At 38.9% G+C, this 72089-nt stretch overlaps 1 protein-coding gene across 2 annotated transcripts; it reads left to right on the forward strand.

Moving 5' to 3' along the window:
- Positions 1 to 26335: 26335 nt before the first annotated feature.
- Ak6 (adenylate kinase isoenzyme 6) lies at positions 26336 to 44223 on the forward strand. Of its 2 annotated transcripts, none has more exons than XM_045755649.2 (4): positions 26336 to 26637; positions 29235 to 29386; positions 35445 to 35614; positions 42995 to 44223. In XM_045755649.2, the coding sequence occupies exons 1-4, from the start codon at positions 26607 to 26609 to the stop codon at positions 43185 to 43187; spliced, it is 546 nt and encodes a 181-aa protein (XP_045611605.1). In that variant the 5' UTR covers positions 26336 to 26606; the 3' UTR covers positions 43188 to 44223. The 2 variants fall into 2 exon arrangements, with proteins under 2 accessions (XP_045611605.1, XP_045611606.1); XM_045755650.2 differs by having other exon boundaries at positions 26338 to 26637; positions 35445 to 35590.
- Positions 44224 to 72089: the final 27866 nt, after the last annotated feature.

The following is a 72089-nucleotide window of genomic DNA, read 5'->3' on the forward strand; positions in this document are numbered from 1 at the left end:
TGTGGGCGGTAGTGGAAAGGGTTACAGAGGCACATAATGGGCTCAGGGACTGAACTCTACAATTCATTTAGCTAAGCAAGTTACAATCTTGATGAGCTAGTTACAAAATTCAGTGTAAGTCGTCACATCATTAATGGGTTCGAGATCGACTACAAGTACAGTTTCTAAATTAAGCAACTGACATATGTGGAGAGCTAGTGTCACAATTGATATGTTTGTCCTGCACACCGACCCCCATGCACTGGGCAGCGGTGGATAGGTTACAATCACTTAGTTACTACCTACAGTTAGCAACCTGGGGATATTTGGCTAAAATTTTTGCCAGCAGATAATTTTGAATGAAATATTGACACATTGCTGGAACATTGGTAATAGAATTGTCTCTGAATTCACGTATCTTTTCGCACTCATCACATAGTGACGGAGGGTGTGCGAATAATTTTGTTGACACAGTTTACATTTGGTCAGGTCTACATCAGCAGATAATGGGAATTCCCAGAGATACTTGAAGCCATATAATGAGAATTCACAGAGATACTTGTACCATCATTGTTTGTATCACACCTGTGTATGTATGTACTTTACCTAAATAAACTTTTGAATTTGAATTTGAATTTGAACCGAGTCTAAGCCGAGCAGTAGTAACATTTAGAAGTCTGCTGCTGCAAAGTTTCGAACATTTCCGGAACAAGTGCTTCACTGACGAATTTTGTTCGAACCACAACGCTATAAATGCTTCACCCACGTACTACAAATACAAATAATCGCCAACAGAACCTAAACACCTAACCTTAGCTAATTTATGACTATATATATATGCACAATATGCTAATATATTATAATATTAATTTATATTTGAGAAAATTCGCGTTTTGAGTGAACAGCATGTTAAAATTTATGAATGCGTCTGTGGGGTCGACCGCTGAATGTAATGGACTTGAGTCGAGGACAGGTTGTAACTGGGCTCCAATCCTTAACTGCAGCCTCTGTTCACCCAGCAGTGACAGGGTAACTGGTTGTTAAACGATTTGGCGGGTCGTATTCCGGGGAAGAAAATGCGATTAAGGACTTGCCCGAAACGCTATGCGTGCTAGTTGCTTTGCAAGAATGTAAGAACTCTTGTATATATAAGGGCTCCAGGTAGTACAGTCCGGTTCGTTGTCGACGCATAATTGAGAATTCCGGGTTCAAATCCCAGCCGGGACAAAAATGGTTGGGCACATTTCCTTTCCCCTAATGCCGCTGTTCACATGCCAGGGAGTAGGTACTCAGTAGGTCAGCTTGTGGGGTTGCATCCTGGGCGGGGTCAGTAATTCGACCTGGGGGGGGGGAACCTCAATACAAGCTAAAAAAGTGTTTGAGAATTATTTTAAACACTATTATTATTATTATTATTATTTTTGTTTTTGAGATATATACAAGAGTTGTTACATTCTTGTAGAGCCACTAGTACGCGTAGCGTTTCGGGTAGGTCCCTGGAATACGATCCCCGCCGCGAAGAATCCTTGTTACAACCAAGTACACATTTTACTGTTGAGTTGCAGTTAAGGATTGGCGCCCAGTAAATCCTCCCCGGCCAGGATACGAACCCATGACAAAGCGCTCGCGGAACGCCAGGCGAGTGTCTTACCACTGCACCACGGAGATTGCTAATTAATTAATAAAAACACACGCCTATAATAATGAATAAAAATACACGCCTATAATAATGATTTAAAACACACGCCTATAATAATGATTTAAAACACACGCCTATAATAATGATTTAAAACACACGCCTATAATAATGATTTAAAACACACGCCTATAATAATGATTTAAAACACACACCTATAATAATGATTTAAAACACACGCCTATAATAATGATTTAAAACACACGCCTATAATAATGATTTAAAACACACGCCTATAATAATGATTTAAAACACACGCCTATAATAATGATTTAAAACACACGCCTATAATAATGATTTAAAACACACGCCTATAATAATGATTTAAAACACACGCCTATAATAATGATTTAAAACACACGCCTATAATAATGATTTAAAACACACGCCTATAATAATGATTTAAAACACACGCCTATAATAATGATTTAAAACACACGCCTATAATAATGATTTAAAACTACACGCCTATAATAATGATTTAAAACACACGCCTATAATAATGATTTAAAACACACGCCTATAATAATGATTTAAAACACACGCCTATAATAATGATTTAAAACACACGCCTATAATAATGATTTAAAACACACGCCTATAATAATGATTTAAAACACACGCCTATAATAATGATTTAAAACACACGCCTATAATAATGATTTAAAACACACGCCTATAATAATGATTTAAAACACACGCCTATAATAATGATTTAAAACACACGCCTATAATAATGATTTAAAACACACGCCTATAATAATGATTTAAAACACACGCCTATAATAATGATTTAAAACACACGCCTATAATAATGATTTAAAACACACGCCTATAATAATGATTTAAAACACACGCCTATAATAATGATTTAAAACACACGCCTATAATAATGATTTAAAACACACGCCTATAATAATGATTTAAAATACACGCCTATAATAATGATTTAAAACACACGCCTATCTCCACATGTCTATTGTGTAAAAGTAAAGTTGACGTAAAAACTATAAGTAAAGTTAAAGTTGTGTTCTTCTGCCCGAAACGCTACGCCTGTTAGTGGATGGGTGAAAAAGCATCTCCTGTTGTCAGTCCTACATTTGTGGCTTGTTGAGCTTGAAACCGTTGCTCCTTGTTTGTGTTACATCTGACCTTCTGAAGAAATTGTCCGGACCAACCCCTTATTCTTATTGGCCTTGCCTACTTCACTATTTGACTTGTTATATGATGAGTTTATTGGATACGACTCCTCCCTCTGGCATTCACTTAGCAACCATTCCACTTCTGGTAGTAGCCTTAGTATACATGGCTTAGTTAACTTCTGTGACTCATTTAACCCATAATTAACTAAGACTATGATTATTGTTTACTTAAGAATTAAATTCACACTTCACAAATGTGTGCAGTGTGATTGACAAATGTGTCAATCAATCATCGGGAAGAATGTACGATTGCGAGTTACATGAAAGTAACTAAGCTATAAATAATTGTAATTAATAATAATTGTAAATATTAATTAATACTAAATAATATTATTTAATAAATTAGTCCCTATTCAATGCAGAGTTTTCTTCCAAGCACAGAAACTTCTAAATATAAATACAAGATAATAGATAGATCGATAAATAAATAGACAACTTTCAAATATTGCACCAAGTAATGGCGAGAGGAAAAAACTAGACAGTATACATTACATTTGAAATTAATAATGGATGAATGGTAATAAATTGGTGTATGTTTGTAAGTATACCAGCCAAAGTCCATTTAATAGCAGAATTTAGCCATTTTGTATAAAAACTTTTATATCTCATATTATTAATTATAACAGTAATCGAAAAAAGTCATAGTTTGTATATACAAGAGATGAAACAGAGAGCCATGAGCTAGAGCGATGTGCTGAGTCCATAAGGAGGCCGAGCTGCCAGAAATACCTTCCTGTGATTGGCTGTTGCGGGGAATACCAACACTCTTTTATGAATAAAATTTACACTAAGAAATAGGGCCTTGTGCACAACAACAAGGTTGTTGTGAAAAAGAACAACAATTTTTGTTTTGCACCTGACAGAAATCTCCATCTAACTGAATAATTTACTCGAGTAAGAGGGCAGAGCAGCGTATCATTATTTGTGTCAAGGCAACCCACAATAATAACGTCCCAAGTTAGGTAGCCAGCCCATGTTTCTGTAACACCCGTTACATCCTGCAGTATTTAATTATCACTATATTAATACTTTTAAATACTTAACATTTCACTTTTTAGGTAGATTAAAGTTGAAGCAGAATGTCATAAGCAAGGATGGTGTGCTGAATAAAGATGATTTATTAAGTGGATGGAGCCTTTAGCTGATCCCTTCCTGTGATTGGCTGTGGTGAATGTCAACAAAGAATGTGGGCGGAGCTTGGAACCTCCTACCCGAGCACAACAACCCACCTTATGGGTTGCTGTTTGGCTATTTATAGTGCGTTGGAAAAAAAAGAGATGGCGCTAGTTGTATTTTGCAGGGTAATTTGTTATAAGTGTAATTTGATGTCAACAGATGGCGTAAGCTGTATCTTACGGCCACTTTTGACCAGCCAGTTGATAGTGTTCTCTTCTGCCGACAGATGGCATCAGCTGTGTTATTATTACTTCCGAATTCCCTTTAAATACTGATCTACAAATCCCTTGGCTTATGATAAGGTTTTATACCATTTATGATAAGTATTAGATAACTGGAGTTCCGCAATTACTTTTATTTATCAACTGTTCAGGATATCGTCATATAATGTCTGGTTAGGACGTACTGCTCTCGATTGATGAAGATTAAGCCATCCAAGAGGTGGCACGGGCATGAATAGCCCGTAAATACTGCTCTCGTAATATTATTCAGGGGGTGGGGGGTGGGAGAACTATCAAGTGAAAGCGCCAAGCCATTACGACTATATAGCACTCGGAAGGGATCAGGATACGGATTTGGGATGGAACGGGGGAAAGAAATGGTGCCCAACCTCTTGGGCGGTCGGGGATTGAACGCGGACCTGTAGGAAACGAGACTGTCGCTCTACCGTCCAGCCCAAGTGGTTAAGCGTAATATTATTAAAACAACAATTTATGCTTATAATAACAGCATTTCACACTAAAAATACTTGGATATATTGAAATTTGGTAGTGAATTCGAATCTAGGAATCTCCTATGACTAAACTGAACTTTTTAATCATTTTTATGTACTTACAACTCATTATTAAATTATTAAGTACTTACTATAATAATTAAATAAATTATTTTATTTAATATTTAAATTAAATGATAAAATAATAGGTAATAATAAATCATTGAGTAGGAGGACAGGCAGCCAGTGTATATATACATGTTAGGCTTATACCAAGGTCCCAAAAAGGTCCCACAAAGGTGCCAAATTAAAGACTGGGTGCTGCCGGGGCGGGCCCAAGGGCTGCTGGCGGCCCTGGCCAGGCTGAACTTCCGCGCCCTTATAATCACCAGTCAGGCGCAGACAGTCGCAGTGAGAGGGTGTGTTAGCCGGAGCTCCTGAGTGTAGTTATATTATCATAGCAATATGGAAATTGTAGTGAAGGAACTGATGAATCTAGTTGGAGCCATGAGGACAGAGTTGGATTCCCTACGGGAGGAGGTACGACACCTTACCTACCTTGAGGTGCTTCCGGGGCTTAGCGTCCCCGCGGCCCGGTCGTTGACCAGGCCTCCTGGTTGCCGGACTGATCAATCAGGCTGTTGGACGCGGCTGCTCGCAGCCTGACGTATGAGTCACAGCCTGGTTGATCAGGTATCCTTTGGAGGTGCTTATCCAGTTCTCTCTTGAACACTGTGAGGGGTCGGCTACTTATGCCCCTTACGACAGCTGAAACAACTTCGAGAAGAAACGGAGGAGGAGATCAGTACTAAAAAGACCTCGTCTTGGTAAGTCGTAAAGGACAGGGGCCTTAAGAAGACCTTGATAAAGCCGCCTACAGACATCCTAAGGACTTCTCATTCATTTGCCGTATTGGAGGACGAGTGATGTGGTGATACTGCGGGTAACGCAAAAGGGAAAGCAACAAAGAGCAATGAAGCGCAGGCTCCTCAGAGAGTATAGGAAGTACCTAAGCGAATTTTAGTTGTGGGAGATTCCCAAGTAAGGTATTTGGATAGAACGTTTTGTGCTAGAGATAGGGGGAACAGGTTAAGGGTTTGCTATCCGGGAACTAGGTATTGGTGATACTATAAACAACATGAATGATATTACGGCTGGAAATGGGAACAATCATGTTATTTGCATTAGCGCAGGGGAAATGATGTTGGTCGAGTTAGCAATGAGGAACTGATTCAGAGGTATAGAACAGCCATAGAATTAGTTAGAAGCAAGGGAGGAATCCCGATCTTATGTGGCATTCTTTCAAGAAAGAGCGTTGGGAATGAATGGATGTCGAGGGCACTTGGTGTCAATTGCCGGCTGGATAGATATTGCAAATCAAATGCAATATCTTTCATAGACAACTGGGAGCACTTCTATGGAAGAAGTGAAATGTATGCTCGTGATGGGGTGCATCTATCGAGGGCTGGGGTTGTTACTGTTGCAAACTCGTTGGAACCAGTGGTTAGAGGCATTTGTTTGGGTTTAAACTGTTAGTAGAGAGTGGTATGGGAATTAATAGGGAGGAAGGAGGCAATAAAAGTATTTGTTTGTTGGAGAAACAAATTGGCAAAATGATCAGGGAAAGAGCAGGGCCTCAAAATAACAATTCGTTTAGGGTATATTACACTAACAGTAGAAGTCTAAGAAACAAAATAAACGAGTTAAATGCTCTTGTCTGTACAGAAAAAATAGATATTATTGCACTTACCGAAACGTGGATGAATGTAGAAAATAGAGAACTATTAACTGAATATCAAATAAATGGATTTAAACTATTTCACACAGATATATTAGACGAGGAGGGGGAGTAGCCATATATGTTAGGGACAATTTGAAATGTAGTCTCAAAGAGGGAATCAAAACTGAGCTACACACAGAAACTATTTGGATAGAATTAAACGAAAAAGCAAATAATATTATAATAGGAGTTATATATAGACCACCAAATTTAGACAGAATGGAAGCAAAGTATCTATGGGATGAAATATCTAGAGCATCTAGATCTAACAGTATTTATGTCATGGGTGACTTTAATTTTAGTGGAATAAACTGGTTGAACAAAACAGGGAATAATGAAGCAGAAAATTTTCTAGAATTAATTGACGATTGCTTTCTTACGCAACACATTAAGGAGCCAACGTGGGGAAATAATTTTTTAGATTTAGTGTTAACTAACAGGGAAACACAAATTAAGGACATCGAAATAGAGAGTGAGCTAGGGAACAGTGATAATAAAGAAATCACATTTAGCATAGAATGGAATAGATCTGTAGGAGAAATTTCTGTTAAAGTGCCTGATTTTCGAAAAGCTGATTTCAACAGCCTAAGAAATTTTTGGGGTAAAATAGATTGAAATTTTTTGCCCAAACCCTCCTGCAGTTTTCAAAATATCTGAAATGTCGGAAATTTGACTCCTGAGCGTGTTTTTTGAGCCGAATTCTGACACTCTGCACCTATTTTCATTTTCAAATTACGACTTTATATACCGAAAATATGGCAATTACTGAAAACAGCGATGGGTCATACTTTGCCCAAACCCCTTTGCAGTTTTCAAAATATCTGAAATTTGACTCCCGAGCGTGATTTTTGAACCGAATACTGACTCTCTGCACCTATTTTCATTTTCAAATTACGATTTTTTTTACCGAAAATATGCCAATTACTGAAAACGGCGATGGGTCATATCTTGCCCAAACCCCCCAGCAGTTTTCAAAATATCTGAAATGTCGGAAATTTGTCTCCTGAGCGTGATTTTCGAGTCGAATTCTGACTCTCTGCACCTATTTTCATTCTAAAATTACGACTTTTTATACCGAAAATATGCCAATTACGGAAAACTGCGATAGATCATATTTTGCCCAAACCCCCCAGCAGTTTTCAAAATATCTGAAATGTCGGAAATTTGTCTCCTGAGCGTGATTTTCGAGTCAAATTCTGACTCTCTGCCCCTATTTTCATTCTAAAATTACGACTTTTTATACCGAAAATATGCCAATTACGGAAAACTGCGATAGATCATATTTTGCCCAAACCCCCCTGCAGTTTTCAAAATATCTAATATGTCGGAAATTTGACTCCTGAGAGTGATTTTTGAACCGAATTCTGACTCTCTGCACCTATTTTCATAACCCCCCTGTAGTTTTCAAAATATCTAAAATGTCGGAAATTGGACTCCTAAGCGTGTTTTTTGAGCCGAATTCTGACTCTCTGCACCTGTTTTCATTTGCAAGTTACGACTTTTTATACTGAAAATATGCCAATTACTGAAAACGGCGATGGGTCATATTTTGCCCAAACCCCCCAGTAGTTTTCAAAATATCTGAATTATCGGAAATTTGACTCCTGAGCGTGATTTTTGAGCCGAATTCTGACTTTCTGCACCTATTTTCATTTTCAAGTTACTATTTTCTATACCGAAAATATCCCAATCACTGTAAACCGCGATGGGTCACATTTTGCCCAAACCCCCCTGTAGTTTTCAATATATCTAAAATGTCGGAAATTTGACGTCTAAGCGTGATTTCTGAGCCGAATTCTGACTCTCTGCACTTATTTTCATTTTCAAATTACGACTTTTTATGCCGAAAATATGCCAATTACTGAAAACGGCGATGGGTCATATATTGCCCAAACCCCCCTGCAGTTTTCAAAATATCTGAAAAGTCGGAACTACCTATAAGTACTACCTAATTAACTCCATGTACCTACCTTACCCCTAAATGTCAACCCATGTCTCACCATTTTTTAAACAATGCTGTTTGTTGACCAACTTTGCATATTGGCTATTTTCTACCATGTTCCCCCTTTTTTATCTTTTATTTTCTTCTTTCAATGCAATTTATACTTTAAGCTCAATTAATATTAAGTTGTAGTCTAAGTGGGTTTTTTTTCCACCTCACCTTGCCCGAAACACTCTTGGGGATGTTTATTTGGTATGATTCCGGGTGTATTTTGTTGGTAAGGGTCTGGGTGTGTTTATTGCTAGGGCTCCTGGTGTATTTTTGTATAGGTCTCGTGTGTTTGTTTGCTAGGCTCTGAGTACCCAAATGTTTCAGCTCTGGATAAACAACTGGTCACGTTCCGGTTACACCTAACCCACCGCTACCTCTCTCTCCGTCTGTCTCTCTGTTTAGGAAAATAAAATTGTGATTGTTTTTAATTAAAAAGTTACCTCATTGCTTCATAGCTTCCAGAAGTTGGTAGAGACAACCGGTATGATGCGGCGGTAAGAGGAGAGAAAGCAGTACAGTATTAGTTTTAGTTAGTTTAGTTCATTTATTATGCACCCCATACCCATCTTGTGGGCGGTAGTGGAAAGGGTTACAGAAGCACATAATGGGCTCAGGGACTGAACTCTACAATTCATTTAGCTAAGCAAGTTACAATCTTGATGAGCTAATTACACAATTCAGTATAAGTCGTCACATCATAAATGGGTTCGAGATCGACCATAAGTACAGTTTCTAAATTACGCAACTGACATATGTGGAGAGCTAAATAAATAAATAAATAAATAAATAAATAAATAATTAGTGACGTAAATAAATAAGTTAGTGTCACAATTGTTATGTTTGTCCTGCACACCGCCCCCCATCCAGTGGGCAGCGGTGGATAGGTTACAATCACTCAGTTACTACCTAGAGTTAGCAACCTGGGGATATTTGGCTAAAATTTCTGGTAGCAGATCATTTTGAATGAAATATTGACACATCGCTGGAACATTGGTTATATAATTGTCTCTAAATTCACGTATCTTTTCACACTCATCACATAGTGACGGAGGGTGTGCGAATAATTTTGTTGACAGTTTACATTTGGTCAGGTCTACATCAGCAGATAATGAGAATTCCCAGAGATACTTGTACCATCATTGTTTGTATCACACCGTGTATGTATGTACTTTACCTAAATATACATTTGAATTTGAATTTGAACCGAGTCTAAGCCGAGCAGTAGTAACATTTAGAAGTCTGCTGATTTGTCCGAAACTGCGAAGTTTCAAACATTTCCGGAACAAGTGCTTCACTGACGAATTTTGTTCGAACCACAACGCTGTAAATGCTTCACCCACGTACTACAAATACAAATAATCGCCAACAGAACCTAAACACCTAACCTTAGCTAACCTATGCTTATATATATGCACAATATGCTAATATATTATAATATTAATTTATATTTGAGAAAATTCGCGTTTTGAGTGAACAGCATGTTAAAATTTATGAATGCGTCTGTGGGGGTCGACCGCTGGATGTAATGGACTTGAGTCGAGGACAGGTTGTAACTGGGCTCCAATCCTTAACTGTAGCCTCTGTTCACTCAGCAGTGACAGGGTAACTGGTTGTTAAACGATTTGGCGGGTCGTATTGCGGGGAAGAAAATGCGATTAAGGACTTGGCCAAAACGCTATTTATTTATTTATTTATTTATTTATTTATTTATTTATTTATATATATACAAGAAGGTACATTGGGTTAGTGAGAATACATTGGATAGTACAGTATTAACATTCTTGTAAAGCCACTAGTACGCACAGCGTTTCGGGCTGCGTGCTAGTTGCTTTGCAAGAATGTAAGAACTATTGTATATATAAGGGCTCCAGGTGGTACAGTCCGGTTCGTTGTCGACGCATAATTGAGAATTCCGGGTTCAAATCCCAGCCGGGACAAAAATAGTTGGGCACATTTCCTTTCCCCTAATGCCTCTGTTCACATGCCAGGGAGTAGGTACTTAGTAGGTTAGCTTGTGGGGTTGCATCCTGGGCGGGGTCAGTAATTCGACCTTGGGGGGGGGGGGGAACCTCAATACAAGCCAAAAAAGTGTGAGAATTATTTTAAACACTATTATTATTATTATTTTTGTTTTTGAGATATATACAAGAGTTGTTACAATCTTGTACAGCCACTAGTACGCGTAGCGTTTCGGGCAGGTCCCTGGAATACGATCCCCGCCGCGAAGAATCCTTGTTACAACCAAGTACACATTTTACTGTTGAGTTGCAGTTAAGGATTTGCGCCCAGTAAATCCTCCCCGGCCAGGATACGAACCCATGACAAAGCGCTCGCGGAACGCCAGGCGAGTGTCTTACCACTGCACCACGGAGACTGCTAATTAATTAATAAAAACACACGCCTATAATAATGAATAAAAATACACGCCTATAATAATGAATAAAAACACACGCCTATAATAATGATTTAAAACACACGCCTATAATAATGATTTAAAATACACGCCTATAATAATGATTTAAAACACACGCCTATCTCCACATGTCTATTGTGTAAAAGTAAAGTTGACGTAAAAACTATAAGTAAAGTTAAAGTTGTGTTCTTCTGCCCGAAACGCTACGCCTGTTAGTGGATGGGTGAAAAAGCATCTCCTGTTGTCAGTCCTACATTTGTGGCTTGTTGAGCTTGAAACCGTTGCTCCTTGTTTGTGTTACATCTGACCTTCTGAAGAAATTGTCCGGACCAACCCCTTATTCTTATTGGCCTTGCCTACTTCACTATTTGACTTGTTATATGATGAGTTTATTGGATACGACTCCTCCCTCTGGCATTCACTTAGCAACCATTCCACTTCTGGTAGTAGCCTTAGTATACATGGCTTAGTTAACTTCTGTGACTCATTTAACCCATAATTAACTAAGACTATGATTATTGTTTACTTAAGAATTAAATTCACACTTCACAAATGTGTGCAGTGTGATTGACAAATGTGTCAATCAATCATCGGGAAGAATGTACGATTGCGAGTTACATGAAAGTAACTAAGCTATAAATAATTGTAATTAATAATAATTGTAAATATTAATTAATACTAAATAATATTATTTAATAAATTAGTCCCTATTCAATGCAGAGTTTTCTTCCAAGCACAGAAACTTCTAAATATAAATACAAGATAATAGATAGATCGATAAATAAATAGACAACTTTCAAATATTGCACCAAGTAATGGCGAGAGGAAAAAACTAGACAGTATACATTACATTTGAAATTAATAATGGATGAATGGTAATAAATTGGTGTATGTTTGTAAGTATACCAGCCAAAGTCCATTTAATAGCAGAATTTAGCCATTTTGTATAAAAACTTTTATATCTCATATTATTAATTATAACAGTAATCGAAAAAAGTCATAGTTTGTATATACAAGAGATGAAACAGAGAGCCATGAGCTAGAGCGATGTGCTGAGTCCATAAGGAGGCCGAGCTGCCAGAAATACCTTCCTGTGATTGGCTGTTGCGGGGAATACCAACACTCTTTTATGAATAAAATTTACACTAAGAAATAGGGCCTTGTGCACAACAACAAGGTTGTTGTGAAAAAGAACAACAATTTTTGTTTTGCACCTGACAGAAATCTCCATCTAACTGAATAATTTACTCGAGTAAGAGGGCAGAGCAGCGTATCATTATTTGTGTCAAGGCAACCCACAATAATGACGTCACAAGTTAGGTAGCCAGCCCATGTTTCTGTAACACTCGTTACATCCTGCAGTATTTAATTATCACTATATTAATACTTTTAAATACTTAACATTTCACTTTTTAGGTAGATTAAAGTTGAAGCAGAATGTCATAAGCAAGGATGGTGTGCTGAATAAAGATGATTTATTAAGTGGATGGAGCCTTTAGCTGATCCCTTCCTGTGATTGGCTGTGGTGAATGTCAACAAAGAATGTGGGCGGAGCTTGGAACCACCTACCCGAGCACAACAACCCACCTTATGGGTTGCTGTTTGGCTATTTATAGTGCGTTGGAAAAAAAAGAGATGGCGCTAGTTGTATTTTGCAGGGTAATTTGTTATAAGTGTAATTTGATGTCAACAGATGGCGTAAGCTGTATCTTATGGCCACTATTGACCAGCCAGTTGATAGTGTTCTCTTCTGCCGACAGATGGCATCAGCTGTGTTATTATTACTTCCGAATTCCCTTTAAATACTGATCTACAAATCCCTTGGCTTATGATAAGGTTTTATACCATTTATGATAAGTATTAGATAACTGGAGTTCCGCAATTACTTTTATTTATCAACTGTTCAGGATATCGTCATATAATGTCTGGTTAGGACGTACTGCTCTCGATTGATGAAGATTAAGCCATCCAAGAGGTGGCACGGGCATGAATAGCCCGTAAATACTGCTCTCGTAATATTATTCAGGGGGTGGGGGGTGGGAGAACTATCAAGTGAAAGCGCCAAGCCATTACGACTATATAGCACTCGGAAGGGATCAGGATACGGATTTGGGATGGAACGGGGGAAAGAAATGGTGCCCAACCTCTTGGGCGGTCGGGGATTGAACGCGGACCTGTAGGAAACGAGACTGTCGCTCTACCGTCCAGCCCAAGTGGTTAAGCGTAATATTATTAAAACAACAATTTATGCTTATAATAACAGCATTTCACACTAAAAATACTTGGATATATTGAAATTTGGTAGTGAATTCGAATCTAGGAATCTCCTATGACTAAACTGAACTTTTTAATCATTTTTATGTACTTACAACTCATTATTAAATTATTAAGTACTTACTATAATAATTAAATAAATTATTTTATTTAATATTTAAATTAAATGATAAAATAATAGGTAATAATAAATCATTGAGTAGGAGGACAGGCAGCCAGTGTATATATACATGTTAGGCTTATACCAAGGTCCCAAAAAGGTCCCACAAAGGTGCCAAATTAAAGACTGGGTGCTGCCGGGGCGGGCCCAAGGGTTGCTGGCGGCCCTGGCCAGGCTGAACTTCCGCGTCCTTATAATCACCAGTCAGGCGCAGACAGTCGCAGTGAGAGGGTGTGTTAGCCGGAGCTCCTGAGTGTAGTTATATTATCATAGCAATATGGAAATTGTAGTGAAGGAACTGATGAATCTAGTTGGAGTCCTGAGGACAGAGTTGGATTCCCTACGGGAGGAGGTACGACACCTTACCTACCTTGAGGTGCTTCCGGGGCTTAGCGTCCCCGCGGCCCGGTCGTTGACCAGGCCTCCTGGTTGCCGGACTGATCAATCAGGCTGTTGGACGCGGCTGCTCGCAGCCTGACGTATGAGTCACAGCCTGGTTGATCAGGTATCCTTTGGAGGTGCTTATCCAGTTCTCTCTTGAACACTGTGAGGGGTCGGCTACTTATGCCCCTTACGACAGCTGAAACAACTTCGAGAAGAAACGGAGGAGGAGATCAGTACTAAAAAGACCTCGTCTTGGAAAGTCGTAAAGGACAGGGGCCTTAAGAAGACCTTGATAAAGCCGCCTACAGACATCCTAAGGACTTCTCATTCATTTGCCGTATTGGAGGACGAGTGATGTGGTGATACTGCGGGTAACGCAAAAGGGAAAGCAACAAAGAGCAATGAAGCGCAGGCTCCTCAGAGAGTATAGGAAGTACCTAAGCGAATTTTAGTTGTGGGAGATTCCCAAGTAAGGTATTTGGATAGAACGTTTTGTGCTAGAGATAGGGGGAACAGGTTAAGGGTTTGCTATCCGGGAACTGGTATTGGTGATACTATAAACAACATGAATGATATTATGGCTGGAAATGGGAACAATCCCATTATTTGCATTAGCGCGGGAGGAAATGATGTTGGTCGAGTTAGCAGTGAGGAACTGATTCAGAGGTATAGAACAGCCATAGAATTAGTTAGAAGCAAGGGAGGAATCCCGATCTTATGTGGCATTCTTTCAAGAAAGAGCGTTGGGAATGAATGGATGTCGAGGGCACTTGGTGTCAATTGCCGGCTGGAAAGATATTGCAAATCAAATGCAATATCTTTCATAGACAACTGGGAGCACTTCTATGGAAGAAGTGAAATGTATGCTCGTGATGGGGTGCATCTATCGAGGGCTGGGGTTGTTACTGTTGCAAACTCGTTGGAACCAGTGGTTAGAGGCATTTGTTTGGGTTTAAACTGTTAGTAGAGAGTGGTATGGGAATTAATAGGGAGGAAGGAGGCAATAAAAGTATTTGTTTGTTGGAGAAACAAATTGGCAAAATGATCAGGGAAAGAGCAGGGCCTCAAAATAACAATTCGTTTAGGGTATATTACACTAACAGTAGAAGTCTAAGGAACAAAATAAACGAGTTAAATGCTCTTGTCTGTACAGAAAAAATAGATATTATTGCACTTACCGAAACGTGGATGAATGTAGAAAATAGAGAACTATTAACTGAATATCAAATAAATGGATTTAAACTATTTCACACAGATAGATATATTAGACGAGGAGGGGGAGTAGCCATATATGTTAGGGACAATTTGAAATGTAGTCTCAAAGAGGGAATCAAAACTGAGCTACACACAGAAACTATTTGGATAGAATTAAACGAAAAAGCAAATAATATTATAATAGGAGTTATATATAGACCACCAAATTTAGACAGAATGGAAGCAAAGTATCAATGGGATGAAATATCTAGAGCATCTAGATCTAACAGTATTTATGTCATGGGTGACTTTAATTTTAGTGGAATAAACTGGTTGAACAAAACAGGGAATAATGAAGCAGAAAATTTTCTAGAATTAATTGACGATTGCTTTCTTACGCAACACATTAAGGAGCCAACGTGGGGAAGTAATTTTTTAGATTTAGTGTTAACTAACAGGGAAACACAAATTAAGGACATCGAAATAGAGAGTGAGCTAGGGAACAGTGATAATAAAGAAATCACATTTAGCATAGAATGGAATAGATCTGTAGGAGAAATTTCTGTTAAAGTGCCATGATTTTCGAAAAGCTGATTTCAACAGCCTAAGAAATTTTTGGGGTAAAATAGATTGAAATTTTTTGCCCAAACCCTCCTGCAGTTTTCAAAATATCTGAAATGTCGGAAATTTGACTCCTGAGCGTGTTTTTTTAGCCGAATTCTGACACTCTGCACCTATTTTCATTTTCAAATTACGACTTTATATACCGAAAATATGGCAATTACTGAAAACAGCGATGGGTCATACTTTGCCCAAACCCCTTTGCAGTTTTCAAAATATCTGAAATTTGACTCCCGAGCGTGATTTTTGAACCGAATACTGACTCTCTGCACCTATTTTCATTTTCAAATTACGATTTTTTTTACCGAAAATATGCCAATTACTGAAAACGGCGATGGGTCATATCTTGCCCAAACCCCCCAGCAGTTTTCAAAATATCTGAAATGTCGGAAATTTGTCTCCTGAGCGTGATTTTCGAGTCGAATTCTGACTCTCTGCACCTATTTTCATTCTAAAATTACGACTTTTTATACCGAAAATATGCCAATTACGGAAAACTGCGATAGATCATATTTTGCCCAAACCCCCCAGCAGTTTTCAAAATATCTGAAATGTCGGAAATTTGTCTCCTGAGCGTGATTTTCGAGTCAAATTCTGACTCTCTGCACCTATTTTCATTCTAAAATTACGACTTTTTATACCGAAAATATGCCAATTACGGAAAACTGCGATAGATCATATTTTGCCCAAACCCCCCTGCAGTTTTCAAAATATCTAATATGTCGGAAATTTGACTCCTGAGAGTGATTTTTGAACCGAATTCTGACTCTCTGCACCTATTTTCATTTTCAAATTACGACTTTTTATCCGAAAATATGCCAATTACTGAAAACGGCGATGGGTCATATTTTGCCCAAACCCCCCTGTAGTTTTCAAAATATCTAAAATGTCGGAAATTGGACTCCTAAGCGTGTTTTTTGAGCCGAATTCTGACTCTCTGCACCTGTTTTCATTTGCAAGTTACGACTTTTTATACTGAAAATATGCCAATTACTGAAAACGGCGATGGGTCATATTTTGCCCAAACCCCCCAGTAGTTTTCAAAATATCTGAATTATCGGAAATTTGACTCCTGAGCGTGATTTTTGAGCCGAATTCTGACTTTCTGCACCTATTTTCATTTTCAAGTTACTATTTTCTATACCGAAAATATCCCAATCACTGTAAACCGCGATGGGTCACATTTTGCCCAAACCCCCCTGTAGTTTTCAATATATCTAAAATGTCGGAAATTTGACGTCTAAGCGTGATTTCTGAGCCGAATTCTGACTCTCTGCACCTATTTTCATTTTCAAATTACGACTTTTTATACCGAAAATATGCCAATTACTGAAAACGGCGATGGGTCATATATTGCCCAAACCCCCCTGCAGTTTTCAAAATATCTGAAAAGTCGGAACTACCTATAAGTACTACCTAATTAACTCCATGTACCTACCTTACCCCTAAATGTCAACCCATGTCTCACCATTTTTTAAACAATGCTGTTTGTTGACCAACTTTGCATATTGGCTATTTTCTACCAATGTTCCCCCTTTTTTATCTTTTATTTTTTTCTTTCAATGCAATTTATACTTTAAGCTCAATTAATATTAAGTTGTAGTCTAAGTGGGTTTTTTTTCCACCTCACCTTGCCCGAAACACTCTTGGGGATGTTTATTTGGTATGATTCCGGGTGTATTTTTTTGGTAAGGGTCTGGGTGTGTTTATTGCTAGGGCTCCTGGTGTATTTTTGTATAGGTCTCGTGTGTTTGTTTGCTAGGCTCTGGGTACCCAAATGTTTCAGCTCTGGATAAACAACTGGTCACGTTCCGGTTACACCTAACCCACCGCTACCTCTCTCTCCGTCTGTCTCTCTGTTTAGGAAAATAAAATTGTGATTGTTTTTAATTAAAAAGTTACCTCATTGCTTCATAGCTTCCAGAAGTTGGTAGAGCCAACCGGTATGATGCGGCGGTAAGAGGAGAGAAAGCAGTACAGTATTAGTTTTAGTTAGTTTAGTTCATTTATTATGCACCCCATACCCATCTTGTGGGCGGTAGTGGAAAGGGTTACAGAAGCACATAATGGGCTCAGGGACTGAACTCTACAATTCATTTAGCTAAGCAAGTTACAATCTTGATGAGCTAATTACACAATTCAGTATAAGTCGTCACATCATAAATGGGTTCGAGATCGACCATAAGTACAGTTTCTAAATTACGCAACTGACATATGTGGAGAGCTAAATAAATAAATAAATAAATAAATAAATAAATAAATAAATAATTAGTGTACGTAAATAAATAAGTTAGTGTCACAATTGTTATGTTTGTCCTGCACACCGCCCCCCATCCAGTGGGCAGCGGTGGATAGGTTACAATCACTCAGTTACTACCTAGAGTTAGCAACCTGGGGATATTTGGCTAAAATTTCTGGTAGCAGATCATTTTGAATGAAATATTGACACATCGCTGGAACATTGGTTATATAATTGTCTCTAAATTCACGTATCTTTTCACACTCATCACATAGTGACGGAGGGTGTGCGAATAATTTTGTTGACAGTTTACATTTGGTCAGGTCTACATCAGCAGATAATGAGAATTCCCAGAGATACTTGTACCATCATTGTTTGTATCACACCGTGTATGTATGTACTTTACCTAAATATACATTTGAATTTGAATTTGAACCGAGTCTAAGCCGAGCAGTAGTAACATTTAGAAGTCTGCTGATTTGTCCGAAACTGCGAAGTTTCAAACATTTCCGGAACAAGTGCTTCACTGACGAATTTTGTTCGAACCACAACGCTGTAAATGCTTCACCCACGTACTACAAATACAAATAATCGCCAACAGAACCTAAACACCTAACCTTAGCTAACCTATGCTTATATATATGCACAATATGCTAATATATTATAATATTAATTTATATTTGAGAAAATTCGCGTTTTGAGTGAACAGCATGTTAAAATTTATGAATGCGTCTGTGGGGGTCGACCGCTGGATGTAATGGACTTGAGTCGAGGACAGGTTGTAACTGGGCTCCAATCCTTAACTGTAGCCTCTGTTCACTCAGCAGTGACAGGGTAACTGGTTGTTAAACGATTTGGCGGGTCGTATTGCGGGGAAGAAAATGCGATTAAGGACTTGGCCAAAACGCTATTTATTTATTTATTTATTTATTTATTTATTTATTTATTTATATATATACAAGAAGGTACATTGGGTTAGTGAGAATACATTGGATAGTACAGTATTAACATTCTTGTAAAGCCACTAGTACGCACAGCGTTTCGGGCTGCGTGCTAGTTGCTTTGCAAGAATGTAAGAACTATTGTATATATAAGGGCTCCAGGTGGTACAGTCCGGTTCGTTGTCGACGCATAATTGAGAATTCCGGGTTCAAATCCCAGCCGGGACAAAAATAGTTGGGCACATTTCCTTTCCCCTAATGCCTCTGTTCACATGCCAGGGAGTAGGTACTTAGTAGGTTAGCTTGTGGGGTTGCATCCTGGGCGGGGTCAGTAATTCGACCTTGGGGGGGGGGGGGGAACCTCAATACAAGCCAAAAAAGTGTGAGAATTATTTTAAACACTATTATTATTATTATTTTTGAGATATATACAAGAGTTGTTACAATCTTGTACAGCCACTAGTACGCGTAGCGTTTCGGGCAGGTCCCTGGAATACGATCCCCGCCGCGAAGAATCCTTGTTACAACCAAGTACACATTTTACTGTTGAGTTGCAGTTAAGGATTTGCGCCCAGTAAATCCTCCCCGGCCAGGATACGAACCCATGACAAAGCGCTCGCGGAACGCCAGGCGAGTGTCTTACCACTGCACCACGGAGACTGCTAATTAATTAATAAAAACACACGCCTATAATAATGAATAAAAATACACGCCTATAATAATGAATAAAAACACACGCCTATAATAATGATTTAAAACACACGCCTATAATAATGATTTAAAATACACGCCTATAATAATGATTTAAAACACACGCCTATCTCCACATGTCTATTGTGTAAAAGTAAAGTTGACGTAAAAACTATAAGTAAAGTTAAAGTTGTGTTCTTCTGCCCGAAACGCTACGCCTGTTAGTGGATGGGTGAAAAAGCATCTCCTGTTGTCAGTCCTACATTTGTGGCTTGTTGAGCTTGAAACCGTTGCTCCTTGTTTGTGTTACATCTGACCTTCTGAAGAAATTGTCCGGACCAACCCCTTATTCTTATTGGCCTTGCCTACTTCACTATTTGACTTGTTATATGATGAGTTTATTGGATACGACTCCTCCCTCTGGCATTCACTTAGCAACCATTCCACTTCTGGTAGTAGCCTTAGTATACATGGCTTAGTTAACTTCTGTGACTCATTTAACCCATAATTAACTAAGACTATGATTATTGTTTACTTAAGAATTAAATTCACACTTCACAAATGTGTGCAGTGTGATTGACAAATGTGTCAATCAATCATCGGGAAGAATGTACGATTGCGAGTTACATGAAAGTAACTAAGCTATAAATAATTGTAATTAATAATAATTGTAAATATTAATTAATACTAAATAATATTATTTAATAAATTAGTCCCTATTCAATGCAGAGTTTTCTTCCAAGCACAGAAACTTGTAAATATAAATACAAGATAATAGATAGATCGATAAATAAATAGACAACTTTCAAATATTGCACCAAGTAATGGCGAGAGGAAAAAAACTAGACAGTATACATTACATTTGAAATTAATAATGGATGAATGGTAATAAATTGGTGTATGTTTGTAAGTATACCAGCAAAGTCCATTTAATAGCAGAATTTAGCCATTTTGTATAAAAACTTTTATATCTCATATTATTAATTATAACAGTAATCGAAAAAAGTCATAGTTTGTATATACAAGAGATGAAACAGAGAGCCATGAGCTAGAGCGATGTGCTGAGTCCATAAGGAGGCCGAGCTTCCAGAAATACCTTCCTGTGATTGGCTGTTGCGGGGAATACCAACACTCTTTTATGAATAAAATTTACACTAAGAAATAGGGCCTTGTGCACAACAACAAGGTTGTTGTGAAAAAGAACAACAATTTTTGTTTTGCACCTGACAGAAATCTCCATCTAACTGAATAATTTACTCGAGTAAGAGGGCAGAGCAGCGTATCATTATTTGTGTCAAGGCAACCCACAATAATAACGTCCCAAGTTAGGTAGCCAGCCCATGTTTCTGTAACACCCGTTACATCCTGCAGTATTTAATTATCACTATATTAATACTTTTAAATACTTAACATTTCACTTTTTAGGTAGATTATTTAATTATCACGTTATTAACACTTTAAATAATTAACACTTCACTTTTCTGGGTAAATTAAAGTTATACTATAGCTGATCCCTTCCTGTGATTGGCTGTTGTGTGAATGTCAACAAAGAGTATCTACCAATGATATGCCATTTATTATGCACCCCATACCATCTTGTGGGCGGAGCTTGGAACCTCCTACCCGAGCACAACAACCCACCTTATGGGTTGCTGTTTGGCTATTTATAGTGCGTTGGAAAAGCAACAGATGGCGTTAGTTGTATTTTGTATGGTAATTTGTTATAAGTGTAATTTGATGTCAACCGATGGCGTATGTTGTATCTTATGGCCACTGTTGACCTGCCAGTTGATAGTGTTCTCTTCTGCCGACAGATGGCATCAGCTGTGTTATTATTATTTTAATAATATTATTACATTAATAATAATGTATTATTATTACTTTAAACACTGATCTATACGTCTGGTAGCTTATAATAAGGTTTTATACCATGCTGGTATTAGGTAACTAGAATTCTGCAATTACTTTTTTTTTTATCTACTGTTGAGGACATGTAAAACAAATGTAAGATTTTGAGGCTGAGTAACGAAGATAGTTACAAGACACGAGCCAGATGGTGTTGAGATTGCAAAAGGGATTATGATATGAACTTAAGCCAAAAAATCAATGCATAAATGTTCGCAAATATGAGACTGGGATTTATTTCTCGAAAAGTTAGCAATAAAATACGCTTCTAGTTCTTTATTTTTAAAATTCAGACCAGGGATTCTGTCTAACGAAGCTGCAAGCTAAAACACCGTTATCCTATAATGTTCATCTGTAACTTGACCCTAAATACTCGTTTATTAAACGAATTTATTGGTAGAGTTCATTAGGAATCAACTTTTTTGAAGGCAGAGTTTCCAACAAATACCTTCCTGTGATTGGCTGTTGCGGGGATTGCCAACGCTTATATGAATAAAATGCAAAATAAGAAATACATTCTTTTGCTCAATAACCTTGTTGTTGTTGTTGTACAAAAGAACAACAATTTCTGTTTTATACAAGACAGAAATTTCCATCTAACTGAATAATGTAGACCAATAAGAGGGCGGAGGCATTGTATCGCCGATATTATTTGTGTGAGGCAACTCCCACTGATGACGTCACAAGTTAGGTAGCCAGCCCATGTTTCTGTAACACTCGTTACATCCTGCAGTATTTAATTATCACTATATTAATACTTTTAAATACTTAACATTTCACTTTTTAGGTAGATTAAAGTTGAAGTAGAATGTCATAAGCAAGGATGGTGTGCTGAATAAAGATGATTTATTAAGTGGATGGAGCCTTTAGCTGATCCCTTCCTGTGATTGGCTGTGGTGAATGTCAACAAAGAATGTGGGCGGAGCTTGGAACTTCCTACCCGAGCACAACAACCCACCTTATGGGTTGCTGTTTGGCTATTTATAGTGCGTTGGAAAAAAAAGAGATGGCGCTAGTTGTATTTTGCAGGGTAATTTGTTATAAGTGTAATTTGATGTCAACAGATGGCGTAAGCTGTATCTTATGGCCACTATTGACCAGCCAGTTGATAGTGTTCTCTTCTGCCGACAGATGGCATGAGCTGTGTTATTATTACTTCCGAATTCCCTTTAAATACTGATCTACAAATACCTTGGCTTATGATAAGGTTTTATACCATTTATGATAAGTATTAGATAACTGGAGTTCCGCAATTGCTTTTATTTATCAACTGTTCAGGATATTATCATATAATGTCTGGTTAGGACGTACTGCTCTCGATTGATGAAGATTAAGCCATCCAAGAGGTGGCACGGGCATGAATAGCCCGTAAATACTGCTCTCGTAATATTATTCAGGAGGGGTGGGGGAACTATCAAGTGAAAGCGCCAAGCCATTACGACTATATAGCACTCGGAAGGGATCAGGATACAGATTTGGGATGGAACGGGGGAAAGGAATGGTGCCCAACCTCTTGGGCGGTCGGGGATTGAACGCGGACCTGTAGGAAACGAGACTGTCGCTCTACCGTCCAGCCCAAGTGGTTAAGCGTAATATTATTAAAACAACAATTTATGCATATAATAACAGCATTTCACACTAAAAATACTTGGATATATTGAAATTTGGAAGTGAATTCGAATCTAGGAATCTCCTATGACTAAACTGTACTTTTTAATCATTTTTATGTACTTACTACTCATTATTAAATTATTAAGTACTTACTATAATAATTAAATAAATTATTTGATTTAATATTTAAATTAAATGATAAAATAATAGATAATAATAAATCATTGTGTAAGGGGGACAGGCAGCAAGTGTGTATGTATACATGTTAAGTTTATACCAAGGTGCCACAAAGGTGCAAAAATTAAAGACTGGGTGCTGCCGGGGCGGGCCCAAGGGCTGCTGGCGGCCCTGGCCAGGCTGAACCTTCCGCGCCCTTATAATCACCATTGTTTAATAATCTTCACAGGGAGAAACAACTGTAAATATAGGAATAGTTTATTACAACATACACGGTAAAGAAAACAGCTCGGAAACTAAGGAAATAAAGCTGCCGAAAAAACATTAAAGTCCACTTCAAGTTCAAGTATGTTTATTGAGACAATAAAAAAATACATCTCAAAGGGATAGAGTAGCTTAGGCTATTTCTACCCCCCCTCTACTTCAAGTCCCTCAAGGGGCGCACAAATTCAGTGAGTACAAATACACAAATCACAATACAAGAATCCCATTTAACATAGCAGGTTAAAATAGGAAGCACAGCATATAAGTGTTACAAGTGAGTTACAAGGGAACAAGTGATATATATATATATATATATATATATATATATATATATATATATATATATATATATATATATATATATAATATATATATATAAAAATATATATATATAAATATATATATATATTTTTTATATATTATATAAAAATATATATATATATATATATATATATATATATATATATATATATATATATATATATATATGTCGTACCTAGTAGCCAGAACTCACTTCTCAGCCTACTATTCAAGGCCCGATTTGCCTAATAAGCCAAGTTTTCCTGAATTAATATATTTACTATAATTTTTTTCTTATGAAATGATAAAGCTACCCTTTTCACTATGTATGAGGTCAATTTTTTTTTATTGGAGTTAAAATTAACGTAGATATATGACCGAACCTAACCAACCCTACCTAACCTAACCTAACCTATATATCTAGGTAAGGTTAGGTTAGGTAGCCAAAAAAAGCTAGGTTAGGTTAGGTTAGGTAGGTTAGGTAGACGAAAAAACATTAATTCATGAAAACTTGGCTTATTAGGCAAATCGGGCCTTGCATAGTAGGCTGAGAAGTGAGTTCTGGCTACTAGGTACGACATATATATATATATATATATATATATATATATGTCGTACCTAATAGCCAGAACTCACTTCTCAGCCTACTATGCAAGGCCTGATTTGCCTAATAAGCCTAGTTTTCATGAATTAATGTTTTTTCGACAACCTAACCTACCTAACCTAACCTAACCTAACGTTTTCGGCTACCTAACCTAACCTAACCTATAGAGATAGGTTAGGTTAGGTTAGGTAGGGTTGGTTAGGTTCGGTCATATATCTACGTTAATTTTAACTCCAATAAAAATAAAATTGACCTCATACATAATGAAATGGGTAGCTTTATCATTTCATAAGAAAAAAAATAGAGAAAATATATTAATTCAGTAAAACTTGGCTTATTAGGCAAATCGGGCCTCGCATAGTAGGCTGAGAAGTGAGTTCTGGCTACTAGGTACGACATATATATATATATATATATATATATATATATATATATATATATATATATATATATATATATATATATATGTAGTCGAAAAAACATTTATTCATGAAAACTTGGCTTATTAGGCAAATCGGGCCTTGCATAGTAGGCTGAGAAGTGAGTTCTGGCTACTAGGTACGACATATATATATATATATATATATATATATATATATATATATATATATATATATATATATATATATATATATATATATGTCGTACCTAGTAGCCAGAACGCACTTCTCTGCCTGCTATTCAAGGCCCGATTTGCCTAATAAGCCAAGTTTTCATGAATTAATTGTTTTTCGACTACCTAACCTACCTAACCTAACCTAATCTAACTTTTTCGGCCACCTAACCTAACCTAACCTATAAAGATAGGTTAGGTTAGGTTAGGTAGGGTTGGTTAGGTTCGGTCATATATCTACTTTAATTTTAACTCCAATAAAAAAAATTGACCTCATACATAATGAAATGGGTAGCTTTATCGTTTCATCAGAAAAAAATTAGAGAAAATATATTAATTCAGGAAAACTTGGCTTATTAGGCAAATCGGGCCTTGAATAGTAGGCTGAGAAGTGCGTTCTGGCTACTAGGTACGACATATATATATATATATATATATATATATATATATATATATATATATATATATATATATATATATATATATATATATATGTTGTGCAAATTATGTGCAAATTATGCACGTTATGCATATTATGCAAATTATGCAAGTTATGCAAATTTGCACGTTGTGCAAATTATATAAATAAGTGTAATACACTCTATAGTAAATCACTTCTTTTCTTCACCTTAAAAGTACGAAAATGTGTTTTGGAGAACTCCTATTTCAATTAAGCCCTGATGCTAAGAAAATAGTTAAGAGGGATAGAAGCCCTAAACCAGAAAATAATAAATACAGAATATGCGGTCATATTCAATGAAACATGTTTGAAAGAAAACCTGCTGCCAGTATACACCAATATATATATATATATATATATATATATATATATATATATATATATATATATATATATATATATATATATATATATATATATATATATATATATATATATAATATATATTATATATATTATATATATATATATATATATATATATATATATAATATATATATATATATATATATATATATATATATATATATATATATATATATATATATATATATATATATATATATATATATATATATATATATATATATATGTGTGTGTGTGTGTGTATGTGCAGAAATAGTATTAATGAAAGAATTAACATCGTGTAGTGTACTCTATATATGAAAATATATTACTTTGAAAACCATACCGAGAAATAAGAAAGAAATACCGTTTCTGCCCGAAACGCTGCGCGTACTAGTGGCTTTACAAGATTGTAAATACTATGCTATGTATTCTCTCTAACTCAATGTACCTTCTTGTATATAAATAAATAAATAAATAAATATCATTCACTAAAAAAGATTGGGCTACTCATATTACGAGTTAGCTCCTTTTAGACCGTCAGCTCGCTACTTTCAGCAATTTAGATCTGGCAACCGTGTTTTGTGCGCTGGACGACGTTTGTGACCAGTGAGATGTGTTGTGTTTACACGTGCGTCGTTTTTATGAAGCCATGTCTATCACATCACTCAACTTCACTTAATACCTGTATGCCTGCTAAGTAGAAGTTTTTAGCTGCTAATAGCTTTAAACTCTAGTTTTAATAGTTGCCAATAATTTGTATACGGCACGTTACACATATTTTTGTGGGAAATGGTAGAAGTATATGTGGGCTCCGTGGCCTAGACCAAGTGACTTGTGTCTCAGATATACTCAATATATTCCTTCTGCACCATGAAGTCCGGCCCGAATATACTTTTAACAGGTGAGGTTGTATTTGCCAAGTTTAAGTAAAAGTGTTAGGATCAGTGAATACATGAATTGTGGTTTAGAAGTTTATGAGATTACATTATATTATGTTTTGTGGTCAATTATCCACGTGGTCAAAATGCTATGATCTTGTAATGACTTACTAGAGATTACTACTTCCTGCTATCACCACTAGGTAACATTGCTGTCCATCTTTTGTGTTGGATTGGTACAGCGTACAACTGTGACTAATGCCAGTTCTTTTTCAGATTTTCTTGTAATGTCCGAGCTGCCGGAATCATATAAATATTTTTTATTTGTTTATTTTATACAAGAAAGTACATTGGGTTTATGAGAGTACATGGCATTGATGTTTTTGCATTCTTGTAAAGCCACTAGCACACATTAATCTAACAGATAATTTTAAGTAGGTAATTTCTAGCAAAATTGAGAAATGTTAACAGGTACATTGTAAGAAAATTTGACTAAGATTAGTAGGTACATTATAATAAAATATAAGGATTATCAGCAGATACATTGTAGCATAACTTGTGGATTATTTCTAGGTGTAATGTAGCCCCCCTCCCTGATGATTTTTTCTAGCTGTATTTTAAGTTTTGGCATTTACGACTTCGAGGGGTTAGGTGGTTCCATGGGTTTATAACCCTGTGGGTGAAAAAGCATCTCCTCCTGTTCTCAGTCCTGCATTTTGACTTGTTGAGCTTGAAACCATTGCTTCTTATTTGTGTTTACATCTGATCTTTTGAAGAAGTTGTCTGTATCAACATCCAAATTGTTCAGTCTTTTTTTTTTTTAATTTTGATGAGATCTACCCTGTCATGCCTGGTTTGCAGTTTTGTTAGGCCTGTGGCCATCAACCGTTCCTGGTATGTGAGTTGACTTAACTCTAGAATGACTTTTTTTTGCCCGGTGTTGCACTTTCTCCATTGCAGCTATCCCACAGCATCTGGCACTTGGCTAAAGCGTCGTCTCATAAATTACTTATTGCACTCTTAATTTATTAGGAATACATATTGTTACTTGTTATTGTGTTTCACTGTCATTCTTTTAAGTCACATAAGAGTATAGACACCACAGAAAGATAGGTTGAGAATACCTAAGGTTACCTTGACCCCAATTCGTATGTCACCTAATTGACATTAATCTCACTAAACAAGTGTTCTTGTTTATTTTTGTGGTACATGCACATTATTGTTAGGTTAGGTTTTGTTGGTTTGCCAGTGTTAGGGACAGGACTCATGTTAGCCTTAGAGAGGTCCACCTTGCCAGTGACATCTTCCTGTCCTCCCCTTGCTAAACAAATAACTGTTTAAAGATTTAACAATCTGTGGCTCTCCAAAAGCATTAAACATTTAAGACTGAAACTTGAATATGAAAAATAAAATAAACTTGGCCTAGCCTAAGTAATTTGTAAAATGATTCTCCTAACTAAAATAATTAGAAGAGCTAAACTATCCAACTATGAAACCATATTTAAAGAAGACAAAGGAAATATAAAAAAATCTCTCAATCCTGGATCCAAACACACTCTAAAACAGAATAAGCTGTTAGCCTTGCTTGAAATATTCCAAAGATGCAGACAAATATTGTTACATATCTCACTGGCAGCTATCCCAACTATACAATACATCGTTTTGCAAATCTTCTCTCCGGACATTATTTCCATAATTCACTCACTCAAAACTCAAGTGATATACAGTATAGTTGTAATGGCTTGGCGCTTTCTCCTGATAATTGCCTCGCTCAAAACCAAAGTCATAAACACTAGTGAAATAAATATCAACCACTGTATACAGAAAAGATACTCAAGTACTTGTATCAGCCATTGCTCTGCTATTCAACTGATCTCTCGATACATACAATTTAAAAAAAACATTATTGCTTAATTAACCCTTGAAAAATTACTGTATTGAAAGTTACTAAAGCTGTTTTTGACAGAGTACTCAACCAATTAAAGTGCACACTCCAGAGACAATAATCATTATGCCGCATGTATAATGGCAGTTATGTTCTTATTTTATACTGTACTGTATCCAAATATAGTAGTGCAGTACCCACTACTCCTGTTTAATATGCGTAGGATTCTCAATCCTTAGGTTTAGCACAAGAACGGGTTTCATTATTCAGATTCAAATTACTCCTGACAAAGTGCCGAACAGTATACTGTCAGATATTGTCCACATTTCAGAAATGTGCAAAATAGCTATGCTATTGTTATAATTTTCTCTTGAGTATTGTGAAAAATTATTCCATTTCCAACCTAATACTGTATACAGTATTTCTTATTTCGTAATAGCATTGTTGACCTCTTGCACACAATTTCTGATTCCGATTTAGATTTGAATCCCCTATTTATGACAACTTATAGAAGTTGTTAAAATTCTAGACTAGGCTGTTGGACCAAGCTCTCACAAGTAGGCTTGGGGAGTAGAACTCCCAGAATCCCATCAAGCAGGCAGAACACGTGGGTTGGATTTGTTTCACATAATTCAGTACAGCACACTACAATACAGGTACAGTACTGTTATTTATAAAAAATATATAAATAACATATTAGTTAAATGCAGTTCTTATATTTATTGTTTATTCCAGGAACGCCAGGAGTGGGCAAGTCAACATTAGCTCAACTACTGGCTGAACGCTCTGGCCTGGAATGGATCAATGTAGGAGACCTGGCAAGGGACAATAATTTTTTTGATGGTTATGATGATGAGAGAGATTGCCCCATTCTTGATGAAGATAAGGTAACTCATATTACATGGGCTCTGTTCCTTAATAATAACTGGCTCTATGTTATGTAATGGGGGCTTTATACTAAAGATGGAAACCCTCTAATAATCACTGTTCAGGTGTTATATCTCACATTTGTTATCTTGTTTTTTTTTGGTATAGAAACTGCATTTTACTCAATGTTAAGTGTTTACTTTGTTAAGCTAATATGATATGATATGAATTTGTCCCTTGAGATGATATGCAAATGAATACATAACTTCACTCTCAGTGACAACTGCAGAAAGTATCATGACTTTTAAGAAAGTAGTTACCTTTGGTCAGACCATCTTTTACAAGAGCTATGAAGAAACAACACTTGAACAATAAGACACTCAAGAGCAAGGAGCCTTGAGTCTTTGCATTTAAATTGACCCTTTGAGGTGGGAAGTCTACCATTCAGCACAATGATCTATGCTTTTTGGTTGTCCTTGGTATTTTCCTCAGATTCCACCTTGATGAGAGTCTCGATACAACTGCAGATTTGGTATTGTTCAGTACAGTATTTAGGTCACAAGGAATGCAAGTGGGATATGATTCTTGGAGGTGTTTAGTGCTAAAGATAACACAGGTTATTCAAGGTTCAAGGAGAATCTAATGTCTTTACATGTTTATTTAATTTCAATAATAAATTTATAATTTATAGTGTTGATATAAAAACTTTGCTACAAAAGTACTTTTTCACCTTACCTGATATTTTAGATTAAGGACTTGCTCAAAACACTGTGCATGTTAGTGGCTTTGCAAGAATGTAAAAACATCACTCAAATGAAATCTCACCAACCCATTGTACCTTCTTGTAAATAAATTACAGTGGTACCTCGAATAACGAATTTAATCCGTTCCAGCGCTATGATCGTCATGTGAAACTGACGTCATACGAAACGAATGTCCCCATTGACAATAATGGAAATCAAATTAATCCGTTCTACCACCGAAAAGCATCAATATGATATTTGATATTTTAAATAATGCAGCAGCCTACCTTACATATACTGAACAAACCTTTATGACAGTTTTCTTTCTTCAAATTTGTTCAATTTTTTTTTTCATTTTTTGTATAGCAAAAGGTTCGTTCGGTGTTTGTCAGGTAGGCTGCTCCATGTTTCTTATAAAAAAATAAAATAAAAAAAATGAAGAATTTTGAAAAAACAGAACAAATGTCAAAAAGGTTCGTTGGGTGTTCGGCAGGTAGGCTGCTCCATGTTTATTAAAAAAAAAAAAAAAAAAAAAAGTTGAAACAATTTGAAAAATGGACAAATGCCATAAAGGTTTGTTCAGTGTTTGTCGGGTAGGCTGCTCCATTATGACAATCTTTGTGTTTCAAATATGTTCCATTTGTTTTGTATTTTTCATTTCTCAATAATGGAGCAGCCTACCCAACAAACACTGAATGAACCTTTATGGCATTTGTCCATTTTTCAAATTGTTTCAACTGTTTTTTTTCTTTTTATTTTCAAGAAACATGGAGCAGTCTACCTGCCGAACACCGAACGAACCTTTTTCACATTTGTTCTAGTTTTTCAAAATTCTTCATTTTTTTATTTTTTTTATAAGAAACATGGAGCAGCCTACCTGACAAACACCGAATGAACCGTTTTGAAATTTGTTCATTCTTTATAAAATTCATTTCGTTTTTCTACAAAAAGTCAATGCTTTGCAACATCCCAGCATCAATAGCATTTGTACACAAAGAAAAATAATTTATTTGCTTCGTCGGAGGGGTCCGAGAATGTGTGAGAAGCAGCCCCAGACTCCTCCATGTGGTGTTGACGTTATTCAAATGAGCGGTCGCCTAACGAGACGTATTGTCGGCGATCGGGGCGTTCGTTACCCAAAATGGGGATCTCTGCTCTCTTTTGATCCTAATAGTAGGTTTGTTCATTTGCAGCTGTCTCATTCTTTTCTGGCAAAGAATGAGTCTGCTGCTTTCCAGAGGGGTCCTTGGGTTGTTGATGCTTGGTTGGTCAGGCTGGGGGTGCATCATGTGTTGTGTCCGGTTGCGGCTCTTTGCCATTATCTGCGTTCCATGGCTTTGGTGGCCGGGGACGCGCTTTGGCTTGACCCGGTTTTCCTTCTTCCCTGTTCTAGGGCATGGGCCTCCCAGGTCGTCCACTGGGTTATCAGGTCTAGCCAGCCTGCAATCTATCCTCTTGCCCACGACTTTCGTAAGTTTGCTGCCTTGGCTGCCGTCTTCGGTAATACGTCTTGGGTTGACATTTGGGCACAGTGTTTTTGGAGATCGAACAGGGTTCTGGCCGCTCGCTACCTTATCAATGTTCCTGGGCCTCGTAGGTCCTGTGCCGCATTGGGGCGGCAGTTGCAGCCAGTTGTCTCGACTTCGAGTTGAGGAGAGAGGGCTGACCACCTCCCGGGTAAGTCTATTTTTGTTTTTGTCTTTGGGTAGTTAGCTCCGGGGAGCTGAAGGGGCTTCCCCCAGAAAACCAGCGTTGAATGTAATGAAATGCCATTTTCTGGGCAAGGCCTGGAGGGTCCTAGGCAACCCTTCCTTCCTCTGGTCGGCAGGTTTTCTCATTTTTGACATCCAACAGCCTTAAGAACTGAAGGTCGGGTAGCCGGCATAAAGGTCTGGGGTCTCCCTTCCCCCTCCAGGGGAGAGGGGGGAGTTTGCTCAGACAGCGGCACGGCAATGTGGTAACGTCATGCTAGTTTGCTTGTTTTCATTTGTGGAGTTTTGTCCATTCGTTTGGCTCTTTTTAGCAATGTTTTCACCAGAATAGGGGTTTGTTTTGGGGTGCTTACCTTTCTGAGTACCTGACCTGGTCAATGGTTATCTTGAGATGATTTCGGGGCTTTAGCGTCCCTGCAGCCCGGTCCTCGACCAGGCCTCCTTTTTGTTACACCCCACTGGGAAGCGGCTCGTAGCAGCTGTCTAACTCCCAGGCACCTATTTACTGCTAGGTAACAGGGGCATCAGGGTGAAAGAAACATTTTGCCCATTTGTCTCCGCCTCCACCGGGATCGAACCCGGAACCTCAGGACTACGAATCCGAAGCACTGTCCACCCAGCCATCAGGCAGACAGAATGTTTCCAACCACACGGGGGTGTCTATAGACCATTGTTCCTCATACCTCTCTGAGGGGGGCCAGGTTCTGGCTCGTGGTCCCTGGTAGGCCTGGAACTCCATGCACATTATCTGATGCCAGAAATCTAATATATCCATATCAGCCTGGATAGCTCCGGGGAGCCTCTGGGTCTCAAGCGCTATCCACCCAGCCATCAGGCAGACATAGAATGTTTCCAACCACACTGGGGGTGTCTATAGACCATTGCTCCTCATACCTCTCTGAGGGGGCCAGGTTCTGGCTCGTGGTCCCTGGTAGGCCTGGAACTCCATGCACATTATCTGATGCCAGAAATCTAATATATCCATATCAGCCTGGATAGCTCTGGGGAGCCTCTGGGTCTCGCCCAGAAAATGGCATTTCATTACATTCAACGCTGGTTATATCAGCAGCTTACGGCTGGAGATTTAAGTAATAATGTGGACATAAGTCCACACTGGATTTTGGTACTTAAAATTTCATAGGTATACATACACATGCACAGAATGGTAGGCATGTTCGTTGTTATGGTGGAGGGTGGCTACAGATGGTAGTGGGTGTAAAACAAGATGTCCAAAGAAGTAGAATGGGCAGCATGCAGGACGAGGTGGTGCGGGCTGTCAGATTGTCTTCATATGAATGCACAATTGTACCTTCTATCTTCTAGGATATAGAAACTCCATTAGTTATGGAGGATTAATCTACACATCGTTTGAGTAGGTATTGCTCACTTGTCTTTAATAACAGAGATACTAATGTACAATTCTTGATACATTCAATCTTCAGGTTGTGCAGGACATAATGATGTGCATTTGCCTGGGTTGTATCCTGAATGACTTGTCAGTTCATTTCAGACATCCTCCTGGTCAAAAGTCAACGCTTAGAATGATGCTCATGTCCTCCGCCCTCCGCACTGCTACTCAACAACTCCAAATCGTTGGCTGATGCAATCTGGGGTAGTCGTCGACTCTGGCCTCAGATGGGGGCGTAGCATAGGTTTTGTCGGACCCGCACACTCAATTGGTGAGAGGCTGCTATCGTTCTGCAGGTTTACTGGGGGGGCGCGTTTGAGCGCCTCAGCGCATGGTTTTTCGACTCTATGCTTCCTCGGGATGTTGGAGTTGTGCTGGTTCCCACCCTTTTCATCATCGTTTGTAGCTTAGGATTCGTGCGCCCGTGGGCATTTGGCTTCAGTCTTGTGTTTCTTTTCTCTTTTCGAGCTGTCCTTGGATTGGCTTTGGGAAGATGTGGAAGCGTTGAGTTCCGGGCCTTCGTCTGGTGCACTGGCCTCTGCAGCTCAGACGTCGGCTGCACTATTGAAGCTGTTTGCACCGATTCTCAGGGAAGCGATCTCTGTTCTTTGCTTCTCGTCTCTAGTGCAGGCAGGCTGTCTCTTCGGAGGGTTCCAGTCGCTTGAGGTTCCATGATCCGTCTCCAGTTCCATGATTTGAACTGCTCTCCGGTGGTTCATGCAGGGGGTCCGCAGGGGTTCTCTTCAGTCCTTGGCTCTTTAGGACTGGTCGCTTCGAGTGACTCAATCTGTTTGATTCTCAGGGTTTGGCTCTCTGTGCAGTTCATATCCAGGGAGTGTCGAACATCCTGGCGGACAGCCTGTCTCGGTTCATTCTCCTGTCCACGGAATGGACGGTCAACGCCGACTCCGACTCCTTCAGTTGGCTCTGCCAGACGTACGGGCGCCTGGATGGGAGCTCTTCGTGTTGGTGTGGTTGCGGCATCTCCAGATATATGTTACCTGTACCTCTTTTCCCCCGGTCCAGCTGTTGCTTCGGGTCTTGCTCGACTGGAGATTTAGCAGGGAAGAGTAGTCCTGTTGGTCCCTTGTTGGCCGGCCCAGCCTTGGTTCCAGGCGCTGCTTGCTCGGTGTCCAAACCCGAGATATTTTCCATGGCTCCACCTCTTTCAGCAGATCGGACTGGTCTGGTACGTGGCTGGTTCGGTCTACTCCTCCGCTCTTCGCGTCTGGTCTTTTTGATGCGAGTATATCACCACTTGTATGGTGATCAAGTGACTTCGTTGATGGTGTCCCACCTGTAAGCTTCGTCTCGGTGACAGTATGAAGTTTCCTGGCATTCTTTTCGTCATTTCCTCTCTCTTCATAGGTTTTCTTCTATTTCTGATCGGGTTGTTTTGTCCTTTCTTGGCTTTTTCAGGACCGTCATTTGATGCTGAATACTGTCGCCTGGTATTGTGCGGTGCTGGCGGAGAAACTTCAGCTTGTGTTCTGGATGGATGTCACTTCTGCCCCATTCTGCAAGCTTTGTCATGCTTTGTTTCACCTCCAGCCTGCTCATGTGCCGCCTGGGCTGTTCTGGTCCTTGGCCAGGGGTACTCTCTTTTCTCTCTTCTCCTCCTCATATGTTATGGAAGGCACCTCAATGCTAACTTCCCTAAAGCTTGGCTTTACAGTACCAATGCTTAAGCTCAGGGAACTACTGAAAAGCTTGCCAGAAAATGGCATTTCATTGCAGTCAGTGCTTGAGTTTTAGTCCACCTAGAGCATCAATAACTTTACTAGGTAATACCCTGATATGGGTGACTTTATATTAGTGGTCACCTTGATTATTATTATTTGTAAATACATTACAACTTTCAGGTCATAACAGATTTGGATAGAATCTCTGCAGGTTATGGCAAAACCTTTCTACATTTCCTGAATAACCACACTTCAATGTGGCATACGTATAATTTGTAGACTACAACAGGTTGCGTTTTATACTCATTTGACACAACTGGAAATCAGTGTCTACAGATAATTTGATTGACACAAGTAGGTTTTTAATATAAATAAATTCCTGTATATTTTATGGAGGTCTAAACAATAAGTACACTTTTTAGTTAAGTATATTTATATAGTTTTAAATTATAATTTGTGTTATTTGTATGTATTGTATTGTGTAAAGTATTACTAGTAATGGCAGAATGATAAATTGTGATTTCTTTTTGTAGGTACTAGATGAAATGGAAGATATGATGGAGGAAGGAGGAACTATAGTAGACTACCACGGATGTGACTTCTTCCCAGAAAGATTTTTTGACATTGTATTTGTGCTGAGGACTGACAACACCCTCTTGTTTGATAGACTTGCTTCCAGGTACCATATTTTTAAGTGCTCTTGGTAAATTTAACCTTAAATTTTTTTTGTCTGAGATTATTACTTCATATTAAAAGCTTAGATTTTGAAATTAACTGCAAGGTTCGCAGAGGAAAAAATTGAAACAACAAACAACTTCGTAAATAATTCACTCTATAGCTGGGCACCAATGTTTCCAACGTTAAATCCCAAATCCTTATTCTGATCCCTTCCAAGTGGTATAGTTGTAATGGCTTGGTGCTTTCTACCAATAGTTCCCTTCCCTCTAGTTATGGCTGATGACCAGAAGATGGCAGCACCACTGGGAGCTCCTGGCTTCTATGTCATCAGCGATTCGCTTGTTGCATGGATTGGTCTATTCTTCACCTCAAGGTGCAAGTGTTTTGGGTTACCCTTCCCTAGGCGCTCATTCTGGCATTACTCCTGATCTGACAGTGGCTTGTTTGATGAGTTTTGGAGTTCGCCTTGAGAGGCCATGCTATTATGTAGGGTGCCTTGTGTTGGATAGTGCAAGAGTCTCTTGACTCTGAATTTCATGTGGTTGGGGTGTTAGGGATTTTTGCTGTGAGGTACACTAAGGTTTGTATGCTCTTCTATACAGTACGCCACTGACAACTTTGCATTCACAATTATTTATTCTTAGGTCTGCGTTCGACATCAGTTCTTTTGGCAGGCATCCTTAATGCCTGGGTGTCCTGCTTGGGTATTCCTTCAGGCTCTGGTAAACCCCGCAGGTCCTCAGTGAGGTTCACTATGAATCGACCTGTTGGGTCTGCACTCATTACTTTCGAGTTTGGCAGGTAGCCATCAGCCTTGCTTACTAGGTAAATACTGATCATAAATCTCTCTCTGTATTGAAAAATTTGAAGGCACATCATACAATCAGTTCTTTTTATATCTTTCTAAAAAATCACATTCTAACGGACATATTTTTTTACATTTAAAATTGTATATAGGGAGTTTTAACACTTTTGTACACCGTGCGGGCAAGACCTGCACTACCCGAGTGGGCTTCAGCGTTTCATGGGAGCGAGCGGTAACTCTGAAAAGTGTATACTCTTTTCAACTTGTCACCTCAATTCTCGTCTAAGGTTTTTCAATTTGGTATCATTGTGTTCACAATAGAATTCTCTACAGCACTAAAGGCATATAAAGTCCAAAAGCCCAGCATACCATCCACAACAAACAGAGGAAGTGAGTGCGTGTTACCCGGGAGCGCCCAAGAACGATAAAATGTGTACACTCTCTTCACTTTTGTCACCTCAATTCCCGTCCTAGGCCTTTCATTTTGGTATCATTGTGTTCGCAATAGAATTCCCAACAAGAGTATATGCATATAAAGTAAAAAACTGAAGCAGCGCTCCACCTGCCGACAAGATGAAAGTGGCCCAGAAAGAGAACACTGCGCCACCCCAAGGCACCTCTCATTACATTAGAGAGTGCGGTAATACTGAAAAGTGTATACTCTTTTCCACTTTGTCATCTCATTTCTCGTCCTAGGGTTTTCAATTTGGTATCAATGTGTTCGCAATAGAATTCTCTACAAGACTAAATGCATATAGAACCCAAAAGCCCAGCGAAAAAGTGAGAAAGTAAGAGCGTATTACCCAGAAGTGTGCAAGAGCAATAAAATGTGCACTCTTCACTGTGGACGTCTCAATTCTTGTCCTAGGTCTTTCATTTTGGTAACATTGTGTTCGCAATAGAATTCCCTACAGGAGTATATACAAATATAAAGTCCAAAAGCCAGGCGTACCACCCACAGCAAACAGAGAAAGTGACGGAGCGTAATCCCAGTGAGCGCTAATAAAATGGGTATACTCTTTTCAACTTTGTTACCTCAGTTCTTGTCCTAGGTCTTTCATTTTGGTATCAATGTATTCGCAATGAAATTCCTAACAGGTGTATATGCATATAATATCCAAAACCGCGGCGCGCCCCTCCCGAAGCCGTCGCCAATTTGCCCCCGACGCAATGCTGCGTCGATACTGGAAATGCGTCTTACTATAAAAAAACAACGCAATGCTGCATCGTTACCAGGACTAAAGTGTTAACTTTCATATTTCATAATAATTTCCCTAAATTAAAATTACTCTTCGTCTGGAATTTTGGTCGTTGTGTTTGATCAGTCTTGGCTTTTTTGCGTGGTTGTTTACAATCCTCTTGTCTCGCTTGAACAAGAGGACACACCAATGGTCATTCTTTCTATCTCCACCATGCTGCCATACTGATCCAAAGGCCTGTGATGTTTGCATTCACTAAGTCTATATTTTATTAGACCCTGCCTCAAGACAGGAGGCTTATCAGTAACTGCTTTGTAGACTCATTTTGTTTGTGTTTGGGGTTTGTTGCTTGGTCTCGAGTAGATGCCCTGGAGTTTACCCCTAGGGTGTTTATGAGCTCAGAGTTGATGAATTTAACTGTTCCAATTTGCCCCTCCTCCTCCTCCTCCTCCTTTCCTGGATGATGTGGTTCATCTGGCTTCTGTTCTATTTTTCCCCCCTTGTTGCTTCAGGCTCCGAAATGTCTGAGAGTTTCAGAGTCTGGACAGGGTGTAGCTTGGCCAGCTCTGGGGTCTGCTCTCTTGATTTTTCCAATAGAGACTTCTCTTCTCACTGAGGATTCAAAGCCTATTACTTCTCAAGGGAGTTTGCCTTACTCAAATTGTATACTGTACTGTTGGGCAATGCTTTCCTATTTAAAGCATTAGGCATGCAATAACTGCTCTGCCCCGGGGTCATAATGTAGTGACCTACAGGGCTGGAGTAGAGCCCAAAAAGGGTCCCTGGGTGCCCTTCAAATCTTCCTGGTCTATGAATCCATCTATGTGACCTATTTCACTCAAGGTGGAAGACTTCACTTATCCAACATCCATATTTGAGCTGGAATTCTCAGGTAGCCTGCCCTCCCCCCTTTCCCCTGTCCCCAGGTGTGCTTCCATTTTCTGCTAGGTTCTGCAGATGTCATTATTTCCAGAGGTTTCTATCATCGCATGTTTTTGGCAAGGGCGAACTTCTTTTGGTTCTTCCTGCAGGATCACAATCTGCCTTCTTTGACTTTAGGTTGGCTCCATTATGATGTTGCTGATTCGTCCTAGCTTGCTGTCAACCCTCTGTTATCCTTGGGGGTATAGCATGGCTTTTTCCGAACCCATATGCTTGAGTGGCAAGACGTGGGTTCTACTGCTTGTTTCATTCAGTTAGTCCCATGTATGTGGATAGATGACAAGTTGTCTTGTGTCTTCTTTTACCTCTGATCAGCTCATGTTGCTCCTGAGTCATCTTGGTCTCTCAGTTGGTTGTTGGTATTTCCCTGCCCCTCTCATTTGTCGGTTGCCCCTTCAGTTCGTGATGCCTCTTTTTTTTTTTTTTTTTCCTCACTTCCAGTTATCAGGTGGAGAAGCTTTGTGCTCTTCTCTGGAAATGTGGGTTTTCTTCTTTTGGCTCTGGTAGGGTTTCAGCTTTTGCAGCCTTTGCTTTCTTTGTTGATGAAGAATGAGATGGTTGCTTTTCAGAAGGGTCCTTTGTTGCTGCATCATTTGTTTGGCTGGGAGTGCATCATTTGTTGTCCTATTGTGGTGGTTCACCACTACTTGTATGCCACTCGCACTGCTTTGGTGGAAGTATTGTTTGTTGATCCAGTTTCCTTGGTTACCAGTTCCAAAACGCATTTGTCCCAGGTTGTCAGCAGTGTCATTAAGTTTAGCCAGCCTGCAGGCAATCCTTAGGCTTATGATGGTTGCAAATTTGTGGTTTATCCTCTGTATTTTCAAACATGTCATGGGCTTGGGAGTTTTGAAGGTCTAACAGGGTCCAGCTGGCTCATTACCTGGTCAATGTCCAGGGTCCCTGTCAAGCTTGTGTTGCTCTGGGTCAGGTTTCCCATCCCATGCTCTCATCTTCTCGAGTGTTGTTTTTTACTCCTCCCTGGTAAGTTACACATTTCCTTCTGCTCTGTTGTTAGCTATCTTCAGGGAACCACTGTTTGGCCCTCCAGAAAGCCAGCATGGAATATAATTAAATGCCTCTTTCTGGTAGGGTCTCGGTGGGTCACTCATTCCCGCTCCTTCCCTCCTCTCCTCCCTTCCAGGTGCATAAGTTTGTAGTCTTTTAACTCTAGACTGAGATTCTGATGATGTGGAAACCAGAAGCTCCCAGTCTTTCTGCTACCTGTTGGTGATAGTTCGTAACTAGAGATAGGGGGTGGGGGGGGAGGTTCGATCTAGCTATTCAGTGGAGCATTTCTAGAGTTGTTTAGGGCTTGTTATTTTCTGTATAGCTTCACATACTTTCTGGTTATTTTCTCCTTGAAGGTGATTGTAATAATTCCCTGCTCCCTGTACCTGTGAGGGGAGCCAGATTCTTCTTTTGGTACCCAGTAGGTCATTCAGGACTCCTAAGCCTGATATGACTCAACTGAGTGGAGCTATCTCAGTGAGCCGCTGAGGCCCTATCAGAAAGGGATGTTTCTTTAGTGTCAATGCTGGTTTTACTTACCAGAGACAGCAGTAGTCTGTGTGTTGAGACTTGGTGAGAGATAAATTTTATTAGAAGTTACTCAAAGGCAGGATTGTCTGCCTTTTTATCTTTGCTGGAGATGCATGTTCTTGATGACATACATTCATTTCCAGTTTCATCAATTTAGTAAACTTGTTTAAGAGTGTCGCCACTTTCTTCAGTATCTGGAGGTATTGTTTGACTGCTTCCGTTTCTTCACTTGCTGTTCCACCGGTCATCTTGATTTTGTGCAAGTGGCAATAACATTTAAAGTACTCAAGTCACATATTGCTTGTTGCTCTGAGTGTTTTTTTTTAAGTCGCTCAAAAACTGCAATGACAGTACATGCTGTATGGTTAATCTTCAGGAACCTGATGGACATGTTCCTCTCTACATGTTGTTAAGTCAAAACACTTAACAATTTCCCCATTGTTTAAAATCGTATGTCTGCCTTTCATAATGTTTATGACACTTAATGGGGTGACACATTTAGCACACTCATATGCATCAACGTTCCTAATAATTGTTCTCACAATTGTCTGTACCAGACCAAGAGCAGAGGCACTGTGTACAGACTTATCAGAAACATCAAATACATTAATCACTTACATTTTCATCTCAAAACTGAAGGGTTTCCTAGCTCTATGGTTTTGAGGCACTGCTGTAACTTGAGGACATTTCTCATTCATGTTTACCGGGGGGGTTGATAAAGTTCCACACCTACGAACATAGAGTATATGTACAGTATGTGACACAAGCAGGTGTCACATACAGGTGTATTTACTCCACCACAATGGCAGAGTAAATACTGAGAGAGGACGCTTTAGGTATGGTGTGCCTTGTGGTACCATTATTATTAACAAAGACACCAAACAAAATGTCAAATATTTTTTTTTTCAAATTCACTCATCTAATTTTAACCAATAAGGACATGTAAGAAATTTAAGGACTGTAAATAAAAAATGGGAAATGGATAATGATAATGTATTTTTTATTATTATTATTATTACAGTATTATTATTATTATTATTTATTGTGCAATACATATACAGTTATTTACAATAGGAAACATTGAAATTGTTATGCATTTGCATACCAGGCAGTTTTGTCAACACCCATTATTTGTTTCACGTTCCTTGATACATGTGGCAGTGCACTCTATAACTTCATACCATTGGCTCTGTTTTGTGGCTCTGTTTTGTCAGCTTTATTAGTGCAGTGAAGACACTAGTTGTCAGGCTTCCTTATTTTACTGTACTTCTACCATAAGAAATTAATTTGTTGTAATACAAATCAAACATTCAGAAACTTTAGTTATCAAATATATTTACTGTACAGTACATGTGAAAATCCAACACATACAAGGCTGTCATCTGCAACAGAGAGATCTAGTAATTATGGATAGACTTCGAATAAGCTTACCTTGTCTGAACCACCAACCACGAAGAAAACTGAATCGTTGATTAATAACATGTGCAATTTTCTGAGGCAGCTGCTGAAGAATTGAGAAGTGCAAACAAAATATCATGGCATATATACAGTATTCTATTTTAGAGTATTTTGAAACCCAGCTTATTATAGTATTCATTTAGTCATCCAGAGAATTTGCTTTTGATCAAATTTAGTATTTTGAATTAATATTTCAAATTATGATGTATTTTAGATCTTGATCATTATATATGGAAAAAATTACTATAGAATATATAAACTATTGTTTGATACTTCTGAGGCACCTGATGATGATGATTTGGATCTTTGTTCACGCAGTACAAAGGTTTGGCATGCAGTTGTAATTTCCCTGATTTTATGGCAGTATTGAAATATTGTAGTGACAATCATTTTATTAGTGGAAATTCAGTGGATTGCAGGGATATATATGCTCTTCAACAGAATTAGGACAAAAAAAAAAAGATGATTTATGAGTACTGAATGTTTTGCAATTTATTAATGAATAATATCCTGCCTTCAAGACAGTGTTTTGTTGAATGTACCTGTATAAGAAAATTTTTGAAGACAAGTACCTTGTTTATCTCTCGATAATTGCAGATATCAGTCATCACTTTGTATTTTAATGTGCTGTATTGTTCTTGTTTACAGTTGCAAAATTTCCATAATGTTAATGTTAGATATGGTTGGTGCTGCAATATTGAAAGGGAAAAAGTCAGAAACCTGACTAAAAATATGCATAAAATTTGAATTTAAAAAAGGGAATGTGAGGAATTACAATTTAGTATAAATATGGTCTCTGGCAATGCCAGCCTTGGCCTTTGCTAAAGATAAAAAGATTTTGCTTTGTTTTAGAAAGAAAGTTTGATCTTGGTTAATTCACTGAATAGTTTGCTAACTGTGACGAAGTTTATATTATGATAGGATAATTTAATATAATTATCAAGAGTTCTTAATCATATAGTTAGGATTCTTTATTGAGCATTTTGGGAATAACTGTACAGTTAATATTCAAAATTAAAAGTTAAAACAGGTATAAATTACATCCTGTTCGCCTTAAATAGTTTTAGATTAAGACATAATGATTAATTATAATTCATGATTCATTTTGTTGGGGACAAGCAGCCTTTGTGTATAAGTACAGTATATACATTAGGCTTATATCGAGGTCCACCAAAGGTCAAATTATTGACCCTCCCCAGGATGCAATCCTACAATGAGCTGACTTACTCCCAGGTACCTATTTACTAGTAGGTGAACAGAGACATTAGATGATAAGAAACATGCACAAACATTGCTGTCCCTTCCGGGATTTGAACCCAGGATTCCCAATTATGAGTCGAAAATGATCCCAACTGTACTACCGAGACCCAAATTTTCTCATGCATGTATTATCTAATAAAATATAAGGCTCTGATTCTCTGTGATTTTGCGTTCCATTTAAAGATTCTGAATTTTTCAGGGGTTACCAGGGAAAGAAGCTAGAGGATAATGTTGAGTGTGAAATAATGAATGTATTAAGAGATGAAGCAAAGGAGAGTTATGCCGAACACTTGGTGCATGAACTTCCATCCAACACTACTGAAGATATGGAGAGCAACCTTGAGAGGATATTGTTGTGGATAGCTGCGTGGAAAAGGGATAATGGTTGTTGATGAAAGCTTCCCTTCACAGTGTTGTGACCAAACACACACAATGTGTAAACAAGTTAAAGGTAGCTTTATACTCTCCCTTAACTCCAGTCTCTGTTTAAACTCTCTTCAAAAACATACAGACAGTTGAAGTGTTAAATGTTATTAACACTGAATACAATTTGTAATTGTTTTTGTTGTCTGGGTTGACTGACAAGATCTTCAGAATCCACCAATGTTTTGAGACTAAATCAGTCATCATATCTTTGCCCAGCAATAAGTCATAAGATTTCAAGAACATCTTGGCTTTTTGAACTTGGCAAGAAAGCAGCAGCAGTAAGAGATGTCTTTTACGCCTTGCTTTAACTACAGTATTCTCTGACAAAGACGATGCTAAATAGTCTATCTGCCTTGGTGCCTTCTCTTACTAATTATGTTTACTGCTTCTGCAGTATAAATATTATATTATTAGTGCATACAAGGAGTACTGGTAAACAGCTTGTAAAATTTCACTTTACATGGGATGACAACTTAGCCCATAGACTGCTGTCTAATTATTTTCGTAGATTGAGTCCATAAGTTCATCAATCTTTCTCTGATCAACAGCATTGACCCAAGAATCAATCATTTGATGAAGCTGCATTAGATGTCTGGCTAATTCAGATTTGTTAAGAAAATGTTCTCAAGGGAATTTTGCTGTAGGTTTTGATCCTGTTGATGAAAGGATAGACTGCATACCACGGTAATACAAGGATATTTTTTATAAGGGCTTCATGGCAAGTTATTCTTATTTTTCATAAGCAGAAAAGGCTAGTGAAGCTACTTTCAGTCTTTGCTGCAGGACTTAACTATGTTTTGAAAAGACATTAGACTATTTGTGCAATAGTGATTTAGAATTCAAACTGATCCTGCATGACTTCACTTGGCCTTCAGTATATCAGTGAGTAAGTTAAAAATTCTTCCAGTTAATAAGAAGAGAGATAAGATTGTTGCCTTCATCTTGTATCTGTTTATAGTTAAATATATAATTAAATTGTTAACCAAATAATAAATGCATGCACATATTATTATTATTACCCTGTTTCCATATTTACACGGGATGGTGAGGTATTAGATGCAAGAGCACATTACTAACTGAAACTAACACACCAGACCAAAAGAAAACTTTTCTACAATGTTGTAATAATGTATATTTCATTATTCTGTATGTGGAATTAACAGGTTCAGTAATCCTGAAGACTTCCTGATATATCCACATTAACATTAAAACTAGTTGCTTAGACACTTTCTAGTAAAATTTGGCTTTAACCCTTTAACTGTGTGGTCTCCAAATATGACATCCCCCCCCCCAGTGTGCAGGAAATAAAATCTGGATTTTTTTTTTCTGTTTTGAAAGTGTCAAAAACCTGGGTATAGTAACAGAAGGTCAAAATTGTACGTACTATTTGTACGGCTGCTATGGGGTCTGTAAGTTCATGCGTGACGTCATCATTCCCTGGTCGCCCGTGGCATATGCCCCAGGGCCAGTAGGGTGCTCGGGGCAGGATGCGCTAGTTGCTGCAAATATATTTTTGTTAATTTTCTGCACACAGTTCCAAATACATTTTATATGCTTTACGTGCCAATCCTATGTATAATGAACACGTACACTATATTATAGCAGTAGAACATCCGTACTGTCCGAAGACACTGTGTTACGTGCATTACACATGTGTACACATATCCGTCACATATTTCCATTGTATCATGCTAATTTATGTATATATATACAGTCTGTTTACACACTATCACACACCACAGTATATGCATTCACCATCAACACACTCAGAATGCTGCGAGTGTCAGCTGCCACACCCTCACCCTCAACATCCAATCTCTTCCTCACTCCTCCATCTTACTCGCCAACATTGCTCCTCCCACCATACTGTTATTGTTTGTATTACACTATTTACACATGTTACGTATACCTAACTACATGGTTTTATTCACCAGAACTATGCAAGTAAGCCGGTATTGTGTCCAAACTTTACAGTGGCCACTATACACTGCATGAGAAATCACATGCCACAAGTTTATTTTGTAAAGGATCCTAAGAAGTCATTTGAAGATTCCTAGATGGACGAAATAATGCTGTGGTGCTGTGGCTAGTGCTGTGAACATCGTGAACAGCATTGAATCACTAATATTTAAACATTGTACACAGTCATTATCACACTCAGGCTCTTCTGTAATACTATCATGGCTAAATAATACAAGTTATATATATTTTTTTACATTATTAGGCGATGCTGTAGTCATAAGCTGAACAGCAGTGCTGTGAGCTCATGCTGCGTGCGCCGGCCTTGGTTGTTCACTCACTACTGAGGCTCTCACACCTAGGAATGTGGATCACAATTTTTTTTGTTTAAAGATGGCATCTGTTTACAAGAGCCCTGAGGAAGCTGATGTGAATCCCATGTAGCCGCGGGAGTTTTGAATGGAACGTGAAAAATACAAATACCCGGAGGTGCGTAACGCACCCCAGACGTGGGCCTGCAGGCGCGTTGCGCAGTTAAAGGGTTAATTATGATTTACTGCTACTGTAGTAGAATTTGATTCTTGTATAATTCCATCTAATGACCTGGCATCTTCGGGATTTAACCCTTTAGTTCATTATCAACATTAAACTCTCATAAATGTTTCAAGAATTTTGCAATTTTTTGTTGTTTTTTCTTTCTTTTTTCATTTTGATACTGAGCTGGTGCCCAATCCAATTTTTTGCAGGTAACCCACATACACTCTCTTGTATTGAATGGAGTTCTCTACCAAACATTCCCATCAAATTCATAACGAAATGAAAATAATGTAATATATCTTGGTATTATGTGGTAATATACCATATAATTTGTAAGTTGTGTGTGGTCTATTTTCTTCTATTCCACATTCCATAACAGGCATTTATTCACATTGAATTTCATTTCCCACATGTCACTCCAAGCACTTATTTTATTTAGATCAATTTGAAGGACATGACAATCATCTTCGTCTTCAATTTTCCCCAGTATCTTAGCATCATCCGCAAACATGGTCATATAATTCTGTACTGTGTTCCTTTTGGTAGATCATTTATGTAGATGACGAACATTTCTGGTGCAAGAACTGAATCCTGTGGTTCTCCTCCGCTAGTAACACTCCTCCAGTCAGATACATTGTCTCTTGACTACTGCCCTCATCTGTCAGTTAGAAAATTTTTCATCCATGTCAGAAGTCTCCCTGTTACCCCTCCAGGGTGAGTGTGTGTGTGTGTAGAAGGAATTCCATAAGATTGCTGGCAGATACATTGGATATCCTCAGTCTTTTCAAAATGTTCTCAACTTGATGACCCTGTATGTTACAAATGGTCTCAGTGGTTATTTCTCTGATATAAACACTGGTATCCACTTTCCACCTGCCTTGCACACCAGAAATCTTGCCATTGAAATTCAAACTGTGGATTTTCATTATTTACCTGTAGTTTACCTGTCAATTTCAAGACTTCTACTCTCCAAGCTTGGCCTGTGCCCTAAGGCCCACATATTTATTAACATTATGTCTGATGTGGAACTTCCTGTAGGAATGTAGGTATTTAGCTATGTCTAGAAAATCCTACTTGTGTTCTAGCAGTATCATATTTATTAGAAAGAGGCATATCCTCTGTTCTCTCATTGTGCCTGTGGTACCCCCACTCGTTCTTGGTCTTTCTGCTTTTCTTACCTTACCTTTTTCTCCTGTGTGTTGTTATTGTGTATATTTGAGATCTGATATTTGAATATCTTTTCATGTATATATGTGTTAACATTATTCTTTTTTCCAGAGAGCATATTATGAATGCTTTGAGACCGACCCAGTATGGAAACTCGGGTGTTTTATTGTGTCCATGCTTAAAATATATGTTTTCTTTCTTGAAATACATGTTTTTATTCTATTTCTGAAATCTCTCCTGCCTTGAAAGGGGAGGCTTTCCCTTGAAAGGGAAAGCTTGTGCTTTCCAATGCAGGAAAGCACAAGCAATTTGAAAAGTAGAAGCATTGGGTGGCATCTCATGATATGAAGGTTCTCATAATCCACCCAATCATTTCCCCCCTGGCTGATTGTAGGTTTGTTATATTTACTAAGCATTAGGTCATCCAACATCATCATTATTCCTAGATCATTTATGTGTCATTTCTGTTCTAGGGGGAGATTTGATTGCATCTTTTATCCGGTATCAACTTACAGTTCCTTGTTTTTGCCATATCTGAGTAGCTGGAATTTACCACTGTTAAATGTCATGTTGTTTTCTGTTACCCGTCATATACTTGTTGATGATTCTGAGGATCAATATCCCAGTGGACGAACATCTGACCAGGCTTCGTGGTTGGTGGTTTGGTCAACTAGGCTATTCATTCTGGCTGCTGCAACCTGATGTATGAATCACAGCCTGATTGATCAGGTAGCCATTGAGGGTGTTTATTAAGTTCTCTCTTAAACACTGCGAGGGGTTGGGTTGTTATGTATCATATCTTCCAGTAGTACAGTTTGGTACATTCCTGACTTGCAGTCAAGAATTCCAGGTTCAAATCCTGGGGAGACTGAAATGGTTGGATGCATTTCCTATCACCTAATGCACCTGTTCACCTAGCAGTAAGTAGGCACCCAGGAGTCAGCTTGCTGTAGGGTTGCATCTTGGGAAGAGTCAGTACAGTACATGTAGTTCAATCTTGGGGGCAGGGTGACGTCAATGTAAGCCTAACACATATATATACTGTACTCTGTATATATATACACTGGCTGCCTGTCTCTTGACACAAGGAACTATTATTATACATAGAGTGTTGAAAGGTCTTGGGTTTTTTATGTTAATAAGTTTTCTGAGTGTGCCTATTGCACCTCTGCTTTTCAGTGGATTTATTTTGCACATCCTGCCATGCCTTCTGAATCTTGTGTGGTTGTATTTTTGTGTGCAGGTTTGGAACCAGTTTTTCTAGTATTTTCCAAGTGTAAATTATTGTGTATTGCTCTCGCTTGTGCTCTAGGGAATACAGATTTAAAAAATTTAATTGGTCCAAATAATTGAGATGTTTTATTGAGTGGATAGCAGTAAAAGATCTTTGTATACTTTCCAGGTCAGCAATTTCTCCGGCTTTGAACTGAGCTGTTAGTGTGCAACAGCATTCCAGCCTAGAGAGCACTAGTGTCTTAAAAAGTATCATCATTGGTATGGCATCTCTTGTTTGAAAGGTTTTTGTTATCCAACCTGTCATTTTTCTTTCAGTTGTGACGGCTACTTTATTGTGTTGTATAAAGTAAGGTCTTCCAAACTACTCCTAAATCATTTACAGTACATTGTTTTTTCTTTTAGTAGTATGGTTTGACTGCATTTTATGTGGTTTCTGTTTTGATATTTTTGTTTCTTCCCATAGTTCAGTAACTGGAACTATATTATTTTCTGTGGCCCATTGAAAGGCTTAATTTACATCAGATTGGAAATTTGTTGAGTCCTCATGAAAATCCTAGTGTCATCTGCAAAGGATGACAGTATTATAGTTTGTATCCTTGTCTGTGTCCAATATGAGAATGAGAAAAGTACCTGAGCAAGCACAGTACCCTGGGGAACTGAGTTTTTCACAGAGGATGATCCAGATTTTGTTTTGTCGATTATTACAGTCTGGGTTTTGTTCATGAGGAAGTTAAAGATCCATCTCTGTACTTTGCCAGTAATTCCTTTTATGTGCAAATTGTGTGCAATAACATCTTGGTCACATTTGTTGAAAGCTTTTGCCAAATCTGTGTAAATCAACGTCCTCCCAGCGACTATAAGAAATATTGCCGGAACAACTGTGGACATCTTCAAGAGAAAACTGGACTGTTTTCTAAGAGAAGTTCCGGATCAGCCGGGGTGTGGTGGGTATGTGGCCCTGCGGGCCGCTCCAAGCAACAGCCTGGTAGACCAAACTCACAAGTCAAGCCTGGCCTCGGGCCGGGCTTGGGGAGTAGAAGAACTCCCAGAACCCCATCAAACAGGTATCAAGCAGGTAATCAGGTATATTACGTCAGCATTTTGCTTATCTTCGATTAGTAAACTTTATTGATACAGTATCTGTAGATTTTAAGTGTTTCCTACTGAGGCAATATTCATGCTAACTTTGGTATCATCTGCAAAGGATGACACGGAGATGTGATTTGAAACTTTGCTTATGTCTAATATGATATGAAGAATAATGGTGCAAGGCATTAGCTTTTGAATGTGCACAAGTTTGTTATTGTTGATTTATTGTTATTCTTTGTGACCTGTTGGTCAGGATGTTGAATATCTGCCTAAATTTGCCTTTCAAACAAATTTTGATAGTGTATCCCTCCATTGTGACATCGAATGCTTTTGCAAAGTCCATGTATACAACATCTTTTTGTTTTTATAATGATGCCATAATTTTGTCATAATGGTCAAATGTCTCTTGACTCATTTCTTTGGATCTCTAAGATGTGCTTCCTTTTTCCTGAGTTCATGGTTTGGTTGGGGTTTTCGTGTGGGCATATCTTTTACTATGAGTCCGTGGTTGTTTAGATCTTTCCTAGTTGGCTTGTTCTGGGTTTTTGGTCGACTGGTAAATGCCCCAGTTGATGCCTTCTCTGGGTCTAGCTGGCCTGGGCTTGGTCTGGGTTGCCACGTTGACTTCTTTCTCCCTCCCTCAGTTGGCACCATAGAGGCTGTGCCACAAAGTTCCTACTGGGTGATGTCAGCCTTCCCATTGCAATTTCTTGCACCTTTTAGGCAGCTTGGCCTTCACCTCTGTGATGGCCCTCTGTCACTGGGCGACAACAGGTCACTTTCCCACTATAGTTTCCAGCTCTTTTTCCTTGCCGTCTTGTCCATTTCCTTGCTTGGGGCTCGGTGGCATGCTTGTTGGTTCATGGCTCTGCACAAGTCTCTGGGTGTGGGGTTTCTTGGTCATTTGTCCCCACTTCCTGTTTGTCATGTGGTGGGGTTTCTTTGTGCCACATTGCTATGTTTCCTTGCAACTGCACTGTGTGGTGGCTTGATTAAACTTCCATCTTTTCCTCTTTCTGTTTGTTTCCATTGGTGTTACCTTCTCCATCCTAGTGCCTCCTAAGATTTTCCAATTGCTGCCCTTGCTGTCACTTGAAACAGCAAGGGCAGCAAACAGTCTCATTTGGTTTTGGCAGAGCCTTCCTCACTGGAATTTGAAGGGAAAGGGATGAGTCCTCACCTTTTTCTCTAGGTGTCTCAGGTGTTCTTTAATCTCTAGGCAGGGATTGTTGTGCATCCTGTCCTGAGACTGTTGTTCACATTTTAGCCATTTTGTCCACAGCTGATATTCTGGGCTTCTAGCATTCCTTATGTTGTTAGCCTCCTGTTCCTTGTTGTATGTCCTTTGGGATTGCTGTACTTGTGTGTGCTTGGATGACTGGCATGCTGCTGCTATTTTTTGCCACAAACCCTCCTCTCCTGCAATTCTTCTCATATGGGTATGCTCAGTCTATCTTCTCTGTTTTCCAGAATGCTGGCCTTCTCTTTCAAGATGCCATTGTGAGCAAGCTTGGGTAGCTACTGAGAGATCCCTCCTAGAAATCAAGCATCAAATATAATGCAACACCCTTTTCAGGTGGGCTCCCAGTAGCTCCCCATTCCTGCCTTGTTGTGTTCTTCCCTGATGGGTTGTGGGATTTTGCATGGACTGCCCCAGTGTGAGGGGGGGGAGGCCAGGCTGGCTTCAAACACAAGGGACCTGAGTTTCCATCTGGTTGCAGTCTGGAGCATCAGCTAGGTAGGATATTTGCCCACAGAAACAATAATTTCTCTTCTTTTCTTAGGAGTGCTTATTTTTCTTAAAGTAGTCAGTCACCTGTTTTGTTCTACCTATGCTTTCTGCAATGATTTTCCCAGTTTTGTGGTTGGTTTTTGATCTCTCTGCTTCCCTCGCCTCATAATTGTATACAAAACATGTAATCCCTTGCCTGTAAGTTTGAAAGATTAAATTACGTTTCTTGTAAACCGTCGTTGCCTCCCCACCCATTTTTGAGCCTGAGACTGCAGTTTGCCGTTTTACAAGATGCAATTTTGTGTGTTTGGATATCAGAGAATATTTCTGTTGCTTTCATGACTCAGTCTTTGGAGTGGAGGATTATTTCTAACTGCAGGTCTGTGCTGTGTGTCGGTGCTGTACTACTGATGTTGACTGAGCTGCTTTCTAGGTTGGTGGGTTGTCAGACTGCAAGTGAGTTGCATGGATGTGTTTTACACTTGAAGCTCTTACAGCTCCTGCCAATATTATTGATTTTCCTCTGATTTATCAAATTAAAATATAGTGGCCTATTTTGGAGACGTCAATTTTCCACTGTCTTTTGAGGCCACTTCCACTTTAGCTGTTTCATTCGGCATCTGTCTGTGTGGCTTCACAGCTTCTGCCCTTGATTTGGGCACCTAAACAACTCTGACAAGGGGCTCACAAGCATCATTGTATTCAAAGTTGATGAATAGGCTTCAGGGGTAGCTTTCCCTGGGGTTTTGACAGAGGCAGTGGGGTTCTACATTTATTTCCTGGCCTTTGTATCTATGGAATGAACCCAAGGGTTCAATTTCCTGAGCCTTGGGGACCTCTTTGCCTGACACTGTGTCCTGATTTTCAGGATGCTTAAAAATGTTTTCCCACTGTTCCTTTGTGTCAGGTGTGACCTGTAGTGATCAGTGCAGTTAGCCTGCAATGGTATAGTTTTGGGCATTATATCTCTTGGACATAATTATTCATTGTCCAATATAAGTGATACATTGTTAATCGTTCTTTGCACTCAATTATGGCCTATGGGAATTTTAAAAGATATGACTCAAAGATGGGCAGATTCTATACCTATATTAATTTTCTTTGCAGTATTTGTCCCTGCATTCATGTAAAAAATGTGGATGTCTAGTGTGGTGGGATAATTCTTATATGGATGAGGGGAGGCATTACAGAAAAAGAACAAGAAAAATATTATATACAGTACATATATACATGAGCTATGAGTTACTCTCATTTAGCATTAACAATATACTCCCAGCCATTAAACAATTCCTTTATGCACTGAACTTCTCAATTAGAGCACATCCCTGATTGCAGGTAAGTATTCTGCACAGTGATCATAAATAAATGTGCCGAGATCACAATCGACATAAATCGTAGGCAATAGTAACTCATATAAACAATGACAGTGAAATTTCTCAATTAAGTTTCTCATGTGGCAAGTAGTTATGTCGTTCTCCACAGTACTAAGATATTTATTTGTAAATGGTAAACAACTATGGCAGAAATAAAATAGCCAAACTTTTCAATGATGAGAGCATGGGTATGAGACATCTACCCAGATGTTATACATTTGATTAAACCATCAATCCTATGTACATATTCTTATTAGGGTTAAAGTTTCTTAGTCTTCTCTCTACAGTAAGTTATACAACTTGCCGACAAGGTAAATAACTAAAAAAAAAAAAATGGTGCATAGCAACAATAAGAATTAACTTCAAGAGGGGAGGTACTAGACATATCTCGGTTTAGATGGTGGAAAATCTCTCGAGCCAATATCGACACCAGATTTTATAATACAGTATTTTATTATTTAGCTGCATGCCCTAGAACTTTCCTCTTTCTCAATTTTACAGTTATAGGCAACTATGCCATCAACAGAATAACATCATATATGTATATGGGTATATACAGGTATTTGTCATGGTTATGGAATAATCAGTACATTTAGAAAGAGGAAATTATCAGGCAAATCCTAAGATCGCTAACAAACTTCTTTAGAAACAAGATAATGGATTTTGTGTGCCAAATTAAGGTCCAACGACACCATAGAGCAAAATGCAACCTTGGGGTATGGTCTAAGATCACTCCTAGCATCTCACAGCTTCAGACAAATTTGTAGATTCACTAACAGTAGACAGAATAATCACCCACTATTCTAGCTCACCAAATTGTGGTCACGTAGAGTTCTGCTTAGCTGAAACACTTTAGGGTAAAAAACTGACCAGATACATAGGTGTGTCGCTGGGTTTATTAGGTTCAATATCTTGGCAGGGTGAGATGTTTGGGCACATTTTCTTAATACTTGCCCCCTTCCAGACACCACCTTGATATAATGAGAGGGGGGGGGGGGAGATATATATATGAGTTAATTCCCAAACCATGGAGAATAACTTACTTTATTTTCCAAGAGTGTTCGAGTCATCAGATCATCTGTGCATGATTGTCCTTGGAAGAATGTTTTGGGTGTTCAAGCTAGGGCTTGAGGAAAAAATGGATCTTTATAAGAATGTAGTAAGAAGGAACAATGCGTTTGAATGACTTTAAAAAGAGGGAGCCCTTTGCTTCGGGAACCATGTTCTTTATACTGTATCTGTCCTTTATAATTTCTGATCCTAATACTCCACTCCATCTCTTAATTAAGACTTGTGGTGGGTGACCAAGCACTTTCATTACAACTGTAGGTCCCCCTACAAGCTCCTTCTCGAATTCTCGTCATTCCCTTTGCCATTTGGCTCTCCTACTGCCCTCATGGTCACAGCTACTATCCACCCCTGTCCCAACTGCAACTGATCATGCAGTTGCAAGATATTAGTCTTGCCTGGAGATTTGCAACTGTCTAGGCAAGATGTGCAGACATCACAAGTCCTCTCTTCCTCAACTGAATGTGTGCATGACAGAGCTCCCGTTCTTGTCCATTCATGGCTTAATCCTGATTTCTCAGATTCTGAACCTAATTGCTTCAAGCTTATGCAGTTTTGTTTACTTCAAAGCTTTTCTCTCCATCTTGTCATTCTTCCAGACCATGCTTATTATTCAGTTGAATAAATGCAACATGTGCAAATTTGAGTGAACTTATAATTCCAAATCTGAATTTTTGCACAACTGAATTGCCCCTTTGACGTATTCCTGACATTTCTGACATCTTTAACTTATTCCTGACACCATATTACACGTACACTTACTAAAGATCTTAAAACAAAGATGCTAGATGAGTCTGCCCTCCCTAACAGGGTCAGAGACCAGTGTGTGTGGCTATCTTGGACCACCTCTGAGGGAGGCCAGTTTCCTGTAGTCTGAATCCGAATCCATAAGTGGATCAACTGTTGATTTCGGATCTTTCAATTGCTTCAGTATTTATCTGAAATCAGATATCTAGGCTCTTATTTTTCAACTAGGTGGAGTCTACTTACCAGTCGGTCACCCCAAAACAGGCATCAACTGCACCCTCTGCATATGATCCACCACAATTATGAGATTGGTAGGTCTCTCAGTAATTGACTTGAGGTCATTAAATAGTGACCTCAACCATGATACTTTGATCAGGTGATATATTACAATTTCCTGGACAACCCAACTGCCGCCTAACCTCCCTTTGTCATTTTAAGACTCGGCTCTGTATATAATGTATAAATAAGTCATTTATGGTGTTTCAGTTTTTCTGTCCCATGCTACCTCCTTCGTTTCAACTTATTTGATGCTGCCTGTCACTCCATACCGAATTATGCCACCTGTGGCACGAGAGAACGTTCCTTGGTGCAATACTGACTTAAGCTTGTGTTATTCACTGTAAGTGCACATCCTAGAAGAAATACCAGCACTGACAAACTGCAGAAAATTTAATTTTGTTTTAGAAAGCCAATACCAGTCTCTGGTTCGACTCTACAATAACATCTTGTCGGGGAATAAAGTTGACTATTTCAGAAAACATCATAATGACAATTCAAATGTAGTTGCTCCTAAAACCCATGTTAACTATTTATTTATTTATTTATTTATATACAAGATACATTGAGTTTGTGAGAATACATAGCATAGTATTTACAATCTTGTAAAGCCTCTAGTACGCGCAGCATTTCGGGCAGGTCATCTATCTCTCATCTGAAAAAATGGGGCTGTCAGCATGGAATTTTTATTAACTAACACTGAAACGTAAGTTGAGGTCAAGAACGCTTTGATGAGACTGATTACTAATAATAATTCTATCACAGCTGGTACTACTGCTGAGGCAACAGCTGACACCACAGCTGAAACAACAGCTCACTACAGCTGATGTCTGACTAGTTAGGTCCATCTTGTATTCTCTCGCACATGTTTGCGCTATAAATTTGAATAAGCCATCCTCGACTTAATATATGGTGAATATACAGTATATCTTCTTCCCTAGGTAAGAAGTCAGGTTCGCCCTCTTGCCACTTTCTCCGACATCACGTACGCTTGTACAATACACTGACTACTTCACCCTTCCCTTCAACTTCCCAGTCGTTTCCAGGCCTTAAACCCCGACACCACCTCCATCTCGTCGTTTTCTACCCCTCTGCGATCTGAAGTAAGGGAATCTTACCTTCGCAGTGAATACTCTAAGGCCTTAAAGTCTTGTCACATACTACCTGGGAGGCTGATAAACGCAGAGGGGTAGAAAAGGGAACCAGAGGGGTAGGTTCCTTTCTCGCGGGATGTCCCGCTTACTCCTCCGCCTTTCCTTCCACTCTTCGTCGTCTTATTCTGCACCATACTGGGTTACACCTCAGCTTTGGTGCCTTTCGTGCGTTCCCTACCATGAGCCTATATGCTGAAACCAGCGTTGTGTGTCTACAGGATCGTCATGATCGCTACTGTCTTCGCTACCTAGCGCGGCCCCTACAACGTTCTCACTCGCTTATGTCCTGCTTTGACCGATACACTCCCAGGCTTGGGTACAAATATTACTGGGAATATGGGATACATGTTCATGATAATGACACGAAGTGTAAACTATGTGGTATGTTAAGGTCTCACACCCTTGCCCATTATGTTCTTGATTGTCCGTTGATTAATGTATATAGAAACACTGAGATAAGGACTGTTTCTGAACAAATAGCCTGGATGTGTCACAACGGAAAGGTTGATGATATTCTTGAGAGATATAAGAATTTTGCACCAAGATTGTAATATTTTGTTGAATTATCTGCATGTCTCTTGCAAATTGTCTATACAGTATACCTAGGTCATAAAAGTATTTGTGTGTACGTCTGATAACATACTACTTGTGAAGGAGGAACTTTATGTGTGTTTATCTCTCAGAATGTTTGGTAATATGTTTATTTGTGATGTGTGTCTATGTATGTATTAACACGTTGTACTGAATGGGGTGAGAATAGCTTGAGCTACCTCATCCCTTTGTGTGTATTTTACCTCAATAAACTTATTTCAATTTCAATTTCAATTTCTCCTGTGGGTCCTCTTACCTTTCACCATCCTTTTTTTTCCATACGGATGTCTCACTTGCAAGATTCCTTCTCAGTTCATGTTAGCAACACCTCTCCTTATGTCGTTCCCTATTTTCCCCCATGGAGGGGCACTTGCAACGTCTTGCAAGACCTTGGCCCACATGGTAAAAAGTAAAAGGCTTTTTTCTATCCCTCCTACAGTTACGAAACGCCTTTTCTTTGAACACTTTTCTTCGTACTCACGCTCCAATCCCTCTTCACAGAAATGCTCTGCAAATCAAGTGACCCAGAATGTGGTATGACCTTCCCAGTAACGTCAAAGGTTGTACTTCTCAACTAGTTTAGGAGAAAAACCAAGTACCACCTAATAAACTACATGTAACCCACCCTACCCCCCAAATGTCATCCCATGACTTGCTATCTTCAAACAATACTGTTTGTTGACCAACTTGTACAACTGCTGATCTCAGCCATTTTTTTCTGCCGACTAAACACTGCTCCGTTGTGTTTCCTGATCAAACCTACAATGTGCCGCCTGCCTCGTGAAACTAGCATCTTCACGGCTGAACTTTATGCAATCTTGTATGTACAGTACTTTGTCAACTGCTTTCCCGACGTCAATGTCATTGTGGTTGACTCCCGCAGTGCCCTCATGGCCCTGAAGTCATTTAAGCCTATGCATCCTATGGTGGTCGAAATTCAATAATGTCTATTTCTTATCTCTAGCAGATTTAGGCAGTTGAGTTTTGCTGGGTTCCCAACCATATTGGTATTGCCTTAAATGAACGTGCGGACACTACTGCTAAGGAGGCTGTCCATACTTGCTCTATTTCCAAAAAAGATGTTCCTTATTCAGACCTTTATCCAGTTATTCATTCCTCAAGCCGAGACCGCTGGCAGGGGTATCTGCTGGTCTGAGCGTTACAGGAAACAAACTGCGCTAACATATCTCCCTAGCCGTCCCCCTACCACCGTAAAATAGACGCTAGGAAACGGCTTTGGCTAGATTACGTATTGGCAATACACGCTTAACTCATGGACATTTATCGGAACACTGCCCTGCTCCTTGTTGTCTAAACCCCACTGCACCCCTTTTGGACGTGCGCCTCCTTGTGGAATGTTCCGATTTTCAGGACGATCGTATGTCTTGCTTTCCTGATGTCCTTCGCCAAAATCCATGGAGAATCTAATGCCTTTGATGTCGCTTGCCTTATGCGTTTTTGTTCTCCCGTTGGCGTCCTGTGTGATATTTAGCGCCTTTTGAATATCCGGCGACACTGGTGGTGCTACATGGTCTCCCCGGCTTGGTGCCTTGTTTCGATAATTACTTACTGCTCATGTCACAACTGACACCACTGCTGTCACAGTTGACACACATGTTGATGTCACAGCCACTATCAAGACAACAGTTCTTACCATTGCTGATGTTACAACCGACATCGCTATCACAGCTGATGTCACAGCTGACAGACATTACTGCTGAGGCAATAGCTGATACCACTGCTGATGTCACAGCTGACATCACCGCTGAGACAACAGCCGACATAGTTACTGCTGGTGTCACAGCTGACATTACCGCTGATGCTACAGGTGAGCTGAGGACACTGTTGCTGACGCAGCCGACGACCTCAGCAGCACTATAAGTGACAGTTCCCACGCACATCAGTCTACGACCAGCATTCCTCGAAATAATTACCACACCCCACATTTAATTAAATATTTCCTAATCATTCCAGATGTTTGTGAACATACTTGCAAGAGAAGTCGAGGAAGTGTCCACCAGGAAACGAGACGGGTTGCAAACGAGTTGGAGCGAAGGGAGTAGTAATACACCACCTAATTTGCCTTCTCGAGTTTTTAATTAAATCAATATCCAGGGGGAAATGAAAGCTAAATACCTGGATACGCCCAGCTGGTGATGGGAGTTTGATTAAGTTAAGAAAAGTATTAATTAGGTATAAAATTCCTCGTGAAATTAGATATTAAGATGTGGTTGGGAACAGGAGAGGCTACGGGCTCCTACTTCATCTCTCCTCCCCTCCTGCCCTCTCCCGCCTCTCCACCCCGCGCCTCAGTCCGCCCTGGCCGGGGTGGGATTACTCTCGGTATGTATAATTAGAAGACGGGGATCTGTTTTCATTGCTTAGAGATTGATGAGGGATTAGAGTGGAACCAGGATTGGAAGTGACGGATAGGTTGACGGTGGTTAAGGACTTGTGGGAACGGAGGACTCCCGGCTGATGAGATTGGTCTGGGTGACGCCGGGCTGGCGGCTGTAGGAGCTCTGATTACAGCCAAACGAAGACTGTTTTAAACCAAAGAGGAGAGTGTTATGCCACACAGAGCCTATAGGACAAGGTCGGTTCTAAAACCACCATGATGGAGCACGTTCTTGTGTCTGAAGCCCATGAGTATGTACAATATTTCACTTCTGTTACGGTTATCTCCTGCATAGCAGTAGATTCTGCCCGTTCCTTATCACCAACGTATCTGCATGCTCCAACATCAACTACAACAACAATATGTGTTGTCTAGACACGCCTCCCCCCCTCCACCCTACCTTCCACGAGAGACAGCACTACTGCCATCTAGCCAGCTCTCTCGACGCCAGATAAACTATCGTGATGGTAGTTATCTTGCTGGCTTCTAGTCTACAGCTCCAGAATTTGCGCCAAAATGACGTTTGTTGTTATAGATTCAGCTGCTCGGAACAAGTTCCAAGCAGCACGGGCTATGGCGAGCCCGTAACTTACCTGGCACAGGAGCGGGGCAAATAACACGGGCTATGGTTAGCCTGGCCAAAATGACGTTACGCCCCGTATATAAAGGTTTGCCAGCGTCCAGCACAGCTTACGGGCTATTCATGTCCGTGCCACCTTTTGGATGGCTTAATCTTTAGCAATCAATCAATCCAGCGCAGCAGATTACCTTTCTAGTGCTCATTGCTTCAGCATCTATCCTCGCCCACGAGTGACGGTAGAGGCACATAGCATTTTGTATAAAGTATTGCTTTCACCTTTGTTATTAACGTAAAATTCACATGTATATATTTCTATTTTGATTGTGGATAAGGGGTTGTGGTTTCATTAATTGTTACTTATTATTTTGTGTAAAATTAAAGTATTTTTTTTGTTATATTAAATGTTTAAAGTTTTTATTCTTTGTTTTTTGCCCGCAATTGATACATAGTAGAGGACCCAAGCAGATTTATTTTTTGTTTTCTCTTTTTTTTATTAATATGCGTTTGGCACACCACCTGCCTGAATAGTTACTGCTCTATTCCAGATCACGTCACACTTCAGTAACCGGTCGAAAAGCATATCATTTTGTTATATCCTTGAACCTCGTCTTGATAAATTCAAAGAGAACATGGTAGCGTACTGGGAGGAGCAAGGCGAGTGCTTCCACCAGGATATACTGGACTGTGCATGCCACTTCCAACAACAGTGTAACACAACGTAATGAAAGACTGCCCGAAGCGCTACGCTTGATGTTGACTTTGCAAGAATGTATGAACACCGATATTATGTATTCTTACAACCCATTTTTGGAGGCTAATTCGTGAAAGTGATTTGTAGTATAATCTTAAATCTCGAAAATGATTAATTTCTAAAGTTTGTGTGATCATTTTTGTATAATTTAGTATAAATATGTTTGTTTTGATTTACATATTTTTTTATTCACATTCTCACTGAAAATAGGTAAATTTGAAAATATCACTGTCCTGGTAACTAAGGAAACGTTTAAGGGGAATAATAGACGTTTTCTATACGTTTGAGTTATAATTTATATATTTATTTCTTTATTATGCACCCCATACCCTTCTTCTTCTTCTTGAGGTTATCTTGGGATGATTTCGGGGCTTAGCGTCCCCGCGGCCCGGTCCTCGACCAGCCCTCCTTTTTGTTACATCCCCCAGGAAGCAGTCTATAGCAGCTATCTAACTCCCAGGTACGTATTTTACTGCTAGGTAACAGGGCATCAGGATAAAAGAAACTGTACCCATTTGTTTCCGCCTCCACTGGGGATCGAACCCGGAACCTCGGGACTATGAATCCGAAGCGCTGTCCACTCAGCTGTCAGGCCCCATGCCGTGGGCGGTGGTGGAAAGGGTTACAGAGGCACATATTGGGTTCAGGAACTGAACCCCATTGTTCGTTTATCTAAGCAAGTGACAGTCTTGCGAAGCTTGTTACACAATTGTTAATATTACATACACATGTACATATATATATATACATCCTTGTACACATGTACATATATATACATCCTTGTACACAAATACATATACATATCAATAGTCTTTTTGTATCACAAGTGATTCAACAAGAGGCTCACAATAGTCACTATACAAAGCACTTTACATTTCTTAGACATCATTGGTGGTGTTATCTCTGAATTCCGCGATTTTTTCACATTCCATTATATAATGACGCAAAGTTTGCGAATAGTTCTGCTGACAGAGTGTACATTTAGTCAAATCTACATAATCAGATGTTACTAACTCCCAGAGGTACTTGTAGCCTAGCTTAAGCCTAGCAGTGGTAACATTTAGAAGTCTGCTAACCTTATTGGATGACCCATAGACGTGCGGTTCTTCCTGCATAATAGAATGATGATAGAGTAACTGGTGTGAATTTCACTTTGTCTCAAGTCTAAGAGATTTTGTTCCCGAAATATTACTGCCCTCAGGTTGCATAAGCAATAAGGAAATATCACTTAATACTCAGGAATAAACATTTTTTAATTGCAAAACGTTATTTCTAAAATATGATGGAAATGTAATCGATATTGATTGCTTAATTTGTGTAGTTTGTTATATCTCTAGCAGCACATTTTGACAATAACGTGACTTCTGGGGAATCTTACCGTTCCCTGACACACCCTGTGTATGGTTCCTTGGCACACACAGTGTATGGTTCCTTAATACACCTAGTGTATGGTTCCTTGACACACGCAGTGTATGGTTCCTTAACACACATAGTGTATGGTTCCTTGAAATGAGCCCCCTCTCCATTCTGTACATTCCATCCACTAGCTATACTCCTATTTTTGAGGGAAAGTGCGAGTTGTGCTTGTTGATGTCCTAATGACCTAACACTATTCCATGAGTTAAACCGCTGGGCTTACCTTACATGTGAGCAAACACTATGGGGGAGAGGAAAGCGAAAATAATCAATCCGTTCTGTACCACGAAGAGATACGCAGGTGAAGATTTTGTTTCAGAAAGTTCAAAACACTTTAATTGGCAAAATATATTACAGCCGAGAGTCCAGCAATAGTTGGAATTCAAGGAAAATTTAGCATTCACAGGTACCTCCACTTCTGCGTGGAGTTCGGACCTTTATGGAGTTAGGCGTCCGCTACTGGCAGGTACTATACCTAGGCTACTGGCTAATTCTCAAATGCCAGTACAGTATTTGGTGTCCACTTTATAGCGCGTCAAGTCCCTCCCCCAGTGGGTAAAATATGCACTAGCAACGTTAATTCAACGCTGAATGGTTCTTCAACGTTGAATTAACATTACTCGTGCAGATTACGCCCATTTGTGTCACAACCACCATAAATATTTCCCAGGATGCTAGGCTACCGACGATAAAAACTTAACACGACCAATACTGTGTGTACGTAGTGGGGAATGCAACTACTACGTCAAACTCCAAACCAATTTGGGTTATTGCGTTGTGCTGGTCTGGGTTTCAGGCGTGTCCCCGCACACCAACAAGGTGCCAACTCTCCCGCGCTAATTCCTGTCGCTTCATCCACCTTTTTGTCAACTATTGCACCTTTTCACAGGTCTTTTTTTTATCATTTTCATGCATATATTGTTTTTTACTCGTGCAGAATACTAAGATATATTTAAGTTTATCGAACTGTAATTATTTTCCTATATTTAATAAAGACTCAGATTCTAGATTCTTCGCTATGGCGAAAAAACGGAAAAAATTAACGCTGAAACTATAATAAATGCAATCAAATCATGTCAAACAGTGGGAATACTCAAGGAAGTAGCCATGTAGGCGACCTAGGAGTAGCCATGCAAAAAGAAGAGCTAGGACTACCAGTGTAGGCTACGCTATACGCGATGGCCCTCAAGTCGCTATTGGTATGTTTCAGCCCTTGATTATAATGTGTAGTCATTTTCTGTTATTACCAACAAAGGTTCTTGCGAATGGTAAGGTAACTTCGTTGAGCATAGTCATTAATACCACTGAACATAGGCTTCGGTGCGTAGTCTATGTAGTATGTGGGTGAAGCATTGACAGAGTTGCGATTCAAACAGCAACCTGTCTCAGGCCAGGCTCGTTAAATCAGCGGCCATCCCCCAACACGCATTCCGTAATGTTTACGTATTGTCAGCCCGTCCTCATAAACAAAGGCCAAAGTCCAGCCCTGCACCCCCCCAAACTCTTTATTTATGAATGAAAAACGGTTTACACACGACTCACAACTGATGACGTTCGAACATTTCCGGAACAAGTGCTTCACTGACGACATTTGTTCGAACCACAACGCTGTAAATACTTCACCCACGAACTACAAACACAAATAATCGCCAACAGAACCTAAACACCTAACCTTACCTAACCTATGCCTAAATATGCACAATATGTTAATATATAATAATATTTATTTATATTTGAGAAAATTCCTATTTTGAATGAACAGCACGTACCATCCACAGTGGTATCGAAATTTAAGCTCGATAACATAATAAGTTAGTTGCTTATCAATGCTATTTGTCCTGTATTGTATTATTTTTATTTTTATTAAATATTAGAATATATTTATTCTGTCTCCAGTGCTAAAATGCAGGGAATTATTACGTACGCATTAAAGAACCATCACTCAGGCTCTGAATGCCAATATGGCCGCCAGGTTCTTGTGTCCGTCTCTAGGGGGTAAACGCGCGTTCCGGTGCTCGCCATTCTACACCAGGAAATTGCTTGTTAACCGCAGAATCATCACTGCAAACCTGTTCTGAATATCCTTAGACTAAGAGGTAAGCATTTTCCCGTTCAAACATCCGAATGTGAGTGACAGGGGTAACATTTGTCCTCGTCTTGTACTCATCCCACATCACCAGTATTATTGTCTTCGAGGTTTCGCTAATTCGCGTTATGTGTGGATCCGCTCATCACAGCTCGCTGATTTTTGCGTTGGTGTGGATTTTGCCAGTGTGGGGAGGGGGGGGGGGAGTCTGCCTCACCTGGGTCAGATTTCATCTCATCCTTAGGCCTATGCTCGTCCAAGCTCCCGCCGACCCCCAAAGACACATTCATAAAATTTAATGAAGTGTGCATTTAAAATCATTCAGAATATTCTCAGATGCATATTATTATTATTATTATTATTATTACTACTATTATTATTATTATTATTATTATTATTATTATTATTATTATTATTATTAAAATTTGGTATAAAGTTAGGTGGTTAGGTTCTATTGGCAATTATTTGAACTGCTTCGCTCACGGGCACTTCAAAAAAGCTCGAACATAATTAGTCATGTAAAAAGTGTTTTTTTTTATTCATAAATAGGAAGGTTTGGCGGCCGGATTAACGAGATTTATCCATTGATTTCAGAAATGGCTGATGCAAATTGACTCATAATATATTAGCAGAGCTGTCCTCTACACAGCAGTGTTGAGAACTGCTGTACTGGCCTATCAAAATGCCTAATCCGCGTAGGATAAATGTAATTGCCATGAGAACAAATACAACAAACCAAATATATCTTAGGCATAACTATATACAAAACTATGATATACAATATTATATTTTTAAGATTTTTTTTTATTTAACCGCCTGGACAAAAATGAGCTCTTGTGGACAGTCGCAGCTTGGACGAGGATAGCCTGAATATAGTTAAGGCAGGACACAGGAGCTAGAACTCCATTCAGCCTAATGTCTTTTCTCGAGTCAAATGGGAAAGTGATGCAAAGGTTTGTTGAACTGTCAAACGGTGTCCGAATGCATATCGGACAGTTTTGATCTTGGGGTTACATAATAAATTCACATGATAATGTGTTATTTCCATTTAGAATTTCAAATACATTGTGCTGAATGTATCCCACTGATGTTGAATGTCGGCATCGTATATGGTTCATATCCACAACAAAGAAAAAAAGTTGAGTAGATTTTAGTAGCCAACAAACACCTCGAGGATTTGGTTACGCTCAAATAATTGTTCACATCTGTGCTTTACAGTGTCAACACAAAAATTAAGTTCGTGTGTAGGTTTTGACGTGTACCCATTCACGAGGAAAATTCGTTACATCTATGGCTCGAACGCACTCACACGGAACGAGTTATTAATATTTCCGGGATTGATGTACGCATGAGAACACGATTATGCATCTTAGTCTTGCACATACTCGTAGTGAATAAATTTCGCATCTCATGGACTCCGATGAACTTGGAAAATATAAATTGGATAAGAATGCAAATTGTTTTCAGTCAAAAAAAAAAGTTAAATCGATAGGCTTAATAGCAAAGTCCAAAGGAAATCTAGGCCGTTTCAGGGCTTCTATACGCTAGGACTAGATTGTTCCAAGTCATGAGTGTAGCTGTGTGGCATCGAGAGGTGAGGTGGAGTAGCAATCATAGGAAGCGGGAAAACAAGAAGCTGGGATTGAGGCAAACGGAATTGTTGATGAAATGATGAAAGAGTGAGTGAACAGCTTGTCAGACTGGTAAAAACACTGGAATGATGTTAAAGAGCAACTAATGTTAAAGCGCTAATTAATTGAATGTTAAACTGGAAGAAAAGTATGATTAAGTTATGATGATTAAGCTAACAAATTATAATGTAAAATGAAATAATGTTTTAGAGGTTAATATAAATATAAAATATCTATAAATAAAAAAAATATAATTGTTAAAACGGTAGTAAGAGTTATAGAGTAAGGTAAAGAAATTATATATATTTTGGTCACTCAGTATACAATCTACAGGTTCATACAATAGAATGTAGTATGATCAAGCCTGGCCACGGGCCGGGCTTTGGGAGTAGAAAAACTCTGAGAACCCCATCAGGCAGGTATCAAGCAGGTATAATAGCGTGGGTTGTTAGAATAGTATATAACAGCCTCGCAGCAAAATGTGTGTGTGTATTGGAAGAGGAGTTAAGGAAATATCTGCACTATGAGGGGAATGTCAGCCTGTCGAAAGTTGTAGGACAAATGCTAGGGTTAGCCTCTACCAACTTTGCAGGGAAATTGGTCTGGAGTACAGTACAGACATAGGCTGGTCGGCGTTGTCCGAAGCTAAATGCTTAGGCTTTTATAGATACCCCCGTATGTGATTTTCATGAAGTCGTGTGCAGTTGCAGTATTTGTGTGATTCCCCAAACGTTTTTAGTGGTTGTAAGAAAATATTTCCCGGAATCCATAAAGTGGTTTTAGTGCTCTCAATAATAAATTTTGAGAGAAGAGGGAGAGGGGTAATGGGGGGAAAAAGAGGGGGGGGGGGCAAGGAAAATTAAAGGAAGAGTGGAGAGAGGGGAGTGGAGAGACGTCAAACCCGGGCACCGCCAGGTACCCATCCTAGTGTGTTTATATAATATATATATATATATATATATATATATATATATATATATATATATATATATATATATATATATATATATATATATATATATATATATATATATATATATATATGTCGTACCTAGTAGCCAGAACGCACTTTTTGGCCTACTATGCAAGGCCCGATTTGCCTAATAAGCCAAGTTTTCCTGAATTAATATATTTTCTCAATTTTTTCTTATGAAATGATAAAGCTACCCATTTCATTATGTGTGAGGTCAATTTTTTTTTATTGGAGTTAAAATTAACGTAGATATATGACCGAACCTAACCAACCCTACCTAACCTAACCTAACCAATCTTTATAGGTTAGGTTAGGTAGCCGAAAAAGTTAGGTTAGGTTAGGTAAGGTAGGTTAGGTAGTCGAAAAACAATTAATTCATGAAAATTTGGCTTATTAGGCAAATTGGGCCTTGCATAGTAGGCTGAGAAGTGCGTTCTGGCTACTAGGTACGACATATATATATATATATATATATATATATATATATATATATATATATATATATATATATATATATATATATATATATGTATGTATATATTATATATATATATATATATGTCGTACCTAGTAGCCAGAACTCACTTCTCAGCCTACTATTCAAGGCCCGATTTGCCTAATAAGCCAAGTTTTCCTGAATTAATATATTTACTATAATTTTTTTCTTATGAAATGATAAAGCAACCCTTTTCTCTATGTATGAGGTCAATTTTTTTTTATTGGAGTTAAAATTAACGTAGATATATGACCGAACCTAACCAACCCTACCTAACCTAACCTAACCTATATTTATAGGTAAGGTTAGGTTAGGTAGCCAAAAAAAGCTAGGTTAGGTTAGGTTAGGTAGACGAAAAAACATTAATTCATGAAAACTTGGCTTATTAGGCAAATCGGGCCTTGAATAGTAAGCTGAGAAGTGCGTTCTGGCTATTAGGTACGACATATATATATATATATATATATATATATATATATATATATATATATATATATATATATATATATATATATATATTAAAATATAGGGAAGGGAGTACCACCTCTGGCTGGAAGAAGGGGGACCTATATATATATATATATATATATATATATATATATATATATATATATATATATATATATATATATATATATATATATATATATATATATATATATATATATATATATAAATAAAAATGGAAATGTTCGTTTGTTCATAATCGCTAGTCTCTGAAAGTTCTTCACAGGTTGCTTTGAAATTTTTACACAACGTTCCATTGGCATCCGAGCAGGTTTTTATATACATACAATATAGATGTCATGTCTGTGACGGTAAAAAGCATGCTTAAAAAAAACTTTTTCATGTGAGAGAATCTTTGAAACCTCTTTACTGATTGCTTTGAAATTTTGACACAACGTTGCATTCGAATAGGCGCGTCTTTTTATATACCAACTTTATACGTGCCTCATCTGTGACAGGAAAAAAACAAGTTAAAAAAAAACAGCGCCATTTGTTGGACGTAAGAGCAACGCATGTTGTAATCTCCAAAAGTTCTTCACCGATTGCTTTGAAAATTTGACACAATGTTCCATTCGAATACGCGCGCGTTTTTATATTCCTACTATATTGATGCCACCCCTGTGACAGGTAAAAACATGCGTTTTTGAAAAACAGCACCATCTGTTGCACATAAGGTCAACACACGCTATACTATATATGTTATGATTCCATTTCAGTGTTTCCGATTTCATAGATAAATGGAATTTTCATAAATTTTGATTTATTTTCATTTTGATTCAATTATTTTGTGTGACATTGCGTTGGAATTGAGCTGTTTTGTTTACCATACTGTTCATTTCGTGAGTATAATTTATTTTTTTTATTTTTATGCCACATATGTAAGACCAATCCTGGAGTATGCGGCCCCAGCATGGAGCCCGTACCATGTCAAGCACAAGACGAAGCTGGGAAAAGTTCAGAGGTATGCCACTAGACTAGTCCCAAAACTAAGAGGCATGAGTTACGAGGAAAGGCTGCGGGAAATGCACCTCACGACACTGGAAGACAGAAGAGTAAGGGGAGATATGATCACTTCCTATAAAATCCTCAGGGGAATTGACAGGGTAGATAACTGTTTAACACTGGTGGTACGCAAACAAGGGGGGATAGGTGGAAACTGAGTACCCAAATGAGCCACAGGGACGTTAGAAAGAAGTTTTTCAGTGTCAGTAGTTAACAGGTGGAATGCATTACGCAGTGATGTGGTGGAGGCTGACTCCATACACAGTTTCAAATGTAGATATGATAAGAGCCCAGTAGGCTCAGGAATCTGTACACCAGTTGATTGACACCAGTTGAGAGGCGGGACCAAAGAGCCAAAGCTCAACCCCCGCAAGCACAAATAGGTGAATACAAACACACGCACACACACACATACAAGTTTCGAAACCTTGAGCAAAATTTAAATAATAATAAAAAAGTAATCCAAGGCACATGAGATCGAGTTAGGCTACGAACTCGAGCTTTATAAATTTCGAATTGTCATAGTACCCAAAAAATCTGGAATTTAGTCGTTCATAACCAGAGGCGACCAGCGCTGGTAACGTTCCAGTTCATGGCCCAGGTTTATTTATCACTGGTAAACTTGTGTAGGTAATGTTGTCAAACAGTCTTGTTGCAGGGGCGGGGCCGGCCGATAACTCAATCCAACTGGTCCATTGGACCATTGTTGCCGGAATACTGTATGTGTTTTCACTTTTCTGGCTCGACAGAAGGAACTTGCACTTTTTAGAGTAAAATTGTGAATATAATGTTCTGTTGTCATTAATAAGCGGCCAATATGGAAAGAGGGGCCTGGCTGTTGATGTTAATACCAGAATTCATTATTTGCTGCATCACTCAAAATGATCGAGCACAATAACAAGAGTTGATGGACAGGTGTACCTGGGGATGAGACAGAGGGTAACATCTTCCAAAGGTTGCATGATCAGTCTAAATTCTGCTAACATAGTAGCAATCACAATGTAACATTCCCCCCCCCCAAGTGTTCGCTTTTCCATGTCGGTGACGGCAGTTGCAACCCAACAAAAAATAGTGGGTGAACAATTTTACCCCCTCTCGTCGGCCACTTTCAGTGTGCGTGCGTGTGAGTGTGTGCTTGTGTGCTTCTAGGTATGTACTCACCTAGTTGTGCTTGGGGGGGTTGAGCTCCGGCTCTTTGGTCCCGTCTCTCCACAGTCAATCTACTGGTGTACAGATTCCTGAGCTTCTCGAGCTTTATCATATCAATAGTTGAAACTGTGTATGGAGTCACTCTCCACCACAACATTTCCTAGTGCTTTTTGTCATTTATTAACTACTCTGACACTGAAAATGTTCTTTCTAATATCTGTGTGGCTCATTTGGGTACTCGGCTTCCACCTGTGTTCCCTTGTGCGTTTTTCACCCGTGTTGAATAATTCACCCTTGTCTACCCTGTCAATTCCTCTGAGAATCTTGTATGTGGTGATCATGTCTCCCCGAACTCTTCTGTCGTCCAGCGACGTGAGGTGCATTTCCCGCAGCCTTTCCTCGTAACTCATGCTTCTTTGTTCTGGGACTAGCCTAGTGGCATACCTCTGAACTTTTTCCAGTTTCGTCTTGTGCTTGACAAGGTACGGGCTGCATGCTGGGGCCGCATACTCTAGGATTGGTCTTACATATGTGGTATACAAGGTTTCTGTACTGTGTCCTGTGTGCGTTCAGCGCATGCGTTCGCTTCTACGTGTGTACTTAGTGCGTGGACTTCAGCGCATGTATATGTGTATTTTGCGTGTGTATATGCTTCTGATTGTGTACTTCAGCATGTGCATTTGCTTCTGTGTACTTCAGCATGTGCGTTTGCTTCTGTGTACTTCAGCATGTGCGTTTGCTTCTGTGTACTTCAGCATGTGCGTTTGCTTCTGTGTACTTCAGCATGTGCGTTTGCTTCTGTGTACTTCAGCATGTGCGTTTGCTTCTGTGTACTTCAGCATGTGTGTTTGCTCCTGTGTAGATTTTTTTTTTTTTTTTTTTTTTTTTTTTTTTTTGAGATATATACAAGAGTTGTTACATTCTTGTAGAGCCACTAGTACGCGTAGCGTTTCGGGCAAGTCCTTAATCCTATGGTCCCTGGAATACGATCCCCTGCCGCGAAGAATCGTTTTTTCATCCAAGTACACATTTTACTGTTGCGTTAAACAGAGGCTACAGTTAAGGAATTGCGCCCAGTAAATCCTCCCCGGCCAGGATACGAACCCATGACATAGCGCTCGCGGAACGCCAGACGAGTGTCTTACCACTACACCACGGAGACTGTGGTGAGACTGCGGTGTAGATGCTTCTGCATCTATTTGTGTGTGTACTCGCCTACATGTGTTTGAATGTGTTTATATTTGTGTGGTTTTGAATCTGTAAGTGGCTATGTTTACGGTGATTTGATTTGATATATTGCACGTAAACTGATGGGTGGTTTTAAGGGTAGTCGCTCATTTGTGCTTGCGGGAGTTTAGCTTCAGCTGTTGGATACTACCTTTTAGCTTTCAGTCGATTGATATACAGGTTCCAGAGTCAATTGGTCACATCTACAATTTAAACTGTGTAGCCTATGAAGACTGGCTTCACTCTTTTTTTTTTTTTTTTTTTTTTTTTTTTTTTTTTTTTTTTTTTACTTCGTTGTGCGTTCCACTTACTCTGACACTGAAACAGTACTTTGCCTTTTCCCCTGCATAGTACAGTAGCAGCCAAAACGTGTCAAATTCAAACCTATGGTCAATTACATGTATTTCCAAGTAAACCAATATCATCCTAAGTGGTCGTTTTCTAACTCGTTTTTTTCCAGCGTTCCGTTTTCCTATACTTTCTGAGGGTTTAGATTTAGTTTGATCAGGTTTATATTTGGTTGTATATAAATTAGGTTACATCAAAGTATGTTGATTAATTTGTTAGGGGCATGAAATGGGGGTGTTTCTTCGTTTGAGCCCCCTAATAAAACTAACCCAATCTTATCCAGTTTTGCCCACTTGAGTCTAGAAGCCTGACGACTGAAGGATATCTTGAGGTTATCTTGAGATGATTTCGGGGCTTTTTTAGTGTTCCCGCGGCCCGGTCCTCGACCAGGCCTCCACTCCCCAGGAAGCAGCCCGTGACAGCTGACTAACACCCAGGTACCTATTTTACTGCTAGGTAACAGGGGCATAGGGTGAAAGAAACTCTGCCCATTGTTTGTCGCCGGATGGATGGAGCAAGTTAGTAAATGTACTTTGTGTACTTGGAAAACAAGATGACAATATACTTGAATTTTACATGATTCCATTTTTACTAGTCTATTTCAATCATTCATTACCTAAGAGTGTCTGTCTGTCCGTCTGTCAGTGCTATTAATACCTTCGTTGTCCATCTGTCCAAGGTTGTAGGCCAGGCGCTTGGGGTTACTCTCAGTATTTTATATTTGGTACGCACAAGGTGTGTGACGTCGTTATAATATTAATCCGGCTCTGGTTTTTAATGTAAGACCTGAGAAAATGTTCACCTGTTCCCAACACCGGGAGTTACATGTGCATAATTTACGATTTACTAGATTCTAAGGTGATAACTAAGGTCTTAAAAGAAAACTTCTCGGTCATGATGTCAATGATGTTAGAATGTAGAAAACTGACCTGGGAAGGCAACCGATGTCACCCCGATGTTTTTAAGAAGTAAATGTTATAGTCGCGCAGATTAATATTATAAGAACTGCTACAATTCTTATTACCGAGGAATGAGGCCCTGGGAGGACATACGTTGAAAACGCCCGTGTTCGTAATAAAGTAAAGCACAAGTAATAAAGTAAAGCACAAGTAATAAAGTAAAGCACAAGTAATAAAGCGTATTTTTTGGTTTTAATGGAAATGTGTTTTTGTAGATTTTTTCTCCCATTATAGCCACGAGTTCATTTTAAATTACTGTGTAAATAAACAGCATCAAATGAAGATATTTTACTTTGTTTTAAGAGTGTCCGGATATTTATCCATATTCACTTAAACTTCAGGAAATATATATGGATATGCCGACCTCCACATTGTTAACAATAGTCATCTGAAGGTCGCTACAATCAGAAATACCT

The sequence above is a fragment of the Procambarus clarkii genome, chromosome 62 (genome assembly GCF_040958095.1).
Source record: "Procambarus clarkii isolate CNS0578487 chromosome 62, FALCON_Pclarkii_2.0, whole genome shotgun sequence".
Classification (NCBI taxonomy): Eukaryota; Metazoa; Arthropoda; class Malacostraca; order Decapoda; family Cambaridae; genus Procambarus; species Procambarus clarkii.

What these genes read in the sequence shown, in the direction of transcription:
- Ak6 (XM_045755649.2), top strand. Translation starts at nt 26,607, where the DNA reads ATGAAGTCCGGCCCGAATATACTTTTAACAG. An exon ending in CCATTCTTGATGAAGATAAG is followed by an intron (nt 29,387 to 35,444) that starts GTAACTCATATT and finishes TTCTTTTTGTAG; the next exon opens with GTACTAGATGAAATGGAAGA. An exon ending in CATATTTTTAAGTGCTCTTG is followed by an intron (nt 35,615 to 42,994) that starts GTAAATTTAACC and finishes TGAATTTTTCAG; the next exon opens with GGGTTACCAGGGAAAGAAGC.